At 48.7% G+C, this 66,008-nt stretch overlaps 4 non-coding genes across 4 annotated transcripts; 1 reads left to right on the forward strand and 3 right to left on the reverse strand.

Moving 5' to 3' along the window:
* Positions 1–175: 175 nt before the first annotated feature.
* TRNAP-UGG (transfer RNA proline (anticodon UGG)) lies at positions 176–247 on the forward strand. The gene has a single exon. It is a non-coding gene; the product is annotated as a tRNA-Pro (tRNA).
* Positions 248–29,843: 29,596 nt separating this feature from the next.
* TRNAT-CGU (transfer RNA threonine (anticodon CGU)) lies at positions 29,844–29,915 on the reverse strand. Its single transcript has one exon. It is a non-coding gene; the product is annotated as a tRNA-Thr (tRNA).
* Positions 29,916–43,770: 13,855 nt separating this feature from the next.
* On the reverse strand, positions 43,771–43,842 carry TRNAL-CAA (transfer RNA leucine (anticodon CAA)). The gene has a single exon. It is a non-coding gene; the product is annotated as a tRNA-Leu (tRNA).
* Positions 43,843–45,295: 1,453 nt separating this feature from the next.
* On the reverse strand, positions 45,296–45,367 carry TRNAI-UAU (transfer RNA isoleucine (anticodon UAU)). Its single transcript has one exon. It is a non-coding gene; the product is annotated as a tRNA-Ile (tRNA).
* Between the last annotated feature and the right edge of the window lie 20,641 nt (positions 45,368–66,008).

Below are 66,008 nucleotides of genomic sequence, written 5' to 3' on the forward strand. Positions count from 1 at the left end.
GTTTGATGGCCGGATACTCTTCCCAGAAGCAGTCCACAGAGCATTGAGCCGAGGATGTGTAAGGAAACAATAGCTTCTATGTCGTACTGACGGCACTTTCGCACTTGGAGCGATAGCGCTTGATACTGACCGAAATGTTTCTTGACTCATTATTACAGGCGTGCTAACCCCGCGTGGCCAGTTGGTCTAGGGGTATGATTCCTGCTTTGGGTGCAGGAGGTCCCGGGTTCAAATCCCGGACGGGCCCGTTATTTTCGTAAGCAGAGTAGGACCCAAGTTTACCAACCTTTATTGCCCTGTTCGTTTCCACAAATTACTTTCTTTCCCATTTCTGGCGTGAGCATTTGTTCGAGTCCCCCTCTGTATGTAGTGGTTAGCGTGATTAACTGCCACCCCAGGAGGCCCGGGTTCGATTCTCGGCTCTGCCACGAAATTTGGAAAGTGATACGAGGACTGGAACGGGGTGCACTCAGGCTCGGGAGGTCAACTGAGTAGAGGTGGGTTCGATTCCTAACTTAACCACCCTCGAAGTGGTGAGCCACACCCCTCCCATCGCGGAAACAATCCCAGTACAAATAATTACCATGAGAGATTTGAGGTGTAGATCGCGACTAGGAAAGGCCAAAAAACAGCAATGAACTGGAAAAGAGCCTCTTTACAAATTAAAAATAGTAAGAGACTAATTCATCCGCCTCTGTGATATAGTAGTTAGCGTGATTAGCTGCCACCTCCGGAGGCCCGGGTTCGATTCATGGCTCTGCCACGAAATTTGAAAAGTGGTACGAGGGCTGGAACGGGGTCCACTCAGCCTCGGGAGGTCAACTGAGTAGAGGTGGGTTCGATTCCCACCTCAGCCATCCTGGAAGTGGTTTTCCGTGGTTTCCCACTTCTCCTCCAGGCGAATGCCGGGATGGTACCTAACTTAAGGCCACGGCCGCTTCCTTCCCTCTTCCTTGCCTATCCCTTCCAATCTTCCCATCCCTCCTCAAGGCCCCTGTTCAGCATAGCAGGTGAGGCCGCCTGGGCGAGGTACTGGTCTTACTCCCCAGTTGTATCCCCGACCAAGAGTCTGAAGCTACAGGACACTGCCCTTGAGGCGGTAGAGGTGGGATCCCTCGCTAAGTCCGAGGGAAAAACCGAACCTGGAGGGTAAACAGATGATGATGATGATGAAGAGACTAATTCTATAAGTAATAAAACTCAAGTACATGTAATAAGGGTTTATTAAAATCATAAAATAAAGGTAGGAGGAAAGGAAAATAATTAAAAAGGTAAGAACGGGTACATACATGAGCAGTCCTGGTCCAGTTGATGGCACAACATTGTTATGTGAGCATGAAGTTACCAAACCCAAAAAATATTAAAACATTTGGCGAGCTCACTCAGTTAAGTACAATACCATTATTGAATGTGCCAGTATTAATATCGATGCCACAGATCAAAGGGGGTCGTTCTTTCAACGAGTATATTTCAAATCATTTTTCACACAACATCTTTCCAACACCATCCTCATAGTAACAATCACCACAGATCGCCTAACTCCCACGCATCAAGGAGAAAACACCGAGTTGAAAGATAAAATAAAATAAGTCAGATATCAGAGATATAACTCAGGACCAAGGAGATAATATAAATAACCAAAAGGAAAATCCCAGGCATGCGCATAGTCTAGATGAAAGAAACATAAAACATGGCGGCCCTATAGGTAAGCGAGCGGCCAAGACAGGTGCGAAGGCAAAAGAAATAGCACCATACGAAAACGCATGAATAAGATACAGAAACAAGACCAAAATATACATTCAGCTGATTGATACGTCATTCTTGCACTCCTCTCTCATACTAACTTTCGCGCACACATTCATACACAGCCGGGATCGGCAAGCAATATGAGCACCGCGTCAGTTAAGCGACGAATTCAATTTCATATAGCATGACTCCAAGATCACAAACAAGGTCTCATTTCTATCAGAAGTTGCGTGCACAAGACAAACGAATTCAACTGTAGAACCAGAGAAATCCCGCAGTCATACACAAACCCATCAGGGTTCGCACTTCGTACGACACGAGTGGAAGCTCGCGCCGACACAAAGAGCAAACAGTCATCGGATGGCAAATTACATAAACATGCAGCGCACATGAACAGAAGTAATATGAGACCCAAACATCAACATATCATAATCAAAATAACCACAAGAACAACATGCAGTTCATTCATACTGCTGAGCGAACGACACATATCAATCAGATATAAATAATAGAACAAATATTACGAAAGAATTGACGAACAAATAATACGAAAGAATACCCATACCTGAAGTATATTAACCAGCAAGGAAAAGAGAAGGATGGTGGTAAAGGCTAAGTTTGGATCGTTTAAAGACTTTTCTGTAAGTCAAAAACGCAACTCCGATCTGCGCGGGGTCCATTTTTTATTCTTCACTCAAAACTAAAGCAACGATTCGAGTCAAAGAGATAAAATTAACACCTCGTCGGAAAGATACGACCATCCGTGTCAACATCGAGGGAGCTGCCCTCTCTAGAATAATCACGGAAGTTGTTAAGTCATTCAATGTGAGGCCGGAAGAGGCCATTAGCAATAACAGAACAGTAACAATTATGAAATTGCCATGCAGATATGGCTCAGCGGTTTTCCGTGGTTTCCCACTTCTCCTCCAGGCAAATGTCGGGAGGTTACCTAACTAAAGGCCACGGCCGCTTTCTTCCCTCTTCCTTCCAATCTCCCCATCCCACTACAAGGCTCCTGTTCAGCAAAACAGGTGAGGCCGCCTGGGCGAGGTACTGGTCCTCCTCCACAGTCAGTTGTATCCCACAACCCGATGTCTGACGCTAGCGTTAAGCGGAAAGAAAACGACAAAGGGACTCTAATCTAAAAGTCCAAGTGTAGGGATTTGCCACCACAATTATCATCATAAACTTAGCTTACTACTTAAAACATCTTGACATAATTACGTCATTTCGCCAGCTGACCTCCCTATTCCCTGTCAACATCATCATCATCATCATCATCATCATCATCATCATCATCATCATCATCATCATCATCATCATCATCATCATCTCCTTACCCTTCAGGTTCGGGTTTTCCCTCGGACTAAGCGAGGGATCCCACCTCTACCGCCTCAAGGGCAGTGTCCTGGAGCTTCAGACTCTTGGTCGGGAGATACAACTGGGGAGTATGACCAGTACCTCGCCCAGGCGGCCTCACCTGCTATGCTGAACAGGGGCCTTCATGGGGGATGAGAAGAATGGAAGGGACAGACAAGGAAGAGGGAAGGAAGCGGCCGTAGCCGTAAGTTAGTTACCATGCCGGCATTTGCCTAGAGGAGAACAGGGAAACCACGGAAAACCACTTCCAGGATGGCTGAGGTGGGAATCGAACCTACCTCTACTCAGTTGACCTCTCGTGGCTGAGTGGAGCCCGTTCCAGGCCTCGTACTACTTTTCAAATTTCGTGGCAAAGTCGGGAATCGAACCCGTGCCTCCAGGGGTGGCAGATAATCACACTAACCACTACACCACAGAGGCGGACACCATTATTATTATTATTCTCAGAAATAATCGTGTATGTTCTTCTTATGCTTCTTCAAATTATTATTATAATAAATTATTATCAATTGTTTCAAAGCAGTTAACTATTATTATTATTATTATTATTAATCCGTAAGCATCATTTATTTTGTATATTAATGTCATATTTCACTATTATTATTATTATTATTATTCTCAGAAATAATATTAAAATTCTTCTTCTTATTCTTCAATCAATCAATAAATCAATCAATCAATCAATCAATCAATCAATCAATCAATCAATAAATCAATCAATCAATCAATCAATCAATCAATCAATCAATCAATCAATCAATCACTACTGATCTGCATTTAGAGCAGTCGCCCAGGTGGCAGATATTCTTTCTGTTGTTTTCCTAGACTTTTCTTAAATTATCGCAAAGAAATTGGAAAATTATTGAACATCTCCCTTGGTAAGTTATTCCAGTCCCTAACTCCCCTTCCTATAAACGAATATTTGCCCAAATTTGTCCTCCTGAATTCAAATTTTATCTTCATATTGTGATCTTTCCTACTTTTAAAGACACCACTCAAACTCGTCTACTGATGTCCTCCCACGCCATTTCTCCACTGACAGCTCAGAACATACCACTTAATCGAGCAGCTCGTCTCCTTTCTCCCAAGTCTTCCCAGCCCAAACTTTGCAACACTTTTGTAACGCTACTCTTTTGTCGGAAATTATCCAGAACAAATCGAGCTGCTTTTCTTTGGATTTTTTCCAGTTCTTGAATCAAGTAATCCTGGTGAGGGTCCCATACTCTGGAACCATACTCTAGTTGGGGTCTTACCAGAGACTTATATGCACTCTCCTTTACATCCTTACCACAACCCTTTAATACCCTCATAACCATGTGCAGAGATCTGTACCCTTTATTAACAGTCATTTTTATGGGATTGCCCCCATGAAGGTCTTCTCTTATGTTAACACCTAGGTACTTACAATGATCCCCAAAAGGAACTTTCACCCCATAACGCAGTAATTAAAACTCAGAGGACTTTTCCTATTTGTGAAACTCACAACCTGACTTTTAACGCCGTTTATCATCATACCATTGCCCACCGTCCATCTCACAACACTATCGAGGTCACCCTGCAGCCGCTCACAATATTGTAACTTATTTATTACTCTGTACAGAATAACATCATCTGCAAACAGCCTTATCTCTGATTCCACTTCTTTACACATATCATTCATATATATAAGAAAACATAAAGGTCCAATAATACTGACTTCAGGAATTCCCCTCTTAATTATTACAGGGACAGATAAAGCTTCACGTACTCTAATTCTCTGAGTTCTATTTTCTAGAAATATAGCCACGCATTCAGTCACTCATTTTTTTCTAGTCCAATTGCACTCATTTTTGCCAGTAGTCTTCCATGATCTACCCTATAAAATGCCTTAGATAGGTCAATCGCAATACAGTCCATTTGGCCTCCTGAATCCAGGATATCTTGCTGAAATCCTACAAGCTGAGCTTCAGTGGAATAACCTTTCCTAAACCCAAACTGCCTTCTGTCAAACCAGTTATTAATTTCGCAACATATCTAATATAATCAGAAAGAATTCTTTCCCAAAGCTTACATGCGATGCATGTCAAACTGACTGGCTTGTAATTTTCAGCTTTATGTCTATCAACCTTTCCTTAATACACAGGGGCTACTATAGCAACTCTCCATTCATTTGTTTCTACAAATTATGATTATAGTAAATTATAATCAGTTGTTTCACAGCTGCTAACCTTTAGTATTATTAATCCGTGACTTCACGGTTCCGATCCTGTTTGGCACTAAGCGATCAGTTAATTCACGATTTTTCTTCTTCTTCTTCTACTTCCTCTGTTTACCCTCCAGGGTCGGTTTTTCCCTCGGACTCAGCGAGGGATCGGACCTCTATCGCCTCAAGGGCAGTGTCCTGGAGCGCCAGACTCTGGGTCGGGCGATACAACTGGGGAGGATGACCAGTACCTCGCCCAGGAGGCCTCACCTGCTATGCCAAACAGGGGCCTTGCGGGAAATGGGAAGATTGGAAGGGATAGACAAGGAAGAGGGAAGGAAGCGGCAGTGGCCTTAAGTTAGGTACCATCCCGGCATTTGCCTGGAGGAGAAGTGGAAAACCCACGAAAACCACTTCGAGGATGGCTGAGGTGGGAATCGTCCTATCTATACTCAGTTGACCTCCCGAGGCTGAGTGGACCCCGTTCCAGCCCTACTACCACTTTTGAAATTTCGTGGCAGAGCCGGGAATCGAACCTGGGCCTCCAGGGGTGGCAGCTAATCACACTAACCACTATACCACAGAGGCGGACTAATTCACTATTTACTTGGAATATTATTAGTATTATAAATTTAATATTTTAATTTCCAATCTTTATCATTTAGTCACATATGTTAAATCCCATATGAGCAACCAAGATCCGATTTCACATCGGTCGGGACACAATAACGGTATTCGAACCGCAAGCTTATTTCATTTCGTACTGTCATTAATTTATGGGGACATCCTGTCCTCCAAGACAAATCTCAAATCCCATGGCATCTCGCGGCTGGGAATCTCCATCCAGTCCCTTCGAGTGCTGAATTATTATTTCCTTCTCATTCGAAGTCAATTTATTCCACTGCAACTCTTCAAAACATTTTATTTAATAATCCTCGGTGCGTGGACTGTTCTGCCACTCATCCCCTCTCCGAGTTCACACCCAAGAGGTCACTTTAGAGTGAGCAATTCCAATTTCCCCATTTGACTATATGCAGACCTGCCGGTGGCTTGAACTTGGGGTCAATTAATTAGTGTTGACTACTAAATGCATGATTCGAAGCAGTGTATCGATTCATTCAAGTGCCCGAGTGAATCGATTCACAGGAACGGCGAGCTCACGCCACACGATTCAGCTTACTGCCAGCGGACAGTGCTGAGTGTCGCACTCACTGGACGTTGACGGCGAGTTGAGCTTCCGCTGCAGCGAGACAGTGAATCATGGCACATCGAACGAATCGTGAACGAGCGCGGCTCTGTGAGACACAAGATACACACGGCTCCTTATCGGCTCACTGGACACTGGCGGAGAGCCGAGCTTCCGCTGCAGCGAGACATACAGTGAGCTATGGCACACCGAAAGAATCGTGAACGAGCGCGGCTCTGTGAGACACAAGATACACACGGCTCCTTATCGGCTCACTGGACACTGGCGGAGAGCCGAGCTTCCGCTGCAGCGAGACATACAGTGAGCTATGGCACACCGAAAGAATCGTGAACGAGCACGGCTCAGTGAGACACAAGATACACACGGTTCCTTATCGGCTCACTCGACACTGGCGGAGAGCCGAGCTTCCGCTGCAGCGAGACACACAGTGTGCCATGGTACACTGAAAGAATCGTATGCTATAATGAACTCTCGAGCTCAGCTCATTTGAAAATAATACGCATTTGCATTTATTTGCAGTGTTAAAAAGGTAGTCAAAACATAATTCTGAAGTAGCTAGTAAGTAGGTAGGCTATTAGGTTATACTATTTATTAGTTTAATGAATCTTAGTATTATAACTTAGTTGACATTTGACAGTTAAACTCGACTCTAGCCTGCCCTATGACTATGAGTCATGCTCATGACCACTCGAAAGTACCTGTTTTATATAGGGAAGAACGGCTCAGTATTCTCTCAGTCCATATGCCACATTGTTGCACAAGACTTCAATCATATGTGGACAGACGCAATAACTTAACTAACAGTATGTTGAATCAGAAAACCAGCGGGCTACTGTACATCTCGGGTAGCCTATACAAAATATGACGATTTAAAAAATCCTCAGCTGATAGAAAAATACATATTTTCAAAAATGACTGAGCGAATTGTCGTGCGGTTAGTATCGCGTAGCTATGCGCTTGCATTCGGGGGATGGTGGGTTCGAATCCCACCGTCGGCAGCCGTTAAGTTGGTTTTCCGTAGTTTCCCCATTTCCACACAAGGAAATGCTGGGACTGTGCCTTAATTCAGGCCATATTTTCTACCTTCCTAATCCTAACCTTTCCCACCATGCGTCACCGGAAACCTTCGATGTATTAGAGTGACTAGCATTTTTTTTCTAAGAAAGGAGTTCATAGTATGAAGACCAGATGGCAGCTGCGAACACTGAATGCTGTTGCTGCTGTCTTACCAGCACATAGTACACAGATGCAGTAGGAGCGGTGACTAATGTGCCGTGAATCGGATCACTGTATCGATTCAGTAACGTGAACGGAATCAAATGAATCGATTCAGTAAAATGAATCGAATGTCTCATCACTACAACTAATGTGATTATATGATTCTTACATCTATGTAAAATCTCAATTCATTTCGATCGCTGGTAATTATCATAATTAAAATTTTTGCTCCTGCATACTTGGCGGGCACATTCGCGCCATTTTGTCACGTCTCTTGCCTTCAGCCAATCAGCGAATAGCGTCACTAATTTCTAAAAATTATAACAGTAAATCTTCATTAATTAATAACTTTTAATATTTGGTCATGTTTCTAAAATTTTCCTGATTACGAATCTGTATTCAGTTTTCCTTTATAAATTTAATCAGCGAAGTTACAATTTATACCCCTTCCTATAATACAATGTTGGCTTGACTGCTTCTCCCCGGCGAATTTTACTATTGATCCATAGCTAAGCGGGAGTTTGAAATCATGTTTTTTCTTTAGCTGCCAACTATACGTTTCAAACCCGTCTCCAGCCTTGGATTTCCCATGAAGTCTTTTCCAAGAATCTCACATGACGTGCTCCCCTCGTTCAATAGATCAGCTAGCCCTAAGCAACGTATTTCCAGGTTAGGTTTGCAAATAGCCCTTCCGTTCTCTTTCAAACTTGGCAATAATTCTTGGATACTAATTTTGCTGGCCATTGTATTTCCTTCTGAGACCGTAATCCTCGTGGAGACAGAAGTCTGTGTGGGTTTCGCAACACCTTACCAACTGGCCGGTAGTCCCACAATGTACAAATGTAAGATATTCTTGCTTAGCGATTATGAAATATATTCCTTAATAAATAATTATGTCCGCCTCTGTGGTGTAGTGGTTAGTGTGATTAGCTGCCACCCCCGAAGGCCCGGGTTCGATTCCCTGCTCTGCCACGAACTTTGAAAAGTAGTACGAGGGCTGGAATTGGGTCCACTCAGCCTCGGGAGGTCAACTGAGTAGAGGTGGGTTCGATTCCCACTTCAGCCATCATAGAAGTGGTTTTCCGTGGTTTCCCACTACTTCTCCAGGCAAATACCGGGATGATACCTAACTTACGGCCATGGCCGCTTCCTTCCCTCTTCCCTGTCTATCCCTTCCAATTTTCCCATCTCCCACCAAGGCCCCTGTTCAGCATAGCAGGTGAGGCCGCCTGTGCGAGGTACTGGTCGTACTCCCCAGTTGTATCCCCCGACCAAGAGTCTGAAGCTCCAGGACACTGCCCTTGAGGCGGTAGAGGTGGGATCCCTTACTGAGTCCGAGGGGAAAACCAACACTGGAGGGTAAGCAGATTAAGAAAGAAAGAACAAATAATTATAATTGAATGACGCAGCTGACATCCCATCAGGGTACTGTGCCATATCATATATGCCCCAAATAGTAATTAGATAATATGGTGTAATATAGAAGTTGCGTAATGCAGTATCCCGGCAGCGCGTGGCTTCAGTAATTTCTTATCTTCCATAGCAACAGCGTATATCTCAGGTATTCCGTATGACTCAATCGGGGATTTACGAGAGGGTTTGAGAGCGGCCCTGGAAGCGATATGGCAGAATGAAGGGATTTACAAAACAAATGAAGTCAGTCTTACCAACTTTGAGATTTACAGTGCTGCACTACTCTTTATTTTATTAGGCAATCTGTTATAAAGCCATACTCCACGTTTTTAATATGAAATAGAAGCCAGTTAAACATTACAAGAACTACCTGTAGACAGTTGCAATACTTAATTTGAATTAATAAAGTAATTAACATATTTCTATTGAATCAGCGCTTTTGCAGAGTAGTGGGTGAGCAATAGCGTCATCGCATCAGTGGAATCCCCTAAGATATGACTAATACCGGAAGTTTGTCGTATATAGCAACTTCTGGAGATGGAAAGCGCACTCTATCTTGAAGCTGATAACTGTGCGGGTCGGTGTTCCTTATATTCAGCCAGCGTTGTATGAAAGGAACTTTTACAGTGACAATTTTTTATCAAACGAGTATATATATAGTTTGTGAAAGCTGAAACGTTATTGCTTTGAGAATATAATACCTATATACAAGTAAATAACTAAGACGATAGTTAATGTCGATATTTCCGAACCCGTATTTTTAATTTGCATTTGGATTATGCAAATACCGTGATCGATACGCGTCCGGTAATCGCGAAAAACGTGTGCGAATCGTCGTTATCGTTCCGGTACAATCTAATGGTGTGTGCGGGGCACCACATTTCAAGGATGATGGAGGAAGAAACGACCTGCAGTGTATTTTATAGCGCCGTGCAGTTTGTTGCAAATATGGCGTAATTTTCCTGACACGGCGGCCTGGAATCATGAAGAAGCTGAGACAAACAGATAAGTTTATCTTAAAAACCTTCTAGGCATGCTTAGATAGAAGAAATTAGGCTAATATGATCCTATAGTAATTTAGCTATAAATGCTAGTCCTTGTGCGGCTGAGCTATGTTTCCTTTTTATAGTTTAATGTCATGTTTCAGGGAAGATGCATGTTTGAACCCTGATTTTTATATATTATTTTATTTCCTTTTTATTAGATGGGAAAAAGGGAAATGTTAGGTGTAGATGAGGATATGTTTGTCAAGAGGTAACTGTGTATTCCATATTTTTTTAACAAGATCTAGACTCTTTTATTAAAAAGGCTGCACAGCCTAAAGCGTGTTTTGGGATAAATTTCAGTAGGGAACATTTTATTTAAAGGCATGTAGCATGTTTACAGGAGTGGAACCAGCGTGTAAGTGCATCGTTGAACTAGTATCTTTTAGATCGGCAAAGAAGACTAGCTAATTGGTATTTGTGTTATAAATTTACGAGAAAAAGACACGATTAGGGTGCCTGGTATATAAAAGAGGGGAAATATAATGGTGTAAGCTGCAGGATAAGCGGAAGAGGCTTGATTTGCCTTGAATGTTCAGTGATAATATAAGAGTCGAACCCATGGTCTCCGAAGTGTTAGGCCAGATGTGCCGTATGTCGTATCATAGCCGTGCTAAATTGGAATGTGTATTTAAGGCCAAATGAATGTGTATTGAAGCCTTAAGTTGAGTTCGAGGCCTTGTGTTAATTTTATAAACAGAGAAGTGAATGGCAGCATTAATTTATATCCCCAGATATATTAAAATCTCTCAGGCAGGAATTACCAATCCAATTAGTTAGTTTCTTTTCTTGCGAGGCAAAATGCTTCATAGCTGGCTCATTAGAAGTGTTACGTGAGTTATAATTCGGCGTGTCAAGTGAAGACCAACATATGGACAGCTGAGCCAGGAGTTCCGTGTTCTTTTAATATGAAGGAGTTTAGCATATTATTGCTCGTATTTCAGATAACGGATACACAGATTTTTCTTGTTTATTTTGTTTGCATGAATTTTACAGGTTTATTTGAAGTGTTTTGTTTTTATTGAATCGTGATATATGTTTATTGTTGATCATGTCATTGTCATCGTTGATAAAGACTTTTTTTTTTAAATACGAGTTCGAAGCTCATTTTACTAGGAAGTATTCTTTCATGCCATCCAATTTGTAACAGAGCGGTCTGTTATTAGATTCTGTGTAGCTATAGTTAGGGCTCTGAAACATTGATTTGTTGATTAGTGTTGTATATATAATTTTTAATTATGGATCGGAGTTAGCATAATTTTATTCTGTCGCGGCATGTCCTAAAACCATAAATGGAACGTTATCCGACAGGATACGATACGATGAATTTAACTGCGTTGAATCGAGGCGAAGTGTGTATTTCTTCCCCAGGTCGTTGTTTTTATTTTGTAAATATTTTATTTAAAAAAAACGGGACTTTGCCCGTCCTTTTGTAATAATCTTTGCGTTAATTATGTGCACGGTACATATTGTTTTTCTGGCATTTATTTGAGACCTATTATTTTGGTTTTTACATTAATTTGTTTATTTTCGATTTTTAATAATGTTTTTCTTTGATAATAAATCCATCTTACCCCTTAATTTGATTTTCATTTCGGAACTATGTTACTGTTTCCCGTTCACATACCCATGGTATAATTTTCATCCTGAGACTTTTAATTTATTTTGCTCTGATCATATTTTTACGAACCGAGCACGCAGCTCTCCGATTGGCGCCGGTAGACTGTATTTTAGACGGGAACGCTACAGTACAATACATGGTTCCAGCTGTTAACCAATTGAAACCTTTATTTCCTAAGTTGAAGCATGTGATATGCTTGGTTCATGCCCTTCACAGTGTTTGTGAATTCATAAGGAACGAATACGACATCGCAAATCAATTCATCTCTGCCCTGAAGAAGATTGTACTGAAAGCTCCGAGTCGTGTTGTTGCCTACAGGGAAACCACTGGCCTGCCCCTTCCAAATTTCCCGGTCATTACTCGCTGGGGATCGTGGATTGAGTGTGCTGCTATGTTGTGAGAGAATTTTGACAAAATTAAAGAGTTTGTGCTTTCTTTTGATTCAGCCGACGCAGGCACAACTTCCAAGGCACAGCAACTTCTATTACCGGAGAAAATGCATAATTTGCAAACACAACTATATTGTGTCCATAGTTATAAGTACCTGACTGCAGTTATTAAACGATTAGAAGAACAAGGTCTGGAAAAGGGGAAACAATGGGACATTTCTACTTCCGTCAGGGAGCAGTTAGATGGCATTGCAAAGACAAACTTGAGTCTAGTCTTCAAGAAGGATTTAGACATGGTTCGCCACATCTGTAGAGTTGCCATTCCGAGTGAATACAAGGCTTGCCCCACTGGTTTCTGTGGATGTCGAAAGAAGGTTTAGCACCTACAAAGACATTCTATCTCCTAATAGAAACAGACTTACTTCTAAAAATGTAGATATGTTTAATGTCTTGAAGTACAACGGCTTCATATTTTTCCTTCTTTTGATGAGTGATAATTTGATGTACTTGTCTGTAATTCAATAAAGTAGAATAGAGAAATCGTTGAATTAGTTGAATAAACCAGCACCATACTGTACAATTTTTTAACTTATTTGAGCACCTTTTCCCTTCCTTTATTCATCTGAAATTTGCACCTAAAAATCCCAACCCTGCTCATCACTTTCAGTTCCCCTTGTCCGGCTCCTGCCAGGTCGGGGTGTTGACTGCACTTCTCCACCATTGCCTCTCCATCCACCACTCCTCTTTAGTAATTGTATTCCATTCCAGTTTTCCTTTTGTTATACTGTTCTTCACGAAGCCCATAGATCTTGCTCTGGGACTCCCTCTTGCCCTCTTTCTTTTTATCTTAGCCTCCATCATTTGTTTTGGTATGCTTCTCTCCTCTATCCTCATAACCTGTCCAAACCATCTCAGTTTATTTTTCTCCGCCTTATCACACAGTTCACTAATTTTATGCCCCTGTCTCTTTTCTCATTATGATGATGCTTGTTGTTTAGAGGGGTCTACAATCTTGGTCATCGACCCCTAATGGTACGAGGCAAGACGAAATGACATGATAATTAAAATTTTAAAATGTATGCACAGACAAGAATTTAAAGCATACGGTGAAATATGATTATGAGTGTAAAATAATCAGTTGATAGAATTCGCAATACCTTACGATAAAACAGCAGCCCCGCGGTGTAGGGGTAGCCTGCCTCTTACCCGGAGGCCCCGAGTAGATTCCAGGCCAGGTCACTGCTTTCTACCTCGATCTGAGGGCTGGTTCGAGGTCCACTTAGCCTACGTGATTACAATCGAGGAGCCATCTGACGGTGAGATGGTGACCGCGATGAAGAAAGCCAAGAATAACGGCCGGGAGGATTCGTGGTGCCGACACAGGATACCTCACAACATGCAGCCCTTCGGGCTGAGCAGCGGTCATTTGGTATTCCATGGCCCTTCGGGGCTGTTGCGCCATGAAATTTGGTTTGGTTTGGTAGAATAAGGCAATGCCTTGGTAGGCAGTAATATCATCATCATCATCATCATCATCATCATCTGTTTACCCTCCAGGTTCGGTTTTTCCCTCGGACTTTGCGAGGGATCCCACCTCTACAGCCTCAAGGGCAGTGTCCTGGAGCTTCAGACTCTTGGTCGGGGGATACAACTGGGGAGTATGACCAGTACCTCGCCCAGGCGGCCTCACCTGCTATGCTGAACAGGGGCCTTGTGGAGGGATGGGAAGATTGGAAGGGATAGGCAAGGAAGCGGGAAGGAAGCGGCCGTGGCTTTAAGTTAGGTACCATCCCGGCATTCGCCTGGAGGAGAAGTGGGAAACCACGGAAAACCACTTCCAGGATGGCTGAGGTGGGAATCGAACCCACCTCTACTCAGTTGACCTCCCGAGGCTGAGTGGACCCCGTTCCAGCCCTCGTACTACTTTTCAAATTTCGTGGCAGAACCGGGAATCGAACCCGGGCCTCCGGGGGTGGTAGCTAATCACGCTAACCACTACACCACAGAGGCGGACACTATTAATAACACATTAAAATATACAAAGACAGGCTAAAACAGACTAAATGGAATAAAACGTAGCAAACAGTATAGACTGGTAGGAAATATGTCCCTTCCTTTCTTTCTTAATCCATTTATCCTCCAGGGATGGTTTTTCCCTCGGACTCAGCGAGGGATCCCACCTCTACCGCCTGGAACGGTGAGGCTTTGGGTCGGGATACAACCGACAAGGAGGACAAGTACCTCGCCCAGGCAGTCTCATCTTTTATGCTGAACAGTGGCCTTGGATGGGGATTGGAAGTGATAGGTAGGGAAGAAGGAAGGAGGGGCCGTAGCCCGACATTTGCCTGGAGGAGAAAGGGTAAACCACGGAAAACCACTTCGACGATGGCTGAGGAGAGAATTGAACCTCAATCTACTCAATTGACCTTCCGAGGTTGAGTGGACTACGTTCCAGCGCTCGTACCACTTTTCAAACTTCGTGAGAGGGCCGGGAATCCAACCAGTGCCTCCGAGGGATGCAGATAATCACACTAACCAGTGCACGACACAGGCGGATTGTGAGATATTTTTGTGTTAAAAAGTCACAAGTAGAGCACCGCATCGAACCACGGCCGTCTGTGTTTTAGGTCCAGTGCGCTTCCAGTGCGCCACTCGACTGTTGCGCGCGCGCGCGCGCCTCTCTGCCGGCTCTCACGTATTGTGAGATATTATTGTGTTAAAAATTATCTAGCACAGCGTGGTTTCGATCCACCGACCTCTGCGTTAGAGAACCAGCACGCTTCCACGGCGCCACTACGCCACTACGAACAGCACCACTTGCTCCAGACTTGCTTGAGACATTATTGTATTAAAATGAATTAAACACACCGCGGCTTCAATCCACGGACCTCTGGGTTATACGCCCAGCTCGCTTCTACTGCGCCACTCTGCTGCGGTGAGAGCGCGTCTTGCTCCAGAATCTGGCTGTATAGTGAAACATTATTGTGTTAAAGTAATTTTAGCAGAGAGTGGTGTCGATGCACGGACCTCTGGGTTATAGAACCAGCACGCTTCCACTGCGCCACTCTGCTGCGAGGGCAGCGCGTCTTGCTCCAGGCTCTGGCTGTAGTGTGAGACATTATTGCCTTTAAAAAACTCCAGTAGAGCGTGGTTTCGACCCCCGGACCTCTGGGTTACGGGCCCGGCACGCTTCCACTGCGCCACACTGCTGCGAGGGCAGCGCGTCTTGCTCCAGGCTCTGGCTGTAGTATGAGACATTATTGCGTTAGCACAGCGTGGTTTCGAACCACGGACCTCTGGGTTATGGGCCTAGCACGCTTCAACTGCGCCACTCGGCTGCGAGGGCAGCGCGTCTTGCTCCAGCCTCTGACTGAAGTGTGAGACATTATTGTGTTTAAAAAACGTTAGTACAGCGCGGTCTCGTCCCCCAGATCTCTGGATATTAGGCCCAGCATGCTTCCACTGCGCCACTCTGCTGCGAGGGCTGTTAGACTTCCACCAGGCTCTGGCTGTAGTGTGAGACATTATTGTGCTAAAATACCTTTAGCAGAGCGTGGTTTAGACCCACGGACCTCTGGGTTATGGGACCAGCACGCTTCCACTGCGCCACTCTGCTGCCGTGAGCGCGCATCTTACACCAGGCTCTGGCTGTACTTTGAGACGTTATTGTGTTAAAATAGCATTAGCAGAGCGTGGTTTCGAACCACGGACCTCTGGGTTATGGGCCCAGCACGCTTCCACGGCGCCACTCCGCTGTGAGGGCAGCCCGTCTTGCTCCAGGCTCTGAATGTAGTGTGAGACTTTATCGTGTTTAAAAAGCGTTAGTACAGCGTGGTCTCGTCCCCCGGACCTGTGGATTATGGAACCAGCATGCTTCCACTGAGTCACTCTGCTGCGAGGGCAGGGAGTCTTGCTCCAGGCTCTGGCTGTAGTGTGAGACATTATTGTGTTAAAATAAATTTAGGAGGGCGTCATATCGATCCACGGACCTCGGGGATATCGGCCCAGCACGCTTCCACTGCGCCACGCTGCTGCTGTGAGAGCGCGTATTGCTCCAGGCTCTGGCTGTAGTGTGAGACATTATTGTGTTAAAATAATTTTAGCAGAGCGTGGCTTCGATCCACTGACCACTGGGTTATGGGCTCAGCACGCTTCCATTGCGCCACTCTGCTGGGAGGGCACCGCGTCTTCCTCCAGGCTGTAGCTGTAATAAGAGACATTATTGTGTTAAAATAACTTAAGCAGAGCGTGGTTTCGACCAACGGGCCTCTGCGTTATGGGCCAAGCACGCTTCCACTGCGCCACTCTGCTGCGAGTGCAGCGCGTCTTGCTCCAGGCTCTGGCTGTAATATGAGACATTATTGTGTTAAAATAACTTAAGCAGAGCGTGGTTTCGACCAACGGACATCTGCGTTATGGGCCCAGCACGCTTCCACTGCGCCACTCTGCTGCGAGTGCAGCGCGTCTTGCTCCAGGCTCTGGCTGTAGTGTGAGACATTATTGTGTTAAAATGACTTTTGCAGAGCGTGGTTTCGACCAACGGACCTCTGCGTTATGGGCCCAGCAGGCTTCCACTGCGCCACTCTGCTGCTAGAGCAGCGCGTCTTGCTCCAGGCTCTGACTGTAGTGTGGGACATTATTGTGTTAAAATAACATTAGCCGAGCGTGGTTCCGATACCCGCACCTCTAGTTATGGGCCCAGCACGCTTCCACTACGCCGTCTGCTGCGTGGAGAGCACCTCCTGCTCCAGCCTCTGGCTGCAGTGTGAGACATGATTTTAAGAAAAACTTCAGCAGGGCGTGGTTTCGATGCCCAGACCTCTGGGTTATGGGCGCAGCACGCTTCCACTGCGCCATTCTGCTGCAGGGGCAGCTCGTCTTGCTCCAGACTCTGGCTGTAGTGTGAGACATTATTGTGTTAAAAACCTCCTGTGGAGCGTGGTTTCGATCCCCGGACCTCTGGGTTACGGGCCCGGCAGGCATCCACTGCGCCACTCTGCTGCGAGGGCAGCGCGTCTTGCTCCAGCCTCTGACTGAAGTGTGAGATATTATTGTGTTTAAAAAACGTTAGTACAGCGCGGTCTCGTCCCCCAGACCTCTGGATATTAGGCCCAGCATGCTTCCACTGCGCCAGTAGTATAATAGGACAGTTCTGCCGCCACCTCCTCCTCCGGTTCTCGGGAGAGGCCTCCGCCTCCCGCGGGATATTTGAATTTTGGCGCGAGATTCGAATTTGTAAACAAAGCCACGTGTTTTTTGACAGCTGTCATCGACAACAACGCATCGCTAACCTCACTGCTGCCATCTTGACGGGCCTAAACCTTAGTGGTACCAACTTAACCTCACAAGCGCGAGATCTGAATTTGTAAACAAATCCACGTGTTTTTTGACAGCCACGTGCTTTTTGACAGACAACAACGTATCGCAAACCTCAGTGCTGCCATCTTGACGGACCTAAACCTTAGTGGTACCAACTTAACCTCACTAGCGCGAGATTTGAATTTGTAAACAAATCCACGTGCTTTTGGACAGCTGTCATCCGCCATCTTTAAACTACAGAGCACCGTGCTGCCCTCTTTATCGCAGTAGCTGCAAATTCGTCACCTGTCATCCGCAGTGCTGCTATCTTAACGGGCCTAAACCTCAGTGCTACCAACTTAACCTCACTAGCGCGAGATTTGAATCGGTAAACAAAGCCACGTGCTTTTTGACAGCTGTCATCCGCCATCTTTAATCAAGAGAGCGCCGTGCTGCACTCAATGTGGTGGCGGCAAATTCGAAGTGCTTTACAAACTCACGTGCTTTTGCCATCCGCCATCTTTAATCCAGAGAGGACCGTGCTGCCCTCTTTATGGCGGTGGCAAATTCCACGTGCTCTTGTTTGGAAACAAACTCACGTGCTTTTTTCTGACAGCTGTCATCCACCAACTTTAATCAAGAGAGCACCGTGCTGCTATCATGCGAGAAATTTCGTCAGCTCTCATGCGGCATCTTTAATCTACAGAGTACAGTGCTGCAATCTTTAGCTGAAATGTGGTGGCGGTAAATTCTACATGCTTTACAAAGCCACGTGCTTTTTGTCATCCGCCATCTTTAATCTAGAGAGCGTCGTGCTGCTATCATGCGGGGAATTTCGTCAGCTGTCCTCCGCCATCTTTAATCTACAGAGCACAGTGCTACAATCTTTAGCTGAAATGTGGTGGCGGTAAATTCTACATGCTTTACAAAGCCACGTGCTTTTTGTCATCCGCCATCTTTAATCTAGAGAGCGCCGTGCTGCTATCATGCCGGCAATTTCGTCAGCTGTCATCCGCCATCTTTAATGAACAGAGCACCGTGCTGCTATCATGCGGGCAATTTCGTTAGCTGTCATCCGCCATCTTTAATGATCAGAGCACCGTGCTGCCATCTTTGTGGTGGCGGCGAATTCCACGTGCTTCACAAACCCACGTGCTTTTTTGACAGCTGTCATCCGCCATCTTTAATCAAGAGAGCACCGTGCTGCTATCATGCGGGCAATTTCGTCAGCTGTCATCCGCCATCTTTAATGAACAGAGCACCGTGCTGCTATCATGCGGGCGATTTCGTTAGCTGTCATCCGCCATCTTTAATGAACAGAGCACCCTGCTGCCCTCTTTGTGGTGGTGGCGAATTCCACGTGCTTTACAAACCCACGTGCTTTTTTTGACAGCTGTCATCCGCCATCTTTAATCTACAGAGCACCGCGCTGCACTCTGTGGTGGTAGACAATTTGAAAAGCTGCCAAGAGAGCATCGTGTTGGCATCTTTATTCTTTGACATGTGGTGGCGGCAAATTCCACATCCGCCATCTGAGAGCACCGTGCTGCGCTCTTGATCGTAGTAGCGGACACTTTAAAAAAGCGATTAAGAATATAATCGAACACTGTACTCGATACAACATATGATCAGAACATCGATTTGTTCTAAGAGAAAACAAGACTACAGTTTTGAATAGCTTGCGTATGATAGCGATTGTTTGCTTAGCATAACTTGCACCTAACATGCTTGTTGTTGCATCAGGAATGTTAACTAGCTAAATCCTGGTCTTTTTAGCGCTAGGACGGGCATCTAGCGGTAAAACAATAGTTCAAGAAACTGTGATTTAAATTTCTAGCTATAAAACAGATTCTTGCGTCAGGAAGGGCATCCGGCCGTAAAATAAGTTCTTACAATTTAAAATCTCCTATTAGGAAGGGGCAACTGGTTGTAAAAACAGGAGGAGAGCAGCAGCTAGCTGCTTCCTAGTGCATTTCAGGTGTTGTGCCTTACGAGTAGCTATGTACCGGATTTAGAATAAGCAGACTCTAGAACGAGAAAAAATATCTGGGATGTGTTTTTGAAGCATGCCTACACACACACACACGCGCGCGCAAGCTGCATCCGGCTAGCGAGCTCCTACCTGGAATGTGTTTGCCTCAGCAGAGTACGAAGTCCACTGCACGCGTACAGTTCGCATTAAAATTATTAGCAGCTTGTCGAGCTGAGCTCAAACCTTCCCGTTTAATCGTAGTACAAATACGTCTGTTTGTAGAACTTGTATATTTCGGTACCTCAGCGTTTCGTGTTGTTGCCAACAGGTAGGGGGGTACTGTAGATGTAGGCTTAGCTTTGTGCTCCTGAGGATTACTTCGCAGCCTAGCGCCTTTGAAAATCGCTTCTTAGCCTAGTCCTCTCATTGTCTACTTACAGGTAGGGAATACCGTAGATGCAGTCTTAGCTCGGTACCTACAGGCAAAGAATATCGTATATGTCGGCTTTTTGCTTCGCTGAGCACCCTTACAAGCAGGGGTACTGCTTTTTGCTTAGCTGAGCACCCTTACAGGCAGGGGATACCGTAGATGTGATCTCAGCTCTGTACCTACAGGTAGGGTATACCGTATATGTGATCTTAGCTCAGCACCCTGCTAAGTACAGGTAGGGGATACCGTAGATGTGGTCTTGGTACAGTACCTACAGGTAAGGAATACCGTAGATGTAGGCTTAGCTCAGCACCCCTGCTAAGTACAGGTAGGGGATACCGTAGATGCGATCTTAGCTCAGCACCCTGCTAAGTATAGGTAGGGAATACCGTAGATGCAGTCTTAGCTCGGTACCTACAGGCAAAGAATACCGTAGATGTTGGCTCTTTGCTTAGCTGAGCACCCTTACAGGTAGGGTGTACCGTAGATGTGATCTTAGCTCAGTACCTACAGGTAAGGAATACCGTAGATGTAGGCTTAGCTCAGCACCCCTGCTAAGTACAGGTAGGGGATACCGTAGATGTGATCTTAGCTCAGCACCCTGCTAAGTACAGGTATGGGATACCGTAGATGTGATCTTAGCACAGTACCTACAGGTAAGGAATACCGTAGATGTAGGCTTAGCTCAGCACCCCTGCTAAGTACAGGTAGGGGATACCGTAGATGCGATCTTACTCAGCACCCTGCTAAGTACAGGTAGGGGATACCGTAGATGTGATCTTAGCTCAGTACCTACAGGTAAGGAATAGCGTAGATGTAGGCTTAACTCAGCACCCTGCTAAGTACAGGTAGGGGATACCGCAGATGTGATCTTAGCTCGGTACCTACAGGCAAGGAATACCGGGGATGTCGTTTTTTGCTTAGCTTAGTACCCTCCCATTTAAGTTCAGAGGTCGAGGATCGCGCGCTAACTTTCCCAGGTTCGATCCGCTGCAGAACTCCTAAATTCTAGCACCTCGGCATCGACAGCAGGTTCGATCCCGGCTTAGTGCTTAAATACATCAGCCTGCAGAACTCAGCGTAAGGCACTCAGGAGAGCTCTTGTTGCATAAACATTTCGTTCCAACTGTACTGCAGATGTCAGCGACTCTGATATCCGCTTGGTAACAAGCAGCATATTTACTCGCTGCAGTCTGCGTGAAGCGCTTACAGTTCTTTGTGTGTGTTTATTACGTGCACATCCCCGTCTAAGTACTGTCTGCTGTGAATATTATTCTTCAGCCTTCAACTTAATGTAAGCCTGAACTGTTGGTTAGTGTTTGCAAAGCAACTTCCACGCTAGGTAATAAACATCTACATTCATATATTTTCTTTTCTTTTTAGGTACAACTAGAATATTATCGTTCGAGTTACAGGCTTGAAGGTACGCATTCCATTCATCCGAGTAACAGTTTGCAGCGCGAATATTTTAAGGTATGTCTGACCTCTATAGGTTGAAACTTGGTTTCTTACGAACATCGTAACTTTAGTCTATTGATAAATAGTTGTTCTCTTCAATCCACATGCTGTACAAGTTGTTAATCTTATAATTTCAAACTCACAGCAATGTCTGACCTCTAAAGGTTCAAACTTGGTTTCTTCCGAACATCGTAACTTTGGTCTATTGGTAAATAGTTTCCCTCTTCTATCCGCATGCTATAGAAGATGTTATTCTTATAATTTCAAACTTACAGCAATGTCTGACCTCTATAGGTTGAAACTTGGTTTCTTCCGAACATAGTAACTTTAGTCTAATGATAAATAGTTGTTCGCTTTAATCCACATGCTATAGAAGATGTTAATCTTATAATTTCAAACTCACAGCAATGTCTGACCTGTTTAGGTTCAAACTTGGTTTCTTCCGAACATCGTAACTTTAGTCTATTGATAAATAGTTATTTTCTTTAATCTGCATGCATAGAAGAGGTTAATCTTATAATTTCAAACTTACAGCAATGTCTAACCTCTATAGGTTGAAACTTGATGTCTGACCTCTAAAGTTCAAACTTGGTTTCTTCCGAACATAGCAACTTTAGTCTATTGATAAATAGTTGTTCTCTTCAATCCTCGTGCTATAGAAGAGGTTAATCTTATAATTTCAAACTCACAGCATTGTCCGACCTCTATACGTTGAAACTTGGTTTCTTCCGAACATCATATCTTTAGTCTATTGATAAATAGTTATTCTCTTCAATCCACATGCTGTAGAAGAGGTTAATCTTATAATTTCATACTTACTGCCATGTCTGACCTCTATAGGTTGAAACTTGGTTTCTTCCGAACATAGTAACTTTAGTCTATTGGTAAATAGTTTCCCTCTTCTATCCGCATGCTATAGAAGATGTTAATCTTATAATTTCAAACTTACAGCAATGTCTGACCTCTATAGGTTGAAACTTGGTTTCTTCCGAATATCGTAACTTTAGTCTAATGATAAATAGTTGTTCGCTTTAATCCACATGCTATAGAAGATGTTAATCTTATAATTTCAAACTCACAGCAATGTCTGACCTGTTTAGGTTCAAACTTGGTTTCTTCCGAACATCGTAACTTAGGTCTATTCATAAATAGTTATTTTCTTTAATCTGCATGCCATAGAAGAGGTTAATCTTATAATTTCAAACTTACAGCAATGTTTAACCTCTATAGGTTGAAACTTGATGTCTGACCTCAAAAGGTTCAAACTTGGTTTCTTCCGAACATAGCAACTTTAGTTTATTGATAAATAGTTGTTCTCTTCAACCCTCATGCTATAGAAGAGGTTAATCTTATAATTTCAAACTCACAGCAATGTGTGACCTCTATACGTTGAAACTTGGTTTCTTCCGAACATCATAACTTTAGTCTATTGATAAATAGTTATTCTCTTCAATCTACATGCTGTAGAAGAGGCTAATCTTATAATTTCAAACTTACAGCTATGTCTGACCTCTATAGGTTGAAACTTGGTTTCTTCCGAACATCGTAACTTTAGTCTATTGGTAAATAGTTTCCCTCTTCTATCCGCATGCTATAGAAGATGTTAAACTTATAATTTCAAACTTACAGCAATGTCTGATCTCTATAGGTTGAAACTTGGTTTCTTACGAACATCGTAACTTTAGTCTAATGATAAATAGTTGTTCGCTTTAACCCACATGCTATAGAAGATGTTAATCTTATAATTTCAAACTCACAGCAATGTCTGACCTGTACAGGTTCAAACTTGGTTTCTTCCGAACATCGTGACTTTAGTCTATTGATAAATAGTTTTTTCTTTAATCTGCATGCCATAGAAGAGGTTAATCTTATAATTTCAAATTTACAGCAATGTCTAACCTCTATAGGTTGAAACTTGATTTCTTCCGAACGTCGTAACATTAGTCTAATGATAAATAGTTGTTCTCTTTAATCCGCATGCTATAGGAGAGGTTAATCATATGATTTCAAACGTACAGCAATGTCTGACCTCTATAGGGTGAAACTTGGTTTCTTCCGAACATCGTAAGTTTAAGCTAATCTTCATTGATAAATTAGTTATTCTCTTCAATCCGCATGCTGTAGAAGAGGTTAATCTTATAATTTCAAATTTACAGCTATGTCTGACCCTATAGGTTGAAACTTGGTTTCTTCCGAACATCGTAACTTTAGTCTAATGATAAATAGTTGTTCGCTTTAATCCACATGCTATAGAAGAGGCTAATCTTATAATTTCAAACTTACAGCTATGTCTGACCTCTATAGGTTGAAACTTGGTTTCTTCCGAACATCGTAACTTTAGTCTATTGATAAATAGTTATTCTCTTCTATCTACATGCTGTAGAAGAGGTTAATCTTATAATTTTAAACTCACAGTAATGTCCGACCTCTATAGGTTGAAACTTGGTTTCTTCCCAACATTGTAACTTTAAGCTAATCTCTATTGATAGATAATTATTCTCTTCAATCCGCATGCTGTAGAAGAGGTTAATCTTATAATTTTAAACTTACAGCAATGTCTGACCTCTATAGGTTGAAACATGGTTTCCTCCGAATATCGTAACTTTAAGCTAATCATCACTGATAAATAGTTATTCTCTTCAATCCGCATGCTGTAGAAGAGGTTAATCTTATAATTTCAAACTTACAGCAATGTCTAACCTCTATAGGTTGAAACTTGGTTTCTTCCGAACATTGTAACTTTAAGCTAATCTCTATTGATAGATAATTATTCTCTTCAATCCGCATGCTGTAGAAGAGGTTAATCTTATAATTTTAAACTTACAGCAATGTCTGACCTCTATAGGTTGAAACATGGTTTCCTCCGAATATCGTAACTTTAAGCTAATCATCACTGATAAATAGTTATTCTCTTCAATCCGCATGCTGTAGAAGAGGTTAATCTTATAATTTCAAACTTACAGGAATGTCTAACCTCTATAGGTTGAAACTTGGTTTCTTCCGAACGTTGTATCTTTAGTCTAATGATAAATAGTTGTTCCCTTCTATCCGCATGCTATAGGAGAGGTTAATCATATAATTTCAAACGTACAGTCATGTCTGACCTCTATAGGTTGAAACTTGGTTTCTTCCGAACATCGTAACTCTATTCTATTGGTAAATAGTTTCCCTCTTCTATCCGCATGCTATAGAAGATGTTAATCTTATAATTTCAAACTTACAGCAATGTCTGAACTCCATAGGTTGAAACTTGGTTTCTTCCGAACATCGTAACTTTAGTCTAATCATAAATAGTTGTTCACTTTAATCCACATGCTATAGAAGAGGTTAATCTTTTAATTTCAAACTTTCAGCAATGTCTGACCTCAATAGGTTGAAACTTGGTTTCTTCCGAACATCGTAACTTTAGTCTATTGATAAATAGTTATTCTCTTCAATCTACATGCTGTAGAAGAGGTTAATCTTATAATTTCAAACTTACAGCAAAGTCTGACCTCCATAGGTTGAAACTTGGTTTCTTCCGAACATCGTAACTCTAGGCTAGCACACTTAGCCTTTTATATCCTATTATTACTATGTGTGATGCAAGTGCTAACGCTACATTTATATATTTTTTCTTTTTAGAAAAACCATGGAAAAGATTAACCAGCTAGGCCATATTTCAACTCCAACTACCAAGCCGCTAACAAGTCTACCGCTAAATGAGCAATTTAAAGTAATTTCACTACGAAGATTAAAAACGAAATTTGGAGAAAGGATTTTATGCGTCTGCAAAGACTTTCAAGTTGTTTTACCTAATAGATTCAGCGTGCTAACTGATTTGGAAATAGAAGAACTAAATCAACGTTCTATTTTCATTATATATCGCGGGATAGAGAACAAATCTTGTGTTATTACATTTATTGACGCGTAAAAGCATGTACATACAAGAATTACATCGAGAAAGCAAAAGTACGCAAACATCACTACAAGTAAAATCACTAGTACATTCAAGATGTAAATAAATACTGTAGAATTGGCATATTCTTTTATTTTAGATTGGGTATTACCTTCTCATCCTACTCCTTCCTCTCGAAGAAGAATAAGAGCAAGAAAGAAGGTGTTGATTAAATTCGTAAGTATGTTATCGTCTAGCACAGTAAGTATGTTGAGAAGAGATTTTTTTTCCTAAACAGTGCTTGATTCTAGTCTTGCAATGCAGTGTACTACAACATCGCACTATAGTATGTATACATATGTTTTTTTGAACGGTAGTATGTGTTCAAGTCTAAACTTGCACACTCTCGCTTTAGCAATGCATGTTCGATAAAGATGCTTTTTTTTGCTATTTGCTTTACGTCGCACCGACACAGATGTCTTATGGCGACGATGGGATAGGAAAGGCCTAGGAATGGGAAGGAAGCGGCCGTGGCCTTAATTAAGGTACAGCCCCAGCATTTGCCTGGTGTGAAAATGGGAAACCACGGAAAACCATCTTCAGGGCTGCCAACAGTGGGGTTCGAACCCGATAAAGATGTACCTTGGCAGAGTAAGTAAAGGTAAAGGAAGTTATTCACATCAATTAATGTTCTGATCACATGTTAAAGTTAACAACATCGAGTGCAGTGTTCGATTCTAGTCTTGTTATGTTCAATCTGATTTTCTTAGAACAAAGGTATCCCTTAACATGTTCTAAATACATATTGTATCGAGTACAGTGTTCGAATCTAGTCTTGATCACTTATCTAGTGTTTTGAACACATCAATTAATGTTCTGATCACATGTTAAGGTTAACAACATCGAGTGCAATGTTCGAATCTAGTCTTGATCACTTATCTAGTGTTTTGAGCACATCAATTAACGTTCTGATTACATGTTAAGGTTAACAACATCGAGTGCAGTGTTCGATTCTAGTCTTGCTATGTTTTAATCTCATTTCATGTTCTAATCACATGTTGAAGTTAACAACATCGAGTGCAGTGTTTGATTCTAGTCTTGTTATGTTTTACAATCTTGTTTTTTGCAATGCATGTTCGATAGAGGTGTACCTTGAAAGAGTAGGAAGAGTTCGATTCTAGTCTTGCTATGTTTGAACCTGATTTAATGTTCTAATCACATGTTGAAGTTAACATCGAGTGCAGTGTTCGATTCTAGTCTTGTTATATTTTACAATCTTGCTTTTGCAATGCACGTTCGATAGAGATGTACCTTGACTGAACAGGAAGAGCAGATCAGTAAGTATGTTGAGAAGAGAATTAATTGTTTTTCTAAACAGTGCTTGATTCTAGTCTTGCAATGCTGTGTTCTGCAACATCGAACTATAGTACGCGATTCTAGTTGTAATAGGTTTTAAACAGCAGTATGTGTTCAAATCTAAACATGCATGACTGCAGTTACGCGATATATATAAAGGTATTCTCAAACATGTCGTATCGTGTTCTATTCTAGTCTTGATCACTTATCTAGTGTTTTGAACACATCAATTAATGTTCTGATCACATCCTAATGTTAAAAATATCGAGTGCAGTGTTCGATTCTAGTATTGCTATGTTTTAATGTTCTAATCACATGTTGAAGTTAACAACATCGAGTGCAGTGTTCGCTTCTAGTCTTGTTATGTTTTACAATCTTGCTTTTGCAATGCATGTTCGATAGAGATGTACCTTGACAGAGCAGGAAGAGTTCGATTCTAGTCTTGCTATGGTTTAATCTGATGTAATGTTGTAATCACATGTTGAAGTTAACAACATCGAGTGCAGTGTTCGATTCTAGTCTTGTTATGTTTTACAATCACAGAGCAGGACGAGCAGCTCAGTAAGTATGTTGAGAAGAGAATGTTTTCTTTCTAAACAGTGCTTGATTCCAGTCTTGCAATGCTGTGTTCTACAACATCGAACTATAGTATGCGATTCTATTTGTAAGAGGTTTTCTAACAGTAGTATGTGTGTTCAAGACTGAGCATGCATCACTGCTGGAATTTGCCGCCACCACATGTCAAAGAATAAAGATGCCAACACGATGCTCTCTTGGCAGCTTTTCAAATTGTCTGCCACCACAGAGTGCAGCGCGGTGCTCTGTAGATTAAAGATGGCGGATGACAGCTGTCAAAAAAAGCACGTGGGTTTGTAAAGCACGTGGAATTCGCCACCACCACAAAGAGGGCAGCAGGGTGCACTGTTCATTAAAGATGGCAGGTGACAGCTAACGAAATCGCCCGCATGATAGCAGCACGGTGCTCTGTTCATTAAAGATGGCGGATGACAGATGACGAAATTGCCCGCATGATAGCAGCACGGTGCTCCCTTGATTAAAGATGGCGGATGACAGCTGTCAAAAAAGCACGTGGGTTTGTAAAGCACGTGGAATTCGCCGCCACCACAAATATGGCAGCACGGTGCTCTGTTCATTAAAGATGGCGGATGACAGCTAACGAAATTGCCCGCATGATAGCAGCACGGTGCTCTGTTCATTAAAGATGGCGGATGACAGCTGACGAAATTCCCCGCATGATAGCAGCACGGCGCTCTCTAGATTAAAGATGGCGGATGACAAAAAGCACGTGGCTTTGTAAAGCATGTAGAATTTACCGCCACCACATTTCAGCTAAAGAATGCAGCACCGTGCTGTAGATTAAAGATGGCGGATGACAGCTGACGAAGTTGCCCGCATGATAGCAGCACGGCGTTCTCTAGATTAAAGATGGTGGATGACAAAAAGCACGTGGCTTTGTAAAGCATATAGAATTTACCGCCAACACATTTCAGCTAAAGATTGCAGCACCGTGCTCTGTAGATTAAAGATGGCGGATGACAGCTGAAAAAATGGCCCACATGATAGCAGCACGGTGCTCTCTTGATTGAAGAAGGCGGATGACAGCTGTCAGAAAAAAGCACGTGAGTTTGTTTCCAAACAAGAGCACGTGGAATTTACCACCGCCACAAAGAGGGCAACACGGTCTTCTCTGAATTAAAGATGGCGGATGGCAAAATCACGTGAGTTTGTAAAGCACTTCGAATTTGCCGCCACCACATTGAGTGCAGCACGGCGCTCTCTTGATTAAAGATGGCGGATGACAGCTTTCAAAAAAGGAAGTGGCTTTGTTTACCGATTCAAATCTCGCGCTAGTGAGGTTAAGTTGGTAGCACTGAGGTTTAGGCCCGTTAAGATAGCAGCACTGCGGATGACAGGTGACGAATTTGCAGCTACTGCGATAAACAGGGCAGCACGGTGCTCTGTAGTTTAAAGATGGCGAATGACAGCTGTCAAAAAGCACATGGATTTTTTTACAAATTCAAATCTCGCGCTAGTGAGGTTAAGTTGGTACCACTAAGGTTTAGGTCCGTCAAGATGGCAGCACTGAGGTTTGCGATACGTTGTTGTCTGTCAAAAAGCACGTGGCAGTCAAAAAAACATGGATTTGTATACAAATTCAAATCTCGTGCTTGTGAGGTTAAGTTGTTATCACTGAGGTTTAATCTCGTCAAGATGGCAGCAGTGAGGATAGCGAGGCGTTATTGTCGATGAGAGATGTCAAAAGGCACGTGGCTTTGTTTACAAATTCAAATCTCGCCCCAAAATTCAAATCTCCCGCCAAAATTCAAATTTCCGCGGGAGGTGGAGGCCTCTCCCGAGAGCCGGAGAAGGAGATGGCGGCAGAACTGTCCGATTATACTACTTGCGCCACTCTGCTGCGAGGACTGTGAGACTTGCACCAGGCCCTGGCTGTAGTGTGAGACATTATTGTGTTAAAATACATTTAGCAGAGCGAAGTTTCGATCAACCGACCTCTGGGTTACGGGCCCAGCACGCTTCCACTGCGCCACTCTTCTGCCGTGAGAGCGCCCTTACACCAGGCTCTGGCTGTATTTTGAGACGTTATTGTGTTAAAATAATATTAGCAGAGCGTGGTTTCGAAACACGGACCTCTGTGTTATGGGCCCTGCAAGCTTCCAGTGCGTCACTCTGCTGCGAGGGCAGCCCGTCTTGCTCCAGGCTCTGACTGTATTGTGAGACTTTATTGTGTTTAAAAAACGTTGGTACAGCGTGATCTCTTCCCACGGACCTCTGGATTATGGGCCCAGCATGCTTCCACTGAGCCACTCCGCAGCGAGGGCTGGGTGTCTCGCACCACGCTCTGGCTGTAGTGTGAGACATTATTGTGTTTAAGTAACTTTAGCAGAGCGTGGATTCGATCCACGGACCTCTGGGTTATGGGCCCAGCACGCTTCCACTGCGCCACTCTGCTGCGGGGGCTGCGCTGCTTGCTCCAGGCTCTGGCTGTATTTTGAGACGTTATTGTGTTAAAATAATATTAGCAGAGCGTGGTTTCGAAACACGGACCTCTGTGTTATGGGCCCTGCAAGCTTCCAGTGCGTCACTCTGCTGCGAGGGCAGCCCGTCTTGCTCCAGGCTCCGGATGTAATGTGAGACATTATTGTGTTAAAATAAATTTAGCAGGTCGTCATTTCTGGCTGTAGTGTGAGACATTATTGTGTTTAAGTAACTTTAGCAGAGCGTGGATTCGATCCACGGACCTCTGGGTTACGGGCCCTGCGCGCTTCCACTGCGCCACTCTGCTGCTGTGAGAGCGTGTCTTATTCCAGGCTCTCGCTGTAGTATGAGACATTATTGTGTTAAAATAACTGTAGCAGAGCGTGGTTTTAATCCACGGACCTCAGGTTTATGGGCCAAGCTGGCTCCCACTGCGCCACTCTGCAGCTGCGAGGGCACGTTTTGCTCCAGGCTCTGGATGTATTTTAAGATATTGTGTTAAAATAACTTCAGCAGAACGTGGTTTCCACCCACGGACCTCTGGGTTATGGGCCCAGCACCCTTCCACTGCGCCATTCTGCTGGGAGGACAGCGCGTCTCCTCCAGGCTCTGGCTGTAGTATGAGACATTAAGTGTTAAAATGACATTAGCAGAGCGCGGATTCGATACACGGCCCTCTGTGTTTTGGGCCCAGCACGCTTCCACTGCGCCACTCTGCTGCTGTGAGTGCGCGTCTTGCTCCAGGCTCTGGCTGTAGTATGAGACATTAAGTGTTAAAATAACATTAGCAGAGAGCGGATTCGATACACGGCCCTCTGTGTTCTGGTCGCAGCACCCTTCCACTGCGCCAATCTGCTGCTGTGAGAGCGCGTCTTACTCCAGGCTCTGGCTGTATATGAGACATTATTGGGTTAAGATAACTTTAGCAGAGCGTGGTTTCGATCCACGGAGCTCTGGGTTATGGGCCCAGCAGGCTTCAACTGCGCCAATCTTCTGTGAGAGGAACGCGTATTTCACCAGGCTCTGGCTGTAGTGTGAGACATTATTCTGTTAAGATAACTTTCGCAGAGCATGATTTCGATCTACGGACATCTGGGTTATGGGCCCAGCACGCTTCCACTTTGCCACTCTGCTGCGAGAACGTCGAATCATGCTCCAGGCTCTGACTGTAGTGTGAGACATTATTGTGTTTAAAAACGTTAGTAAAACGGGGTCTCGTCCCCCGGACATGTGGATTATCGGCCCGGCATGTTCCCACTGCGCTACTCTGCTGCGAGGGCAGGGCGTATTGCACCAGGCTCTGGCTGTAGTGTGAGACATTATTGTGTTAATATAACTTTAGCAGAGTGTGGTTTCGTTCCACGGACCTCTGGGTTATGGGCCCAGGACTATTCCACTGCGCCAAACTGCTGCTGAGAGAACGCGTCTTGCTCGACGCTCTGGCTGTAGTGTGAGACATTTTGTGTTGAAATAAATTTACCAGAGCGTGGCTTTGATCCACGGACCTATGGGTTATGGGCCCAGCACGCTTCCACTGCGCCACTCTGCTGCCCGGGCTGCGCTGCGTGCTCCAGGCTCTGGCTGTAGAGTGAGACATTATTGTGTTAATAAATGTTTAGCAGTGCTCGGCTTCGATCCACAGATCTCTGGGTTATGGGCCCAGCACGCTTCCACTGCGCCAATCTGCTGCGGTGATTGGGCGTCTTACACCAGGCTCAGCCTGTAGTTTGAGACGTTATTGTGTTAAAATGACTTTAGCAGAGCGAGGTTTGGAACCACGAACCTCTGGGTTACGGGCCCAGCACGCTTCCACTGCGCCACTCTGCTGCTGTGAGAGCGCGTGTTGCTCGAGGCTCTGGCTATAGTATGAGACATTATTGTGTTAAGATAAATTTAGCAGAGCGTTGGTTCAATCCACGGACCACTGTGTTATGAGTCCAGCACGCGACCACTGCGGCACTCTGCTGCGAGGTGAGTGCGTCTTCCACCAGGCTCTGGCTGTAGTATGAGACATTATTGTGTTGAAATAACTTTAGTAGAGCGTGGTTTCGATCCACGGACCTCTGGGTTACGGGCCCAGCACGCTTCAACTGCGCCACCCTGCTGCGGGGGCTGCGCATCTTGCTCCAGGCTCTGGCTGTAGAGTGAGACATTATTGTGTTAAGATAACTAGCAGAGCGTGGTTTCGATCAACGGACCTCTGGGTTATGGGCCCAGCACGCTTCCACTGCGCCACTCTGCTGCGAGAGTGTCGCGTCTTGCTCCAGGCTCTGACTGTAGTGTGACACATTATTGTGTTTTAAAAACGTTAGTAAAACGGGGTCTCGTCCCCCGGACATCTGGATTATTGGCCCGGCATGCTTCCACTGCGCTACTCTGCTGCGAGGGCAGGGCGTCTTGCACCAGGCTCTGGCTGTAGTGTGAGACATTATTGTGTTAACATAACTTTAGGAGAGAATGGTTTCGTTCTGTCCGCCTCTGTGGTGTAGCGGTTAGTGTGATTAGCTGCCACCCCCATAGGCCCGGGTTCGATTCCCGGCTCTGCCACGAAATTTGAAAAGTGAGTGGTACGAGGGCTTGAACGGGGTCAACTCAGCCTCGGGAGGTCAACTGAGTAAAGGTGGGTTCAATTCCCACCTCAGCCATCCTGGAAGTGGTTTTCCGTGGTTTCTCACTTCTCCTCCAGGCAAATGTGGGGATGGTACCTAACTTAAGGTCACGGCCGCTTCCTTCCCTCTTCCTTGTCTATCGCTTCCAATCTTCCCACTACGGACATCTAGGTTATGGGCCCAGGACTCTTCCACTGCGCCAATCTGCTGCTGACAGAGCGCGTCTTGCTCGACGCTCTGGCTGTAGTGTGACACATTTTGTGTTGAAATAACTTTACCAGAGCGTGGTCTCGTCCCACGTACTTCTCGATTATTCGCCCAGCATGCTTCCAATTCGCCACTCTGCTGCATGGGCAGGGCGTCTTGCACCAGGCTCCGGCTGTAGTGTGAGACATTATTGTGTTAAAATAACCTTAGCAGAGCATGATTTCGATCCACGGACCTCTGGGTAATGGGCCCAGCACGCTTCCACTGTGCCACTCTGCTGCTGTCTGAGCGCGTCTTGCTCGAGGCTCTGGCTGAAGTTCGAGACATTTTGTGTTGAAATAATTTTAGCAGATAGTGGTTTCGATCCACGGACGTCAAGGTTATGGGCCCAGCACGCTTCCACTGCGCCACTCTGCTGCGAGTGCGTCGCGTCTTGCTCCAGGCTCTGACTGTAGTGTGAGACATTATTGTGTTTTAAGAACGTTAGTGAAACTGGGTCTCGTCCCCCGGACATCTGGATTATTTGCCCGGCATGCTTCCAATGCGCTACTCTGCTGCGAGGGCAGGGCGTCTTGCACCAGGCTCTGGCGGTAGTGTGAAACATTATTGTGTTAAAATAACTTTAGCAGAGCGTGTTTTGGATCCACGGACCTCTGGGTTATGGGCCCAGCACACTTCCAACGCGCCAATCTGCTGCAAGCGCAGCGCGTCTTGCTCCAGGCTCTGGATGTAGAGCGAGACATTATTGAGTTTAAAAAACTCTTTGAGCGTTGTTTCGATCCACGTAACTCATGGTTATTGGCTCAGTACACCCCCAATGCGCGACTCTGCTTCGAGGGCACAGTGTCGCCTACCAGGCTCTGGCAGAAGTGTGATACATTATTGCGTTAAAGTAACGGTAGCAGAGCGTGGTTTCGATCCACGGACCGCTGGGTTATGGGCCCACCACGCTCCCACTGAGCCACTCTGCTGGGTGGACAGACCCTTTTGCTCCAGCCTCAGGCTGTAGTGCGAGACATTATTGTGTTTAAAAAATTCAGCGGTGCGTTGTTTCGATCCACGGCTCTCTGAGTTACGGGCCCAGCACGCTTCCAATTCGCCACTCTGCTACAAGCGCCGCGCGTCTACCTTCAGGCTCTGGATGTAGAGTGAGACATTATTGAGTTAAAAAAAATTAACCGAGCGTTGTTGCGATCCATGGACCTCTGGGTTATGGGCCCAGTACACTCCCACTGCACGACTCTGCAGCTGTAAGGGAGCGTATTGCTCCAGGCCCTGGCTGTAGTTTGAGACATAGTGTTAAAATAACTTGAGCTGAGCGTGGTTTCCACCCACGGACCTCTGGGTTATAGCCCAGCACCCTTTCACTGTTCCACTTTGCTGGGAGGACAGCGCGTCTCCTCCAGGCTCTGGCTGTAGTATGAGTCATTATTGTGTTAAATTAACTTTAGCGGAGAGTGGGTTCGATCCACGGACCTCTGGATAATGGGTCCAGCACGCTTCCATTGCGCCACACTTCTTTGAGAACAGAGCGCTTTCCTCCATTCTCTGGATGTAGAGTGAGACATTATTGAGTTAAAAAAAATTAACAGAGCGTGGTTTCGATCCACGGACCTATGGGTTAAGGGCCCAGCACGCTTCCACAGCGCCACCCCGCTGCTTGTGAGAGCGCGCCTTCCCATAGGCTCTGGCTGCATATGAGACATTATTGTGTTAAGATAACTTTAGCAGAGCGTGGGTTCGATCCACGGACCTCTGGATAATGGGTCCAGCACGCTTCCATTGCGCCACACTTCTTTGAGAACAGAGCGCTTTCCTCCAGGCTCTGGCTGTAGTATGAGACATTATTGTGTTAAAATAAAATTAGTAGTGCGTGTCTTCGATCCACAGACCTAATGGTTATGGGCCCAGCACGCCTCCAAAGCGCCACTCTGCTGCAGTGATTGGGCGTCTTACACCAGGCTCTGGCTGTAGTTTGAGACGTTATTGTGTCAAAATAACTATAGCAGAGGGTGGCTTCGATCCACGGACCTCTCTGTTATGAGTCCAGCACGAGACCACTGCGGCAATCTGCTGCGAGAGGAGAGAGACTTCCTCCAGGCTCTGGCTGTAGTGTGAGACATTATTGTGTTAAAATAACTTTAGCAGAGCGTGGTTTCCACCCACGGACCTCTGGGTTATGGCCCAGCACCCTTCCACTGCGCCACTTTGCTGGGAGGACAGCGCGTCTCCTCCAGTCTTTGGCTGTAGTATGAGACAATAAGTGTTAAAATGACATTAGCAGAGCGCGGTTTCGATACACGGCCCTCTGTGTTCTGGGCCCAGCACGCTTCCATTGCGCCACTCTGCTGCTGTGAGGGCGCGTCTTGCTCCAGGCTCTGGCCGTAGTTTGAAATATTGTGTTAAAATAACGTTAGCAGAGCGTGGTTACCACCCACGGACCTCTGGGTTATGGGCCCAGCACGCTTCCATTGCGCCACTGCGCTGTGAGGACAGCACGTCTCCTCCGGGCTCTGGCTGTAGTATGAGACATTATTGTGTTAAATTAACTTTAGCAGAGCGTGGTTTCGATCCACGGACCGCTGGGTTATGAGCCCAACACGCTTCCACTGCGCCACTCTCCAGCTGTGAGGGAGCGTCTTGCTCCGGGCTCTGGCTGTAGTGTGAGACATTTTGCGTTAAAATAACTTTAGAAGAGTATGGTTACGATCTACGGCATTCCGGGATTTCGCCCCAGCACGCTTCCACTGCGCCACTCTGCAGGGGTGAGTGGGCGTCTTACACCAGGCGCAGGCTGTAGTTTGAGACGTTATTGTGTTAAACTAACTTTAGCAGAGCGTGGTTTCGATCTACGGACCTCTTGGTCATGGGCTCAGCACGCTCTCATTACGCCACTCCCCTGCTGTGAGAGCGCGTCTTGCTCGAGGCTCTGGCTGTAGTGTGAGACATTTTGCGTTGATATAAGTTTAGCAGAGCGTGGATTCGATCCACGGACCTCGTGGTTACGGGCCCTGCACCCTTCCACGGCGCCACTCTGCAGCGAGGGCTGCGCTGCTTGCTCCAAGCTCTGGCTGTGTTCTGAGTCATTATTGTGTTGAGATAATATTAGCAGAGCGTGGTTTCGATATACGGACCTCTGGGTTATGGGCCCAGCACGCGACCAATGCAGCACTCTGCTGCGAGTGGAGCGCGCCGTCCCCTAGGCTCTGGCTGTAGTGCGAGACATTATTGTGTTAAAATAAACTTAGCAGACCGTGGTTTCGATCCACGGACCTCTGCGTCATGGGCCCAGCACGCTTCCACTGCGCCACTCTGCTGCGGTTAGAGCGCGTCTTACACCAGGCTATGGCTGTAGTATGAGACATTATTGTGTTTAAAAATAATTAGTACAGCCTGGTCTCGTCCCCCGTACCTCTGGATTATGGGCCCCGCACGCTTCCACAGGACCACTCTGATGGGAGGACAACGCGTCTTTCTCCAGGTCTCGCTGTAGTGTGGGACATTACTGTGTTGAAATACTTTAGAAGAGCGTGGCTTCGAACCACGGACCTTTGTGTTTTGTGCCCAGCATGCTCCCACTGCTCCACTCTGCTGCGAGGGCAGCGCGACTTACACCAGGCTCTGGCTGTAATTTGAGGCGTTATTGTGTTGAAACATCTTTAGCAGAGAGTGGTCTCGATCCACGGACCTCTGGGTAATGGGCCCAGCACGCTTCCACTGCGCCACACTTCTTTGAGCACAGAACGCCTTCCTCCAGGCTCTGGCTGTAGTATGAGACATTATTGTGTTAAGATAACTTTAGCAGAGCGTGGTTTCTATCCGCGGAACGCTGGGTTATGGTCCCAGCACGCTTCCACTGCGCCACTCTGCAGCAGTAAGCGAGCGTCGTGCTCCAGGCATTGGCTGTACTTTGAGGCATGATGTTAAAATAACTTTAGCAGAGCGTGGTTTCCACCCACGGACCTCTGGGTTATGGCCCAGCACCCTTCCACTGCGCCACTTTACTGGGAGGACAGCGCGTCTCCTCCAGGCTCTGGCTGTAGTATGAGACATTAAGTGTTAAAATGACATTAGCAGAGCGCGGTTTCGATACACGGCCCTCTGTGTTCTGGGCCCAGCACGCTTCCACTGCGCCACTCTGCAGCTCTGAAGGCGGGTCTTGCTCCAGGCTCTGGCTGTAGTTTGAGGCATTGTGTTAAATTAACTTTAGCAGAAAGTGGATACCACCCACGGACCTCTGGGTTATGGGCCCAGCACGCTTAAACTGCGCACCTCTGCTGGGAGGACAGCGCGTCTCCTCCAGGCTCTGGCTGTAGTATGAGACATTAAGTGTTAAAATGACATTAGCAGAGCGCGGTTTCGATACACGGCCCTCTGTGTTCTGGGCCCAGCACGCTTCCACTGCGCCACTCTGCAGCTCTGAAGGCGGGTCTTGCTCCAGGCTCTGGCTGTAGTTTGAGGCATTGTGTTAAAATAAGTTTAGCAGAAAGTGGATACCACCCACGGACCTCTGGGTTATGGGCCCAGCACGCTTAAACTGCGCACCTCTGCTGGGAGGACAGCGCGTCTCCTCCAGGCTCTGGCTGTAGTATGATACATTATTGTGTTAAATTAACTTTAGCGGAGAGTGGGTTCGATCCACGGACCTCTCTGTTATGAGTCCAGCACGAGACCACTGCGGCAGTCTGCTGCGAGGGGAGCGCGTCTTCCTCCAGGCTCTGGCTGTAGTGTGAGACATTTTTGTGTTTTAAAGACGTTAGTAAAACGGGGTCTCGTCCCCCAGAAATCTGGATTATTGGCCCGGCATGCTTCCACTGCGCTACTCTGCTGCGAATGCAGTAGTGTGAGATATTTTGTGTTGAAATAACTTTAGCAGAGCGTGGTTTCGATCCACGAACCTCTGGGTTATGGGGCCAGCACGCTTCCACAGCGCCACTCTGCTGCGTGGGCTGCGCTGCTTACTCTAGGCTCTGGCTGTAGAGTGCGACATGATTGTGTTAAAATAACTTTAGCAGACCTTGGTTTCGATCCACGGACCTCCGAGTTATGTGCCCACAAGCGACCACTGCGGCAATCTGCTGCGAGTGAGCGCGTCTTCCTAAAGGCTCTGGCTGCAGTGTGAGATATTATTGTGTTAAAATAAACTTAGCAGAGCGTGGTTTCGATCCACGGACCTCTGGGTTATGGGCCCAGCACGCTTCCACTGCGCCACTCTGCTGCGAGAGCTAAGTTGCTTCCTCCAGGCTGTGGCTGTAGAGTGAGACATTATTGGGTTAAAATAACCTTAGCAGAGCGTGGTTTCGATCCACGGACCTCTTGGGTATGGGCCCAGCATGCGACCACTGCGGCACTCCGCTGCGGAAGCGTCGGGTCTTGCTGCAGGCTCTGACTGTAGTGTGGGACATTATTGTGTTTTAAAAACGTTAGTAAAACGGGGTCTGGCCCCCCGGACATCTGGATTATTGGCCCGGCATGCTTCCACTGCGCTACTCTGCTGCGAAGGCAGTGGTGTGAGATATTTTGTGTTGAAATAACTTTAGCAAAGCGTGGTTTGGATCCACGGACCTCTGAGTTATGGGCCCAGCACGCTTCCACTGTGCCACCCTTCTGCTGTCAGAGCGCCTCTTGCTCCAGGCTCTGGCTGTAGTGCGAGACATTTTGTGCTGAAGTAAATTTAGCAGAGCGTGGATTCGATCCACGGACCTCTGGGTTATGGGCCCAGCACGCTTCAACTGCGCCACTCTGCTGCTAAGGCTGCTCTGCTTTCTCCGGGCTCTGGCTGTAGAGTGAGACATTATGGTGTTAAAATACCTTTTAGCAGAGCGTGGATTCGATCAACGGACCTCTGGGTTATGGGCCCAGCACTTTTCCACTTTGCCACTCTGCTGCGAGAACGCCCAATCTTGCTCCAGGCTCTGACTGTAGTATGAGACATTATTGTGTTTTAAAACCGTTAGTAAAACGGGGTCTCGTAGCCCGGACATCTTGATTATTGGTCCGGCATGCTTCCACTGCGCTACTTTGCTGCGAGGGCAGTTCGTCTTGCACCAGGCTCTGGCTGTTGTGTGAGACATTTTGTGTTGAAATAACTTTAGCAGAGCGTGGTTTCGATCCACGGACCTCTGGGTTATGAGCCCAGCACGCTCCTTCTGCGCCACTCTGCTGCTGTGAGAGCGCGTCTTGCTCGAGGCTCTGGCTGTAGTGTGAGACATTTTGTGTTAAAATAACTTTAGCAGAGCGTGGTTTCAAACCACGGACCTCTGGGTTATGGGCCCAGCACTCTTCCACTGCGCCAATCTGCTGCTGTGAGAGCGCGACTTGCTTGAGGCTCTGGCTGTGTTGTGAGACATTTTGTGTTGATATAACTTTAGCAGAGCGTGGTTTCGATCCATGGACAACTGGGTTATGGGCCCAGCACGCATGCACTGCGCCACTCTGCTGCGAGAACGTCGCGTCTTGCTCCAGGCTCTGACTGTAGTGTGAGGCATTATTGTATTTAAGAACGTTAGTAAAACGGGGTCTCGTCCACCGGACATCTGGATTATTGGCCAGGCATGCTTCCACTGCGCTACTGTGCTGGGAGTGCAGGGCGTCTAGCTCGAGGCTCTGGCTGTAGTGCGAGACATTTTGTGTTGAAATAACTTTAGCAGAGCGTGGTTTCGATGCACGGACCTCTGGCTTATGGGCCCAGCACGCTCCCACTGCGCCACTCTGCTGCTGTGACAGCGCGTCTTGCTCGAGGCTCTGGCTGTAGTGTGAGACATTTTGTGTTTAATTAACTTTAGCAGAGCATTTATTCGATCCAGGGACCTCTGGGTTATGGGCCCAGCACGCTTCAACTGCGCCACTCTCCTGCGAGGGCTGCGCTGCTTGCTCCAGGCTCTGGCTGTAGAGTGAGACATTATTGTGCTATAATAACTTTAGCAGAGCGTGGATTCGATCCACGGACCTCTGGGTTATGGGCCCAGCACGCTTCCACTGCGCCACCTTGCTACTGTGAAAACGCGACTTCCTCCAGGCTCTGGCTGTATTATGAGTCATTATTGTGTTAAGAAAAGCATAGCAGACCGCGGTTTTGATCCACGGACCTCCTGGTAATGGGCCCAGCACGCGACCACTGCGGCAGTCTGCTGCGATAGCGTCGTGTCCTGATGCAGGCTCTGGCTGTAGAGTGATACATTATTGTGTTAAAATAACTTTAGCAGAGTGTGGTTGCGATCCACGGACCTCCTGGTAATGGGCCCAGCACGCTTCCACTTTGCCACTCTGATGCGAGAACGTCCAATCTTGCTCCAGGCTCTGACTGTAGTGTGAGACATTATTGTATTTAAGAACGTTAGTAAAACGGGGTCTCGTCCACCGGACATCTGGATTATTGGCCAGGCATGCTTCCACTGCGCTACTGTGCTGGGAGTGCAGGGCGTCTAGCTCGAGGCTCTGGCTGTAGTGCGAGACATTTTGTGTTGAAATAACTTTAGTAGAGCGTGGTTCCGATCCACGGACCTCTGGGTTGTGGGCCCAGCACGTTCCCACTGCGCCACTCCGCTGCTGTGAGAGCGCGTCTTGCTCGAGGCTCTGGCTGTAGTGTGAGACATTTTGTGTTGAAATAACTTCAGCAGAGCGTGGATTCGATCCACGGACCTGTGGGTTATGGGCCCAGCACGCTTCAACTGCGCCACTCTGCTGCGAGGGCTACGCTGCTTGCTCCAGGCTCTGGCTGTAGTGTGAGACATTTTGTGTTGAAATAACTTCAGCAGAGCGTGGATTCGATCCAGGGACCTATGGGTTATGGGCCCAGCACGCTTCAACTGCGCCACACTCCTGCGAGGGCTACGCTGCTTGCTCCAGGCTCTGGCTGTAGAGTGAGACATTATTGTGTTATAATAACTTTAGCAGAGCGGGGATTCGATCCACGGACCTCTGGGTTATATGCCCAGCACGCTTCCACTGCGCCAGCCTGCTACTGGGAAAACGCGACTTCCTCCAGTCTCTGGCTGTATTATGAGTCATTATTGTGTTAAGAAAAGCATAGCAGACCGCGGTTTCGATCCACGGACCTCTTGGTAATGGGCCCAGCACGCGACCACTGCGGCAGTCTGCTGCGATAGCGTCGCGTCTTGATGCAGGCTCTGACTGTAGAGTGATACATTATTGTGTTAAAATAACTTTAGCAGAGCATGGTTTCGACCCACGGACTTCTGGTTTTTCGCCCCAGCACGCTTCCACCGCGCCTCTCTGCTGCGGTGATTGGCGTCTCATTCCGGTTTCTGGCTGTAGTTTGAGACGTTATTGTGTTATATAACTTTAGCAGAGCGTGGTTTCATTCCACGGACCTCTGGGTTATGGGCACAGCACGCTTCCACTTTGCCACTCTGCTGCGAGAACGTCCAATCTTGCTCCAGGCTCTGGCGGTAGTGTGAGACGTTATTGTGTTAAAGTAACTTTAGCAAAGCGTGGTTTGGATCCACGGACCTCTGGGTTATGGGCCCAGCACGCTTCCACTGTGCCACTCTTCTGCTGTCAGAGCGCCTCTTGCTCCAGGCTCTGGCTGTAGTACGAGACATTTTGTGCTGAAGTAAATTTAGCAGAGCGTGGATTCGATCCACGGACCTCTGGGTTATGGGCCCAGCACGCTTCAACTGCGCCACTCTGCTGCTAGAGCTGCTCTGCTTTCTCCGGGCTCTGGCTGTAGAGTGAGACATTATGGTGTTAAAATACCTTTTAGCAGAGCGTGGTTTCGTTGCACGGACATCTGGGTTATGGGCCCAGCACGCTCCTTCTGCGCCACTCTGCTGCTGTGAGAGCGCGTCTTGCTCGAGGCTCTGGCTGTAGTGTGAGACATTTTGTTTTAAAATAACTTTAGCAGAGCGTGGTTTCAAACCACGGACCTCTGGGTTATGGGCCCAGCACTCTTCCACTGCGCCAATCTGCTGCTGTGAGAGCGCGACTTGCTTGAGGCTCTGGCTGTGTTGTGAGACATTTTGTGTTGATATAACTTTAGCAGAGCGTGGTTTCGATCCATGGACATCTGGGTTATGGGCCCAGCACGCATCCACTGCGCCACTCTGCTGCGAGAACGTCGCGTCTTGCTCCAGGCTCTGACTGTAGTGTGAGGCATTATTGTATTTAAGAACGTTAGTAAAACGGGGTCTCGTCCACCGGACATCTGGATTATTGGCCAGGCATGCTTCCACTGCGCTACTGTGCTGCGAGTGCAGGGCGTCTTGCTCGAGGCTCTGGCGGTAGTGCGAGACATTTTGTGTTGAAATAACTTTAGCAGAGCGTGGTTTCGATGCACGGACCTCTGGCTTATGGGCCCAGCACGCTCCCACTGCGCCACTCTGCTGCTGTGACAGCGCGTCTTGCTCGAGGCTCTGGCTGTAGTGTGAGACATTTTGTGTTTAATTAACTTTAGCAGAGCATTTATTCGATCCAGGGACCTCTGGGTTATGGGCCCAGCACGCTTCAACTGCGCCACTCTCCTGCGAGGGCTGCGCTGCTTGCTCCAGGCTCTGGCTGTAGAGTGAGACATTATTGTGTTATAATAACTTTAGCAGAGCGTGGCTGCGATCCACGGACCTCTGGGTTATGGGCCCAGCACGCTTCCACTGCGCCACCTTGCTACTGTGAAAACGCGACTTCCTCCAGGCTCTGGCTGTATTATGAGTCATTATTGTGTTAAGAAAAGCATAGCAGACCGCGGTTTTGATCCACGGACCTCCTGGTAATGGGCCCAGCACGCGACCACTGCGGCAGTCTGCTGCGATAGCGTCGTGTCTTGATGCAGGCTCTGGCTGTAGAGTGATACATTATTGTGTTAAAATAACTTTAGCAGAGTGTGGTTGCGATCCACGGACCTCTTGGTTATGGGCCCGGCATGCTTCCACTGCGCTACTCTGATGCGAGGAAAGAGCGTCTTGCACCAGGCTCTGGCTGTAGTGTGAGACATGATTGTGTTAAAATAACTTTAGCAGAGCATGGTTTCGATCCAAGGACTTCTGGTTTTTCGCCCCAGCACGCTTTCACCGCGCCACTCTGCTGCGGTGATTGGCGTCTCATACCGGTCTCTGGCTGTAGTTTGAGACGTTATTGTGTTATATAACTTTAGCAGAGCGTGGTTTCATTCCACGGACCTCTGGGTTATGTGCCCAGCACGCTTCCACTTTGCCACTCCGCTGCTGTGAGAGCGCGTCTTGCTCGAGGCTCTGGCTGTAGTGTGAGACATTATTGTGGTTCAAAACGTTAGTAAAACGGGGTCTCGTCCCCCGGACATCTGGATTATCGGCCCGGGATGTTCCCACTGCGCTACTCTGCGGCGATGGCAGGGCGTCTTGCTCGAGGCTCTGGCTGTAGTGCGAGACATTTTGTGTTGAAATAACTTTAGTAGAGCGTGGTTTCGATCCACGGACCTCTGGGTTGTGGGCCCAGCACGTTCCCACTGCGCCACTCCGCTGCTGTGAGAGCGCGTCTTGCTCGAGGCTCTGGCTGTAGTGTGAGATATTTTGTGTTGAAATAACTTTAGCAGAGCGTGGTTTCATTCCACGGACCTCTGGGTTATGTGCCCAGCACGCTTCCACTTTGCCACTCTGCTGCGAGAACATCCAATCTTGCTCCAGGCTCTGACTGTAGTGTGAGACATTATTGTGGTTAAAAACGTTAGTAAAACGGGGTCTCGTCCCCCGGACATCTGGATTATCGGCCCGGCATGTTCCCACTGCGCTACTCTGTTGCGATGGCAGGGCGTATTGCACCAGGCTCTGACTGTAGTGTGAGACATTATTGTGTTAAGATAACTTGGGCAGAGCGTGGTTTGGATCCACGGACCTCTGGGTTATGGGCCCAGCACGCTTCCACTGCGCCACTCTGCTGCTGTGAGAGCGCGACTTGCTTGAGGCTCTGGCTGTGGTGTGAGACATTTTGTGTTGAAATAACTTAAGCAGAGCGTGGTTTCGATCCACGGACCTCTGGGTTATGGGCCCAGCACACTTCCACTGCGCCACTCTGCTGCTGTGAGAGCGCGTCTTGGTAGCTGCTCTGGCTGTGGTGTGAGACATTTTGTGTTTAAATAACTTCAGCAGATCGTGGTTTCGATCCACGGACCTCTGGGGTATGGGCCAAGCACGCTCCCACTGCGCCACACTGCTGTTGCGAGAGCGCGTCTTGCTCGAGGCTCTGGCTCTAGTGCGAGATATTTTTTGTTGAAGTAACTTTAGCGGAGCGGTATTTCGATCCACGGACCTCTGGTTTTGGGCCCAGCACGCTCCCAATGCGCCACTCTGCTGCTGTGAGAGCGCGTCTTGCTCGAGGCTCTGGCTGTAGTGTGAGACATTTTGTGTTTAAATAACTTAACAGAGCGTGGATTCGATCCACGGACCTCTGGGTTTTGGGCCCAGCACGCTTCAACTGCGCCACTCTGCTGCTAGGGCTGCTCTGCTTTCTCCAGGCTCTGGCTGTAGAGAGAGACATTATTGTGTTAAAATAAATTTTAGCAGAGCGTGGTTTCGATCCACGGACCTCTGGGTTAAGGGCCCAGCACGCTTCCACTGCGCCACACTGCTGCGGTGAGAGCGCGTCTTGATGGAGGCTCTGGCTGTAGTGTGAGACATTTTGTGTTTAATTAACTTTAGCAGAGCATTGTTTCGATCCCCGGACCTCTGGGTTATGGGCCCAGCACGCTTCAACTGCGCCACTCTCCTGCGAGGGCTGCGCTGCTTGCTCCAGGCTCTGGCTGTAGAGTGAGACATTATTGTGTTATAATAACTTTAGCAGAGCGTGGATTATATCCACGGACCTCTGGGTTATGGGCCCAGCACGCTTCCACTGCGCCACCTTGCTACTGTGAAAACGCGACTTCCTCCAGGCTCTGGCTGTATTATGAGTCATTATTGTGTTAAGAAAAGCATGTAAGACCGCGGTTTTGATCCACGGACCTCCTGGTAATGGGCCCAGCACGCGACCACTGCGGCACTCTGCTGCGGTGAGAGCGCGTCTTGATCGAGGCTCTGGCTGTAGTGTGAGACATTTTGTGTTTAATTAACTTTAGCAGAGCATTGTTTCGATCCCCGGACCTCTGGGTTATTCGCCCAGCATGCCTCCACTGAGCCACTCTGCTGCAAGGGCAGGGTGTCTTGCATCAGGCTCTGGCTGTAGTGTGAGACATTATTGTGTTAAGATAACATTAGCAGAGCGTGGTCTCGTCCCCCGGACCTACGGATTATTGGCCCGGCATGCTTCCACTGCGCTACTCTGCTGCGAGGGCAGTTCGTTTTGCACCAGGCTCTGGCTGTTGTGTGAGACATTTTGTGTTGAAATAACTTTAGCAGAGCGTGGATTCGATCCACGGACCTCTGGGTTATGGGCCCAGCAAGCGACCACTGCGGCAGTCTGCTGCGATAGCGTCGCGTCTTGATGCAGGCCCTGGCTGTAGAGTGATACATTATTGTGTTAAAATAACTTTAGCAGAGCGTGGTTGCGATCCACGGACCTCTTGGTTATGGGCCCGGCATGCTTCCACTGAGCTACTCTGCTGCGAGGGCAGAGGGTCTTGCACCAATCTCTGGCTGTAGTGTGAGACATTATTGTGTTAAAATAACTTTAGCAGAGCATGGTTTCGACCCACGGACTTCTGGCTTTTCGCCCCAGCACGCTTCCAATGCGCCACTCTGCTGCTGTGAGACGCGACTTGCTCGAGGCTCTGGCTGTGGTGTGAGACATTTTGTGTTGAAATAACTTTGGCAGAGCGTGGATTCGATCCACGGACCTCTTGGTTATGGGCCCGACATTCTTCCACTGCGCTACTCTGCTGCGAGGGCAGAGCGTCGTGCACCAGGCTCTGGCTGTAGTGTGAGACATTATTGTGTTAAAATAACTTTAGCAGAGCGTGGATTCGATCCACGGACCTCTGGGTTATAGGCCCAGCATGCTTCCACTGCGCCACCCTGCTGCTGGGATAAATCGACTTATTCCAGGCTCTGGCTGTATTATGAGTCATTATTGCTTTAAGAAAAAGTTAGCAGACCGCGGTTTCGATCCACGGAACTCTTGGTTATGGGCCCAGCAAGCGACCAATGCGGCACTCTGCTGCGGTAGCGTCGGGTCTTGCTGCTGGCTCTGGCTGTCGATTGAGACATGATTGTGTTAAAATAACTTCAGCAGAGATGGTTTCGATCCACGGACCTCTTGGTTATGGGCCCGGCATTCTTCCACTGCGCTACTCTGCTGCGAGGGCAGAGCGTCGTGCACCAGGCTCTGGCTGTAGTGTGAGACATTATTGTGTTAAAATAACTTTAGCAGAGCATGGTTTCGACCCACGGACTTCTGGCTTTTCGCCCCAGCACGCTTCCACCGCGCCACACTGCTGCGGTGATTGGGCGTCTCGTACCAGTCTCTGGCTGTAGTTAGAGACGTTATTGTGTTATATAACTTTAGCAGAGCGTGGTTTCCTTCCACGGACCTCTGGGTTATGGGATCAGCACGCTTCCACTTTGCCACTCTGCTGCGACCGTCCAACTTGCTCCAGGCTCTGACTGTAGTGTGAGACATTATTGTGTTTAAAAACGTTAGTAAAACGGGGTCTCGTCCCCCGGACATCTGGACTATCGGCCAGGCATTCTTCCACTGCGCTTCTCTGCTGCGAGGGCAGAGCGTCTTGCGCCAGGCTCTGGCTGTAGTTTGAGACGTTATTGTGTTATATAACTTTAGCAGAGCGTGGTTTCGATCCACATACCTCTGGGTTATGGGCCCTGCACACTTCCACTGCGCCACTCTGCTGCTGTGAGAGCGCGACTTGCTTGAGGCTCTGGCTGTGGTGTGAGACATTTTGTGTTTAAATAACTTTAGCAGAGCGTGGTTTCGATCCACGGACATCCGGGTTATGGGCCCAGCACGCTTCCACTGCGCTATTCTGCTGCGAGAACGTCGCGTCTTGCTCCAGGCTCTGACCGTAGTGTGAGACATTATTGTGTTTTAAAACCGTTAGTAAAACGGGGTCTCGTAGGCCGGATATCTTGATTATTTGTCCGGCATGCTTCCACTGACCTACTCTGCTGCGAGGGTAGGGCGTATTGCACCAGGCTCTGGCTGTAGTGTGAGACATTATTGTGTTAATATAACTTTAGCAGGGCGTGGTTTCGATCCACGGACCTCTGGGTTATGGACCCAGCACGCATCCACTGCGACACTCTGCTGCGGTCGGGAGGGCGTCTTGCTCGAGGCTCTGGCTGTAGAGTGAGACATTTTGTGTTGAAATAACTTTAGCAGAGCGTGGTTTCGATCCATGGACCTCTGATTTATGGGCCCAGCACGCTCCAACTGCGCCAGTGTGCTGCGGTGATTGGGCGTCTTATACCAGGCTCTGGCTGTAGTTTGAGACGTTATTGTGTTATGTAAATTTGACAGAGCGTGGTTTCATTCCACGGACCTCTGGGTTATGGGCCCAGCACGCTTCAACTGCGCCACTCTGCTGCGAGAGCTGCGCTGCTTGCTCCAGGCTCTGGCTGTAGAGTGAGACATTATTGTGTTAAAATGACTTAAGCAGAGCGTGGTTTCGGTCTACGGACCTCTGGGTTATGGGCCCAGCTTGCTTCCACTGCCTCACTCTGCTGCGAGGGGAGCCCCTCTTTCTCCAGGCTCTGGCTGTAGTGTGAGATGTTATTGTATTAAAATAAACTTAGCAGAGCGTGGGTTCGATCCACGGACCTCTGGGTTATGGGCCCAGCACGCTCCCACTGCGCCACTCTGCTGCTGTGAGAGCGCGTCTTGCTCGGGGCTCTGGCTGTAGTTTGAGACATTTTGTGTTGAAATAACTTTAGCAGAGCGTGGATTCGATCCACGGACCTCTGGGTTATGGGCCCAGCACGCTTCCACTGCGCCACTCTGCTGCTAGGGCTGCTCTGCTTTCTCCGGGCTCTGGCTGTAGAGTGAGACATTATTGTGTTAAAATAACTTTTAGCACAGCGTGGTTTCGATCCAAGGACCTCTGGGTTATGGGCCCAGCACGCTTCCACTGCGCCAACCTGCTGCTGTGAGAACGCGACTTCCTCCAGGCTCTGGCTGTAGTGTGAGACATTTTGTGTTGAAATAACTTCAGCAGAGCGTGGACTCGATCTACGGACCTCTGGGTTATTTGCCCAGCACGCTTCTACTGCGCCACCTGGTTGCGAGGGTGCACTGCTTGCTCCAGGCTCTGGTTGTAGAGTGAGACATTTTTGTATTAAAATAACTTTAGCAGAGCATGGTTCGATCCACGGACCTCTGATTTATGGGCCCACAAGCGACCACTGCGTACTCTGCTGCGAGGGAAGTGCGTCTTCCTCCAGGCTCTGGCTGTAGTGTGAGATATTATTGAGTTAAAATGAACGTAGCAGAGCGTAGTTTCGATCCACGGACATCTGGGTTATGGGCCCAGCACGCCCCCACTGCGCCACTCTGCTGCGAGGACATCGCATCTTGCTCCAGGCTCTGACTGTAGTGTGAGACATTATTTTGTTTAAAAACGTTAGTGAAACGGCCTGTCGTCCCCCGGACATCTGTATTATTGGCCAGGCATGCTTCCACTGCGCTACTCTGCTGCGAGTGCAGGGCGTCTCGCTCGAGGTTCAGGCTGTAGTGCGAAACATTTTGTGTTGAAATAACTTTAGCAGAGCGTGGTTTCGGTCCACGGACCTCGGGGTTATGGGCCCAGCACGCTCCCACTGCGCCACTCTGCTGCTGTGTGAGCGCGTCTTGCTCGAGGCTCTGGCTCTAGTGTGAGACATTTTGTGTTGAAATAACTTTAGCGGAGCATGGTTTCGACCCACGGACTTCTAGCTTTTCGCCCCTGCACGCTTCCACTGCGCCACTCTGCTGCTGTGAATGCGCGTCTTCCTCGAGGCTCTGGCTGTAGTGTGTGACATTTTGTGTTGAAATAACTTTAGCAGGGCATGGTTTCGACCCGCGGACTTCTGGCTTTTCGCTCCAGCACGCTTCCACTGCGCCACTCTGCTGCGTTGATTGGGCGTCTTATACCAGGCTCTGTCTGTAGTTTGAGACGTTATTGTGTTATATAACTTTAGCAGAGCGTGGTTTCATTACACGGACCTCTGTGTTATGGGCCCAGCACGCTTCCACTTTGCCACTCTGCTGCGAGAACGTCGCATCTTGCTCCAGGCTCTGACTGTAGTGTGAGACATTATTGTGTTTAAAAACGTTAGTAAAACGGGGTCTCGTCCCCAAGACATCTGGATTATCGGCCCCGGCATGTTCCCACTACGCTACTCTGCTGCGAGGAGAGGGCGTTTTGCACCAGGCTCTGGCTGCAGTGTGAGACATTATTATGTTAAAATAACTTTAGCAGAGCGTGGTTTCGATCCACGGACCTCTGGGTTATGGGCAAAGCACGCTTCCACTGCGCCACTCTGCTGCTGTGAGAGCGCGTCTTGCTCGAGGCTCTGGCTGTGGTGTGAGACATTTTGTGTTGAAATAACTTTAGCAGACCGTGGTTTCGATCCACGGACCTCTGGGTTATGGGCAAAGCACGCTCCCAATGCGCCACACTGCTGCTGTCAGAGCGCGTCTTGCTCGAGGCTCTGGCTGTAGTCAGAGACATTTTGTGTTGAAATAACTTTAGCAGAGCGTGGATTCGATCGACGGACCTCTGGGTTATGGGCCCAGAACGCTTCAACTGCGCCACTATGCTGCGAGAACGTCGCGTCTTGCTCCAGGCTCTGACTGTAGTGTGAGACATTATTGTGTTTTATAAACTTTAGGAAAACGGGGTCTCGTATCCCGAACATCTGGATTATTGGCCCGGCATGCTTCCACTGCGCTACTCTGCTGCGAGGGCAGGGCGTATTGCACCAGGCTCTGGCTGTAGTGTGAGACATTATTGTGTTAAAATAACTTTAGCAGAGAGTGGTTTCGATCCACGGACCTCTGGGTTATGGGCCCAGCAAGCTTCCACTGCGCCACTCTGCTGTGTTGAGAGCACGTCTTGCTCGAGGCTCTGGCTGTTGTGTGAGACATTTTGTGTTGAAGTAACTTTAGCACAGCGTGGTTTCGATCCACGGACCTCTGGGTTATGGGCCCAGCACGCTTCAACTGCGCCACTCTGCTGCTGGGGCTGCTCTGCTTTCTCCGGGCTCTGGCTGTAGAGTGAGACATTATTGTGTTAAAATAACTTTTAGCACTGCGTGGTTTCGATCCATGGGCCTCTGGGTTATGGGCCCTGCAGGCTTCCACTGCGCCACCCTGCTGCTGTTAGAACGCGAATTCCTCCAGGCTCTGTCTGTATTCATCATCATCATCATCATCAGTTTACCCTCCAGGTTCGGTTTTTCCCTCGGACTTAGCGAGGGATCCCACCTCTACCGCCTCAAGGGCAGTGTCCTGGAGCTTCAGACGCTTGGTCGGGGATACAACTGGGGAGTATGACCAGTACCTCGCCCAGGCGGTTTCACCTGCTATGCTGAACAGGGGCCTTGTGGAGGGACGGGAAGATAGGAAGGGATAGGCAAGGAGGAGGGAAGGAAGATCCCGTGGCCTTAAGTTAGGTACCATCCCGGCATTCGCCTGGAGGAGAAGTGGAAAACCACGGAAAACCACTTCCAGGATGGCTCAGGTGGGAATCGAACCCACCTCTACTCAGTTGACCTCCCGAGGCTGAGTGGACACCGTTCCAGCCCTCGTACCACTTTTCAAATTTCGTGGAAGAGCCGGGAATCGAACCCCGGCCTCCGGGGGTGGCAGCTAATCACGCTAATCTGGCTGTATTATGAGTCATTATTGTGTTAAGAAAAAGTTAGCAGACCGCGGTTTCGATCCACGGACCTCTTGGTTATGGGCCCAGCACGCGACCACTGCGGCACTCTGCTGCGAGAGCTGCGCTGCTTGCTCCAGGCTCTGGCTGTTGTGTGAGACATTTTGTGTTGAAAAAAATTTAGCAGAGCATTGTTTCGAACCCCGGACCTCTGGGTTTTGCTCCCAGCATGCCTCCACTGAGCCACTCTGCTGTAAGGGCAGGGTGTCTTGCATCAGGCTCTGGCTGTAGTGTGAGACATTATTGTGTTAAGATAACATTAGCAGAGCGTGGCCTCGTCCCCCGGACCTGCGGATTATTGGATCGGCATGCTTCCACTGAGCCACTCTGCTGCAAGTGCAGGGTGTCTTGCATCAGGGTTGGCTGTAGTGTGAGACATTATTGTGTTAAAATAACTATAGCAGGGCGTGGTTTCGATCCACGGACCTCTGGGTTGTGGGCCCAGCACGCTCCGACTGCGCCAATCTGCTGCTGTGAAAGCGCGTCCTACTCGAGGCTCTGGCTGTAGTGCGAGACATTTTGTGTTGAAATAACTTTAGCAGAGGGTGGTTTCGGTTGACGGACCTCGGAGTTATGGGCCCAGCACGGTTCAACTGCGCCACTCTGTTGCGAGGGCTGCTCTGCTTTCTCCAGGCTCTGGCTGTAGAGTGAGACATTATTGTGTTAAAATAACTTCAGATGAGCGTGGTTTCGATCCACGGACCTCTTGTTTATGGGCACAGCACGCTCCCACTGCGCCACCCTGCTGCTGTGAGAACGCGACTTCCTCCAGGCTCTGGCTGTATTATGAGTCATTATTGTGTTAAGAACAATTTAGCAGACCGCCGTTTCGATCAACGGACCTCTGGGTTATGGGCACAGCACGCTTCAACTGCGCCACTCTGCTGCGTGGGGTGCGCGTCTTTCTCCAGGCTCTGGCTGTAGTGTGAGATATTATTGTGTTAAAATAAACTTAGCAGAGCGTGGTTTCGATCCACGGACCTCTGGGTTATGGGCCCAGCACGCTTCCACTGCGCCACTCTGCTGCTGTGTGAGCGCGTCTTGCTCTAGGCACTGGCTGTAGTGTGAGACATTTTGTGTTTAAAAACGTTAGTAAAACGGGTTCTCGTCCCCGGGACATCTGGATTATTGGCCAGGCATGCTTCCACTGGGCTACTCTGCTGCGACGGGAGGGTGTCTTGCACCAGGCTCTGGCGGTAGTGTGAGACATTATTGTGTTAAAATAACTTTAGCAGAGCGCGGTTTCGATACACGGCCCTCGGTGAACTGGGCCCAGCACGCTTCCACTGCGCCACTCTGCTGCTGTGAATGCGCGTCTTGCTCGAGGCTCTGGCTGTAGTGTGAGACATTTTGTGTTGAAATAACTTTAGCAGAGCGTGGTTTCGATCCACAGACCTCTGGGGTATGGGCCCAGCACGCTTCCACTGCGCCACTCTGCTGAGTTGAGAGCGCGTCTTGCTCGAGGCTCTGGCTGTAGTGCGAGACATTTTGTGTTGAAATGACTTTAGCAGAGCGTGGATTCGATCCACGGACCTCTGGGTTATGGGCCCAGCACGCTTCAACTGCGCCACTCTGCTGCGAGGGTGCGCTGCTTGCTCCAGGCTCTGGCTGTAGAGTGAGACATTTTTGTATTAAAATAACTTTAGCAGAGCGTGGTTTCGATCCCGGGACCTCTGGGTTATGGGCCCAGCCCGCCTCCACTGCCTCACTCTGCTGCGTGGGGTGCGCGTCTTTCTCCAGGCTCTGGCTGTAGTGTGAGATTTTATTGTGTTAAAATAAACTTAGCAGAGCGTGGTTTCGATCCACGGACCTCTGGGTTATGGGCCCAGCACGCTTCCACTGCGCCACTCTGCTGCTGTGTGAGCGCGTCTTGCTCTAGGCACTGGCTGTAGTGTGAGACATTTTGTGTTTAAAAACGTTAGTAAAACGGGTTCTCGTCCCCGGGACATCTGGATTATTGGCCAGGCATGCTTCCACTGGGCTACTCTGCTGCGACGGCAGGGCGTCTTGCATCAGGCTCTGGCGGTAGTGTGAGACATTATTGTGTTAAAATAACTTTAGCAGAGCGCGGTTTCGATACACGGCCCTCGGTGAACTGGGCCCAGCACGCTTCCACTGCGCCACTCTGCTGCTGTGAAAGCGCGTCTTGCTCGAGGCTCTGGCTGTAGTGTGAGACATTTTGTGTTGAAATAACTTTAGCAGAGCGTGGTTTCGATCCACAGACCTCTGGGGTATGGGCCCAGCACGCTTCCAATGCGCCACTCTGCTGAGATGAGAGCGGGTCTTGCTCGAGGCTCTGGCTGTAGTGCGAGACATTTTGTGTTGAAATAACTTTAGCAGAGCGTGGATTCGATCCACGGACCTCTGGGTTATGGGCCCAGCACGCTTCAACTGCGCCACTCTGCTGCGAGGGTGCGCGGCTTGCTCCAGGCTCTGGCTGTAGAGTGAGACATTTTTGTATTAAAATAACTTTAGCAGAGCGTGGTTTCGATCCCGGGACCTCTGGGTTATGGGCCCAGCACGCTTCCACTGCGCCACCCTGGGGCTGTGAGAACGCGACTTTCTCCAGGCTCTGGCTGTATTATGAGTCATTATTGTGTTAAGAAAACGTTAGCAGACCGCGGGTTCGATCCACGGACCTCTGAGTTATGGGCCCACAAGAGACCACTGCGGCACTCTGCTGCGAGAACATCGCATCTTGCTCCAGGCTCTGACTGTAGTGTGAGATATTATTGTGTTAAGATAAACTTAGCAGAGCGTGGTTTCGATCCACGGACCTCTGGGGTATGGGCCCAGCACGCTTCCACTGCGCCACTCTGCTGCGAGAACATCGTATCTTGCTCCAGGCTCTGACTGTAGTGTGAGACATTATTGTATTTAAAAACGTTAGTAAAACGGGTTCTCGTCCGCCGGACATCTGGATTATTAACCAGGCATGCTTCCACTGCGCTGCACTGCTGCGAGTGCAGGGCGTCTTGCTCGAGGCTCTGGCTGTAGTGCGAGACATTTTGTGTTGAAATAACTTTAGCAGAGCGTGGTTTCGATCCACGGACCCCTTGGTTATGGGCCCAGCACGTACCCACTGCGCCACTCTACTGCTGTGAGAACGCGTCTTGCTCGAGGCTCTCGCTGTAGTGTGAGACATTTTGTGTTGAAATAAATTTAGCAGCGCGTGGATTCGATCCACGGACCTCTGGGTTATGGGCCCAGCACTCTTCCACTGCGTCACCCTGCTGCTGTGCGAACGCGACTTCCTCCGGGCTCTGGCTGTATTATGAGTCATTATTGTGTTAAGAATACGTTAACAGACAGCGGTTTCGATCCACGGACCTCTTGGTTATGGGCCCAGCATGCGACCACTGCGGCACTCTGCTGCGGAAGCGTCGCGTCTTGCTGCAGGCTCTGACTGTAGTGTGAGACATTATTGTGTTTTAAAAACGTTAGTAACACGGGGTCTGGCCCCCCGGACATCTGGATTATTGGCCACGCATGCTTCCACTGCGCTACTCTGCTGCGAGGGCAGGGCGTCTTGCACCAAGCTCTGGCGGTAGTGTGAGACATTATTGTGTTAAAGTAACTTTAGCAGAGCGTGGATTGGATCCACGGACCTCTGGGTTATGGCCCAGCACGCTTCCACTGTGCCACTCTGCTGCTGTCAGAGCGCGTCTCGCTCCAGGCTCTGACTGTAGTGTGAGACATTATTGTGTTAAAGTAACTTTAGCAGAGCGTGGTTTCGATCTACGGACCTCTGGGTTATGGCCCAGCACGCTTCCACTCCGCCACTCTGCTGCTGTGAGCGCGAATTGCTTGAGGCTCTGGCTGTGGTGTGAGACATTTAGAGTTGAAATATCTTTAGCAGAGCGTGGTTTCGATCTACGGACACCTGGGTTATGGGCCCAGCACGCTTCCACTGCGCCACTCTGCTGCGAGAACGTCGCGTCTTGCTCCAGGCTCTGACTGTAGTGTGAGACATTATTGTGTTTTAAAACCGTTAGTAAAACGGGGTCTCGTAGCCCGGACATCTTGATTATTTGTCCGGCATCCTTCCACTGCGCTACTCTGCTGCGAGGGCAGGGCGTATTGCACCAGGCTCTGGCTGTAGTGTGAGACATTATTGTGTTAAAACAACTTTAGCAGGGCGTGGTTTCGATCCACGTACCTCTGGGTTATGGACCCAGCACGCATCCACTGCGCCACTCTGCTGCGGTGATTGGGCGTCTTATACCAGGCTCTGGCTGTAGTTTGAGACGTTATTGTGTTATATAACTTTGGCGGAGAGCGGAATCGATCCACGGACCTCTGGGTTATGGGCCCAGCACGCTTCCACTGCGCCACTCTGCTGCGAGAGCTGCGCTGCTTGCTCCAGGCTCTGGCTGTGGAGTGAGACATTATTGTGTTTAAAAACGTTAGTAAAACTGGGTCTCGTCCACCGGACATCTGGATTATTAGCCAGGCATGCTTCCACTGCTCTACTGTGCTGCGAGAACGTCGCGTCTTGCTCCAGGCTCTGACTGTAGTGTGAGACATTATTGTGTTTTAAAACCGTTAGTAAGACGGGGTCTCGTAGCCCGGACATCTTGATTATTTGTCCGGCATCCTTCCACTGCGCTACTCTGCTGCGAGGGCAGGGCGTATTGCACCAGGCTCTGGCTGTAGTGCGAGACATTTTGTGTTGAAATAACTTTAGCAGAGCGTGGTTTCGATCCACGGACCTCTGGGTTATGGGCCCAGCATGCGACCACTGCGGCACTCTGCTGCGGAAGCGTCGCGTCTTGCTGCAGGCTCTGACTGTAGTGTGAGACATTATTGTGTTTTAAAAACGTTAGTAACACGGGGTCTGGCCCCCCGGACATCTTGATTATTTGTCCGGCATCCTTCCACTGCGCTACTCTGCTGCGAGGGCAGGGCGTATTGCACCAGGCTCTGGCTGTAGTGCGAGACATTTTGTGTTGAAATAACTTTAGCAGAGCGTGGTTTCGATCCACGGACCTCTGGGTTATGGGCCCAGCACGCTCCCACTGCGCCACTCTGCTGCTGTGAGAGCGCGTCTTGCTCGAGGCTCTGGCCATAGTGTGAGACAATTTGTGTTGAAATAACTTTAGCAGAGCGTGGATTCGATCCACGGACCTCTGAGTTATGGGCCCAGCATGCTCCCACTGCGCCACTCTGCTGCTGAGAGAGCGCGTCTTGCTCGACGCTCTGGCTGTCGATTGAGACATTATTGTGTTAAAATAACTTTAGCAGAGCGTGGTTTCGATCCACGGACCTCTTGGTTATGGGCCCAGCAGGCTTCAACTGCGCCACCCTGCTGCTGTGAAAAAGCGACTTCCTCCAGGCTCTGGCTGTATTATGAGCTGTATTATATTGTGTAAAGAAAAGCATGCCAGACCTCGGTTTCGATCCACGGACCTCTTGGTAATGGGCCCAGCACGCTTCAACTGCGCCACTCTGCTGCGAGAGCTGCGCTGCTTGCTCCAGGCTCTGGCTGTTGTGTGAGACATTTTGTGTTGAAATAACTTTAGCAGAGCGTGGATTCGATCCACGGACGTCTGGGTTATGGGCCCAGCACGCTTCAACTGCGCCACTCTGCTGCAAGAGCTGCGCTGCTTGCTCCAGGCTCTGGCTGTAGAGTGAGACATTATTGTGTTAAAATAACTTTAGCAGAGCGTGGTTTCGATCTACGGACCTCTGGGTTATGGGCCCAGCACGCTTCCACTGCGCCACTCTGCTGCTGTGAGAGCGCGACTTGCTTGAGACTCTGGCTGTGTTGTGAGACATTTTGTGCTGAAATAACTTTAGCAGAGCGTGGTTTCGATCCACGGACATCTGGGTTATGGGCCCAGCACGATTCCACTGCGGCACTCTGCTGCGAGAACGTCGCGTCTTGCTCCAGGCTCTGACTGTCGTGTGAGACATTATTGTGTTTTAAAACCGTTAGTAAAACGGGGTCTCGTAGCCCGGACGTCTTGATTATTTGTCCGGCATGCTTCCACTGCGCTAATCTGCTGCGAGGGCAGGGCGTATTGCATCAGGCTCTGGCTGTAGTGTGAGACATTATTGTGTTAAAATAACTTTAGCAGGGCGTGGTTTCGATCCACGGACCTCTGGGTTATGGACCCAGCACGCATCCACCGCGCCAATCTGCTGCGGTGAGAAGGCGTCTTGCTCGAGGCTCTGGCTGTAGAGTGAGGCATTTTGTGTTGAAATAACTTTAGCAGAGCGTGGTTTCGATCCACGGACCTCTGGGTTATGGGCCCAGCACGCTCCCACTGCGCCACTCTGCTGCGGTGATTGGGCGTCTTATACCAGGCTCTGGCTGTAGTTTGAGACGTTATTGTGTTATATAACTTTGGCAGAGAGTGGAATCGATCCACGGACCTCTGGTTATGGGCCCAGCACGCTTCCAGTGCGCCACTCTGCTGCTGTGAGAGCGCGTCTTGCTCGAGACACTGGCTGTCGATTGAGACATTATTGTGTTAAAATAACTTTAGCAGAGGCGGTTTCGATCCACGGACCTCTTGGTTATGGGCCCGGCATGCTTCCACTGCGCTACTCTGCTGCGAGGCCCGAGCGTCTTGCACCAGACTCTTGCTGTAGTGTGAGACATTATTGTGTTAAAATAACTTTAGCGGAGCATGGTTTCGACCCACGGACTTCTGGCTTTTCGCCCCAGCACGCTTCCACCGCGCCACTCTGCTGCGGTGATTGCGCGTCTCATACCGGTCTCTGGCTGTAGTTTGAGACGTTACCGTGTTATATAACTTGAGCAGGGCGTGGTTTCATTCCACGGACTTCTGGGTTATGGGCCCAGCACTCTTCCACTTTGCCACTCTGCTGCGAGACCGTCCAATTTGCTGCAGGCTCTGACTGTAGTGTGAGACATTATTGTGTTTAAAAACGTTAGTAAAACGGTGTCTCGTCCCCCGGACATCTGGATTATCGGCCCGGCATGTTCCCACTGCACTACTCTGCTGCGATGGCAGGGCGTATTGCACCATGCTCCGGCTGTAGTGTGTGACATTATTGTGTTAAAATAACTTTAGCAGAGCGTGGTTTCGATCCACGGACCTCTGGGTTAAGGGCCCTGCACGCTTCCACTGCGCCACTCTGCTGCTGTGAGAGCGCGACTTGCTTGAGGCTTTGGCTGTGGTGTGAGACATTTTGTGTTGAAATAAGCGTAGCAGAGCGTGGTTTCGATCCACGGACATCTGGGTTATGGGCCCAGCACGCTTCCACTGCGCCACTCCGCTGCGAGAACGTCCGGTCTTGCTCCAGGCTCTGACTGTAGTGTGAGACATTATTGTGTTTTAAAACCGTTAGTAAAACGGGGTCTCGTAGCGCGGACATCTTGATTATTGGTCCGGCATGCTTCCACTGCGCTACTCTGCTGCGAGCGCAGGGCGTATTGCACCAGGCTCTGGCTGTAGTGTGAGACATTATTGTGTTAAAATAACTTTAGCAGAGCGTGGTTTCGATCCACGGACCTCTGAGATATGGGCCCAGCACGCTTCCACTGCGCCAATCTGCTGCTGGGAGAGCGCGACTTGCTTGAGGCTCTGGCTGTGTTGTGAGACATTTTGTGTTGAAATAACTTTAGCAGAGCGTGGTTTCGATCCACGGACATCTGGGTTATGGACCCAGCACGCATCCACTGCGCCACTCTGCTGCGAGAACGTCGCGTCTTGCTCCAGGCTCTGACTGTAGTGTGAGGCATTATTGTATTTAAGAACGTTAGTAAAACAGGGTCTAGTCCACCGGACATCTGGATTATTGGCGAGGCATGCTTCGACTGCGCTACCGTGCTGCGAGTGCAGGGCGTCTTGCTCGAGGCTCTGGCTGTAGTGCGAGACATTTTGTGTTGAAATAACTTTAGCAGAGCGTGGTTTCGATCCACGGACCTCTGGGTTATGAGCCCAGCACGCTCCCACTGCGCCTCTCTGCTGCTGTGCCAGCGCGTCTTGCTCGAGGCTCTGGTTGTAGTATGAGACATTTTGTGTTTAAATAACTATAGCAGAGCGTGGATTCGATCCAGGGACCTCTGGGTTATGGGCCCAGCACCCTTCAACTGCGCCACTCTCCTGCGAGGGCTGCGCTGCTTGCTCCAGGCTCTGGCTGTAGTTTGAGACATTATTGTGTTATAATAACTTTAGCAGAGCGTGGATTCGATTTACGGACCTCTGGGTTATGGGCCCAGCACGCTTCCACTGCGTCACCCTGCTGCTGTGCGAACGCGACTTCCTCCGGGCTCTGGCTGTATTATGAGTCATTATTGTGTTAAGAATACGTTAACAGACAGCGGTTTCGATCCACGGACCTCTTGGTTATGGGCCCAGCATGCGACCACTGCGGCACTCTGCTGCGGAAGCGTCGCGTCTTGCTGCAGGCTCTGACTGTAGTGTGAGACATTATTGTGTTTTAAAAACGTTAGTAACACGGGGTCTGGCCCCCCGGACATCTGGATTATTGGCCACGCATGCTTCCACTGCGCTACTCTGCTGCGAGGGCAGGGCGTCTTGCACCAAGCTCTGGCGGTAGTGTGAGACATTATTGTGTTAAAGTAACTTTAGCAGAGCGTGGATTGGATCCACGGACCTCTGGGTTATGGCCCAGCACGCTTCCACTGTGCCACTCTGCTGCTGTCAGAGCGCGTCTCGCTCCAGGCTCTGACTGTAGTGTGAGACATTATTGTGTTAAAGTAACTTTAGCAGAGCGTGGTTTCGATCTACGGACCTCTGGGTTATGGCCCAGCACGCTTCCACTCCGCCACTCTGCTGCTGTGAGCGCGAATTGCTTGAGGCTCTGGCTGTGGTGTGAGACATTTAGAGTTGAAATATCTTTAGCAGAGCGTGGTTTCGATCTACGGACACCTGGGTTATGGGCCCAGCACGCTTCCACTGCGCCACTCTGCTGCGAGAACGTCGCGTCTTGCTCCAGGCTCTGACTGTAGTGTGAGACATTATTGTGTTTTAAAACCGTTAGTAAAACGGGGTCTCGTAGCCCGGACATCTTGATTATTTGTCCGGCATCCTTCCACTGCGCTACTCTGCTGCGAGGGCAGGGCGTATTGCACCAGGCTCTGGCTGTAGTGTGAGACATTATTGTGTTAAAACAACTTTAGCAGGGCGTGGTTTCGATCCACGTACCTCTGGGTTATGGACCCAGCACGCATCCACTGCGCCACTCTGCTGCGGTGATTGGGCGTCTTATACCAGGCTCTGGCTGTAGTTTGAGACGTTATTGTGTTATATAACTTTGGCGGAGAGCGGAATCGATCCACGGACCTCTGGGTTATGGGCCCAGCACGCTTCCACTGCGCCACTCTGCTGCGAGAGCTGCGCTGCTTGCTCCAGGCTCTGGCTGTGGAGTGAGACATTATTGTGTTTAAAAACGTTAGTAAAACTGGGTCTCGTCCACCGGACATCTGGATTATTAGCCAGGCATGCTTCCACTGCTCTACTGTGCTGCGAGAACGTCGCGTCTTGCTCCAGGCTCTGACTGTCGTGTGAGACATTATTGTGTTTTAAAACCGTTAGTAAGACGGGGTCTCGTAGCCCGGACATCTTGATTATTTGTCCGGCATCCTTCCACTGCGCTACTCTGCTGCGAGGGCAGGGCGTATTGCACCAGGCTCTGGCTGTAGTGCGAGACATTTTGTGTTGAAATAACTTTAGCAGAGCGTGGTTTCGATCCACGGACCTCTGGGTTATGGGCCCAGCATGCGACCACTGCGGCACTCTGCTGCGGAAGCGTCGCGTCTTGCTGCAGGCTCTGACTGTAGTGTGAGACATTATTGTGTTTTAAAAACGTTAGTAACACGGGGTCTGGCCCCCCGGACATCTTGATTATTTGTCCGGCATCCTTCCACTGCGCTACTCTGCTGCGAGGGCAGGGCGTATTGCACCAGGCTCTGGCTGTAGTGCGAGACATTTTGTGTTGAAATAACTTTAGCAGAGCGTGGTTTCGATCCACGGACCTCTGGGTTATGGGCCCAGCACGCTCCCACTGCGCCACTCTGCTGCTGTGAGAGCGCGTCTTGCTCGAGGCTCTGGCCATAATGTGAGACAATTTGTGTTGAAATAACTTTAGCAGAGCGTGGATTCGATCCACGGACCTCTGAGTTATGGGCCCAGCATGCTCCCACTGCGCCACTCTGCTGCTGAGAGAGCGCGTCTTGCTCGACGCTCTGGCTGTCGATTGAGACATTATTGTGTTAAAATAACTTTAGCAGAGCGTGGTTTCGATCCACGGACCTCTTGGTTATGGGCCCAGCAGGCTTCAACTGCGCCACCCTGCTGCTGTGAAAAAGCGACTTCCTCCAGGCTCTGGCTGTATTATGAGCTGTATTATATTGTGTAAAGAAAAGCATGCCAGACCTCGGTTTCGATCCACGGACCTCTTGGTAATGGGCCCAGCACGCTTCAACTGCGCCACTCTGCTGCGAGAGCTGCGCTGCTTGCTCCAGGCTCTGGCTGTTGTGTGAGACATTTTGTGTTGAAATAACTTTAGCAGAGCGTGGATTCGATCCACGGACGTCTGGGTTATGGGCCCAGCACGCTTCAACTGCGCCACTCTGCTGCGAGAGCTGCGCTGCTTGCTCCAGGCTCTGGCTGTAGAGTGAGACATTATTGTGTTAAAATAACTTTAGCAGAGCGTGGTTTCGATCTACGGACCTCTGGGTTATGGGCCCAGCACGCTTCCACTGCGCCACTCTGCTGCTGTGAGAGCGCGACTTGCTTGAGGCTCTGGCTGTGTTGTGAGACATTTTGTGCTGAAATAACTTTAGCAGAGCGTGGTTTCGATCCACGGACATCTGGGTTATGGGCCCAGCACGATTCCACTGCGGCACTCTGCTGCGAGAACGTCGCGTCTTGCTCCAGGCTCTGACTGTCGTGTGAGACATTATTGTGTTTTAAAACCGTTAGTAAAACGGGGTCTCGTAGCCCGGACGTCTTGATTATTTGTCCGGCATGCTTCCACTGCGCTAATCTGCTGCGAGGGCAGGGCGTATTGCATCAGGCTCTGGCTGTAGTGTGAGACATTATTGTGTTAAAATAACTTTAGCAGGGCGTGGTTTCGATCCACGGACCTCTGGGTTATGGACCCAGCACGCATCCACCGCGCCAATCTGCTGCGGTGAGAAGGCGTCTTGCTCGAGGCTCTGGCTGTAGAGTGAGGCATTTTGTGTTGAAATAACTTTAGCAGAGCGTGGTTTCGATCCACGGACCTCTGGGTTATGGGCCCAGCACGCTCCCACTGCGCCACTCTGCTGCGGTGATTGGGCGTCTTATACCAGGCTCTGGCTGTAGTTTGAGACGTTATTGTGTTATATAACTTTGGCAGAGAGTGGAATCGATCCACGGACCTCTGGTTATGGGCCCAGCACGCTTCCAGTGCGCCACTCTGCTGCTGTGAGAGCGCGTCTTGCTCGAGACACTGGCTGTCGATTGAGACATTATTGTGTTAAAATAACTTTAGCAGAGGCGGTTTCGATCCACGGACCTCTTGGTTATGGGCCCGGCATGCTTCCACTGCGCTACTCTGCTGCGAGGCCCGAGCGTCTTGCACCAGACTCTTGCTGTAGTGTGAGACATTATTGTGTTAAAATAACTTTAGCGGAGCATGGTTTCGACCCACGGACTTCTGGCTTTTCGCCCCAGCACGCTTCCACCGCGCCACTCTGCTGCGGTGATTGCGCGTCTCATACCGGTCTCTGGCTGTAGTTTGAGACGTTACCGTGTTATATAACTTGAGCAGGGCGTGGTTTCATTCCACGGACTTCTGGGTTATGGGCCCAGCACTCTTCCACTTTGCCACTCTGCTGCGAGACCGTCCAATTTGCTGCAGGCTCTGACTGTAGTGTGAGACATTATTGTGTTTAAAAACGTTAGTAAAACGGTGTCTCGTCCCCCGGACATCTGGATTATCGGCCCGGCATGTTCCCACTGCACTACTCTGCTGCGATGGCAGGGCGTATTGCACCATGCTCCGGCTGTAGTGTGTGACATTATTGTGTTAAAATAACTTTAGCAGAGCGTGGTTTCGATCCACGGACCTCTGGGTTAAGGGCCCTGCACGCTTCCACTGCGCCACTCTGCTGCTGTGAGAGCGCGACTTGCTTGAGGCTCTGGCTGTGGTGTGAGACATTTTGTGTTGAAATAAGCGTAGCAGAGCGTGGTTTCGATCCACGGACATCTGGGTTATGGGCCCAGCACGCTTCCACTGCGCCACTCCGCTGCGAGAACGTCCGGTCTTGCTCCAGGCTCTGACTGTAGTGTGAGACATTATTGTGTTTTAAAACCGTTAGTAAAACGGGGTCTCGTAGCGCGGACATCTTGATTATTGGTCCGGCATGCTTCCACTGCGCTACTCTGCTGCGAGCGCAGGGCGTATTGCACCAGGCTCTGGCTGTAGTGTGAGACATTATTGTGTTAAAATAACTTTAGCAGAGCGTGGTTTCGATCCACGGACCTCTGAGATATGGGCCCAGCACGCTTCCACTGCGCCAATCTGCTGCTGGGAGAGCGCGACTTGCTTGAGGCTCTGGCTGTGTTGTGAGACATTTTGTGTTGAAATAACTTTAGCAGAGCGTGGTTTCGATCCACGGACATCTGGGTTATGGACCCAGCACGCATCCACTGCGCCACTCTGCTGCGAGAACGTCGCGTCTTGCTCCAGGCTCTGACTGTAGTGTGAGGCATTATTGTATTTAAGAACGTTAGTAAAACAGGGTCTAGTCCACCGGACATCTGGATTATTGGCGAGGCATGCTTCGACTGCGCTACCGTGCTGCGAGTGCAGGGCGTCTTGCTCGAGGCTCTGGCTGTAGTGCGAGACATTTTGTGTTGAAATAACTTTAGCAGAGCGTGGTTTCGATCCACGGACCTCTGGGTTATGAGCCCAGCACGCTCCCACTGCGCCTCTCTGCTGCTGTGCCAGCGCGTCTTGCTCGAGGCTCTGGTTGTAGTATGAGACATTTTGTGTTTAAATAACTATAGCAGAGCGTGGATTCGATCCAGGGACCTCTGGGTTATGGGCCCAGCACGCTTCAACTGCGCCACTCTCCTGCGAGGGCTGCGCTGCTTGCTCCAGGCTCTGGCTGTAGTTTGAGACATTATTGTGTTATAATAACTTTAGCAGAGCGTGGATTCGATTTACGGACCTCTGGGTTATGGGCCCAGCACGCTTCCACTGCGCCACCCTGCTACTGCGAAAACGCGACTTCCTCCAGGCTCTTGCTGTATTATGAGTCATTATTGTGTTAAGAAAAGCATAGCAGACCGCGGTTTCGATCCACGGACCTCTTGGTAATGGGCCCAGCACGCGACCACTGCGGCAGTCTGCTGCGATAGCGTCGCGTCTTGATGCAGACTCTGGCTGTAGAGTGATACATTATTGTGTTAAAATAACTTTAGCAGAGCATGGTTTCGACCCACGGACTTCTGGTTTTTCGCCTCAGCACGCTTCCACCGCGCCACTCTGCTGCGGTGATTGGCGTCTCATACCGGTCTCTGGCTGTAGTTTGAGACGTTATTGTGTTATATAACTTTAGCAGAGCGTGGTTTCATTCCACGGACCTCTGGGTTATGAGCCCAGCACGCTTCCACTTTGCCACTCTGCTGCGAGAACGTCCAATCTTGCTCCAGGCTCTGACTGTAGTGTGAGACATTATTGTGTTTAAAAACGTTAGTAAAACGGGTCTCGTCCCCCGGACATCTGGATTATCGGCCCGGCATGTTCCCACTGCGCTACTCTGCTGCGATGGCAGGGCGTCTTGCTCGAGGCTCTGCCTGTAGTGTGAGACATTTTGTGTTGAAATAACTTTAGCAGAGCATTGTTTCGATCCCCGGACCTCTGGGTTATTCGCCCAGCATGCCTCCACTGAGCCACTCGGCTGCAAGGGCAGGGTGTCTTGCATCAGGCTCTGGCTGTAGTGTGAGACATTATTGTGTTAAGATAACATTAGCAGAGCGTGGTCTCGTCCCCCGGACCTACGGATTATTGGCCCGGCATGCTTCCACTGCGCTACTCTGCTGCGAGGGCAGTTCGTCTTGCACCAGGCTCTGGCTGTTGTGTGAGACATTTTGTGTTGAAATAACTTTAGCAGAGCGTGTTTCCATCAACGGACCTCTGGGTTATGGGCCCAGCACGCTCCCACTGCGCCACTCTGCTGCTGTGAGAGCACGTCTTGCTCGAGGCTCTGGCTGTAGTATGAGACATTTCGTGTTGAAATAACTTTAGCAGAGCGTGGATTCGATCCACGGACCTCTGGGTTATGGGCCGAGCACGCGCCCACTGCGCCACTCTGCTGCTGTGAGAGCGCGTCTTGCTCGTGGCTCTGGCTGTAGTATGAGACATTTCGTGTTGAAATAACTTTAGCAGAGCGTGGATTCCATCCACTGACCTCTGGGTTATGGGCCCTGCACGCTTCAACTGCGCCACTCTGCTGCGAGAGCTGCGCTGCTTGCTCCAGGCTCTGGCTGTTGTGTGAGACATTTTGTGTTGAAATAACTTTAGCAGAGCGTGGATTCGATCCACGGACTTCTGGGTTATGGGCCCAGCACGCTTCAACTGCGCCACTCTGCTGCGAGAGCTGCGAGAGCTGCGCTGCTTGCTCCAGGCTCTGGCTGTAGAGTGAGACCTTATTGTGTTAAAATAACTTTAGCAGAGCGTGGTTTCGATCCACGGACCTCTGGGTTATGGGCCCAGGACGCTCCCACTGCGCCACTCTGCTGCTGTGAGAGCGCGACTTGCTTGAGGCTCTGGCTGTGGTGTGAGATATTTCGTGTTGAAATAACTTTAGCAGACACGGACATCTGGGTTATGGGCCCAGCACGCTTCCACTTTGCCACTCTGCTGCGAGAACGTCGAATCATGCTCCAGGCTCTGACTGTAGTGTGAGACATTATTGTGTTTAAAAACGTTAGTAAAGCGGGGTCTCGTCCCCCGGACATGTGGATTATCGGCCCGGCATATTCCCACTGCGCTACTCTGCTGCGAGGGCAGGGCGTATTGCACCAGGCTCTGGCTGTAGTGTGAGACATTATTGTGTTAATATAACTTTAGCAGAGTGTGGTTTCGTTCCACGGACCTCTGGGTTATGGGCCCAGGACTATTCCACTGCGCCAAACTGCTGCTGAGAGAACGCGTCTTGCTCGACGCTCTGGCTGTAGTGTGAGACATTTTGTGTTGAAATAAATTTACCAGAGCGTGGCTTTGATCCACGGACCTATGGGTTATGGGCCCAGCACGCTTCCACTGCGCCACTCTGCTGCCCGGGCTGCGCTGCGTGCTCCAGGCTCTGGCTGTAGAGTGAGACATTATTGTGTTAATAAATGTTTAGCAGTGCTCGGCTTCGATCCACAGATCTCTGGGTTATGGGCCCAGCACGCTTCCACTGCGCCAATCTGCTGCGGTGATTGGGCGTCTTACACCAGGCTCAGCCTGTAGTTTGAGACGTTATTGTGTTAAAATGACTTTAGCAGAGCGAGGTTTGGAGCCACGAACCTCTGGGTTACGGGCCCAGCACGCTTCCACTGCGCCACTCTGCTGCTGTGAGAGCGCGTGTTGCTCGAGGCTCTGGCTATAGTATGAGACATTATTGTGTTAAGATAAGTTTAGCAGAGCGTTGGTTCAATCCACGAACCACTGTGTTATGAGTCCAGCACGCGACCACTGCGGCACTCTGCTGCGAGGTGAGTGCGTCTTCCACCAGGCTCTGGCTGTAGTATGAGACATTATTGTGTTGAAATAACTTTAGTAGAGCGTGGTTTCGATCCACGGACCTCTGGGT

Source organism: Anabrus simplex, chromosome 8, assembly GCF_040414725.1.
Source record: "Anabrus simplex isolate iqAnaSimp1 chromosome 8, ASM4041472v1, whole genome shotgun sequence".
NCBI lineage: Eukaryota > Metazoa > Arthropoda > Insecta > Orthoptera > Tettigoniidae > Anabrus > Anabrus simplex.